This window comes from Lolium perenne, chromosome 3 (assembly GCF_019359855.2).
Source record: "Lolium perenne isolate Kyuss_39 chromosome 3, Kyuss_2.0, whole genome shotgun sequence".
NCBI classification, from domain to species: domain Eukaryota; kingdom Viridiplantae; phylum Streptophyta; class Magnoliopsida; order Poales; family Poaceae; genus Lolium; species Lolium perenne.
The window spans coordinates 314,947,391-315,019,079 of NC_067246.2; the positions used below are offsets into that span (position 1 = coordinate 314,947,391).

Sequence of the window (71,689 nt, forward strand, 5' to 3'; positions counted from 1 at the left end):
TTATGTGCTAAGCACATAGTTAAGGACATTGCAGCTGCGCCTCGGGCTGATGATGCTTGTAGATCCGTCACCAGCTCCGGAAGAACGTCCACTTTTCTAACAAGTTTGCGAACGTTGCAAGTGCGACTCCGCTTGATGGATAAGTTGTGGCATATCTTGCGGGAGGCGGAGATGAGATCTTTGCAATCATCGCCTGCAAGTTGAAGAAGGTCGTCTCGTGGGAACAAATTCCGACGCTTTTCCGGATACCCAAGCGGCTCTGCATAAGATAATCAGGATATAAGCATGCAATTTGAGCACAAAGAAAAAAGTCGGAGCAAACATCTAGACAAGGTCTCAGCATAGTACCCAAGATGTTCTCATTGAGCAAGTCCCAGTGATGTTCCGCGGTCTCCATATATTTCTGGAACCCATAGAGCTCTTTCTGCTGCCTCTTGATGGTCTCGCTGTCAGCATTTCTTTTCAATATAAATTCGCCCTTTTCCCTGATGTGCTCTGAGTTTTTCTCCGCCAGCTGTTTCTCGGTCTGCCTCCTCTTTAGTTCCGCCTCCTTTAGTTTCGTTTCCAATTCGTGGTACGAGGAGCGCAGGTTCTCAAGTTCCGACGAGGCTGTAGCAAGGGAAGAGGATGCGCCTATAATAACATAAGTCAAAAGCAAGTTCAAAATCGGAATATGAACTAATGACGAAAAAGACGGAAACCAACCTTGGGCGTCCGCCAGTTGTTTGTTCAGTTCCGCATTCGCATCTTTCAGAGTCCGGATATTTTCCGCCTGATTCAGAGTAACGCGGCGCTGAAGGGCAATGTTCTTGTGCAGCTCGTAATGCAGCGCCTGCTGTTCCTGTAAAACATAGACAGAGCAGGAGTAAAAATGCGGCCTGTAACAGTGGTTTCCTTCAAAGCATTACTGCCGGAACCTTTTCCGCCATAATGCTTGGGGGCTACTTATCCGATTTAAAAACTTTCCCGGAAGTAATCTTTCTCTAAGCATCTAAGCGCTAACTATTCTTTGAGTTTCCGCCTACATGCTTGGGGGCTACTGGGGAGTACCTTTTGCTTGCACATGAGTTTGTCGAAGAACTGGCCGACATCCTTCTTAAAGTCCTGGATTTCTGATGTCGCGACGTCAGACTTCCCCCAGGCGTTGTTCAGCATGGTGTTGAGCAAGTCTTGTTCAAGCTCCCATTTCTCTGCCTCGGTTAACTTGTTGAAAAACTTGGTAGCATATGCCTTGGGGGTGGAGGTGGTGTCGGCCGGATCTCCAAAGTTTTTCGGAAAAACGACGATGTCGCCAGCGCCGTTTCCGGCCTTCTCAGAAGAAGTGACTTCAGCCTCTCCTTAGCCTTGTTCTTCTGCGTCTTCTTGGGCAGGGCCTTTGGCCTTAGGATCTTCTCCGCCCACTTTCTCGCTGCTAACCGGAATTATTTCCGGTGGAGTGTTTGCGGCAGGAGGGGGAGATTGATCAGCCTGAGGGGGAGACGGCCGAGGAGTAGGGTGGGAGGTACTTGGCGGAGCTGGAGTAGTAGGACCAACTGCCGGAGACTTTTTCATGTATTTAGTAATAGGCTCTTGGCTGATGGTCCGCGTGGCAGTGGTACTCGGATTCCTGCAAACAAGTGAAAGAAATCGAATAAGAAATGATTTCGCCAAAATAGAGGTGCACCATATTCGGAAACTTACGGGGCGCCGGGGATGATGGGGCGCGAGCGTCTGCCAGCTGTTGAAAGCATCTTCAGGCGTGCACGTTCCGCTTTCCTCGAGTCTAGCGGAGGTGGCCTTACGGTCTTGGACTTCTTGGCGGAGGCCTCGCCGCTAGCTCCGGCTTCTGAGCCGGAAGCTTTGGCGCGGGGACGCTTCGAAGGTCGAGGGGCTGCCTTGCGGGGTGCCTGTTCCTCTTCCTCCTCTTCGTCTTTCGGAACCTCCTCCGCCGCGTCGCCGCTGACAGGGACACGAAGAATGGTGCGGAAGTTTTCCTCCGCCAAAGTGTTGAGCTGGGAGGAATATGAATAAAAGTCAGAGTTAACATCCAAAAACTTGTGAAGTTTGAAGCAACGAAAAGAACAGAGCTTACCGGAGGACACTGGTCGTTTGTGTAGATATCCTTGATCAGTTCCGGGACCTGTTGGCCCCTAGGAATCTTCACCAACGTCTTGAACCTTCTCTTGAGGGAGTCGGCCGGGAGATCGTGGCGAGTGACTCGGAGGAGATCGTCCGCCCCAGTATAAGCGCACATCAGGCGTGCGTTGTAGTGCAGGGGCTGGATTCTCCGGGAAAACCAGCTGAGGGTAAGCTGAGCTCCGGTTAGCCCGTCATGGACTAGCCAGGAGATTCTCCGTGCTGCCTTCTCCAAGATAGGGGTTTGGGCGAGCGAAGGAACAAAGCTCCAGCTTGCGAGCTCTTCCGGAGGCTCGTTGATGAACTTGGGCAAGCCATCGTGGACGTCCGGAACTGAGGCGTTCTTTTCATAGAACCATCTGGCGTTCCAGTACCGGACGGATTCGTGCGAATCGTGAGGAGGATACATGCGGCTAGGTCGGAGCATGAACGTCATACTCCCACAGTTCACCATTGCTTTGTCTTTCGTTTCCTTCTTCACCCGGAAGAAGAACTGCCATAATCTGACATCTGGTCGGATCCCAAGGTGCCCTTCGCAAAGAGTTACGAAGTTGGAGAGGAGGAGGTATGAGTTTGGGCAGATGTTGTGGGGCTGGAGACCGTATGTGTTGAGGATGGAGAGGAAAAACTCCGAGCAAGGGAGTGATAGTCCGCGTTCCACCCAAGCCTTAGTCATGACGATTTCTCCGGCTTCGGGCTTGGGGACGTCGGAATCGCGTGTGAAGCTCCAGTGAGTGGAGATCATACCCTCGTTCTGGAGCTCTCTAAGCTCCACATCAGTAGTTGCGCAGGGCCACCACTGACCCCGCTCTCCTTCACGGATCCGGGCCTTGGACGCCCTCTTGTTTTCCGCCTCTTGTACTTTGGCTGCCATCCTAGCTTGTCCCTCGAGTTCTTCTTGAAGCTCTTTGAGGGAGGGGATCCGGCCTGGAGCGGTGCTGGAAGATGCGGAAAACGGTTGAGCTAACCTAATGTCGGAAACATATGGTGGCAGGTATGCTATGGGATCCGGACATATTGGTTCTAATGGATTGGGATCCGGGCTACTCGGAGAGCTACCAGTACAGTGCGATGAATCAAGTGGCATGCTTCCGGCTGCGCCCATGCAAATTATTTGAGTATCCGGATCTACACTAAGTTTGTCTTCTACGAGGCCGGCGCACGTACCGTTAATGGCGCGGTGGCTCGACGGAGCTCCGGTGAAGTCGAGGTCGCCGGACTTGCAGGAAATCACCTCGCGTGACCACGAATCGGCGGCGGGAAGGATTTCCCATTCAACCGAAGAGGTCTTGGCGCGAGGAGAGGCTTGGACTGGCGGCGCGCGGAGTTCACCGTGGCGAGGTTCGCCGGAGATGAGATCCGTCGGGCGGCGCGGCGCGAGGAAGAAGACGATGAGGGTGAGAAGGTGAAAGAATGAGAAGTTACCGCGGGCGAGGGTTATATATAGACCCCGCGCGGAGATTCGTGTTTCGGATCTAACGGCGGAAACTGAACAGTCACGCCGTTGGATGATCGACACGTGTCTTAGGTCAAATAATGGTAAAATGACGTGGAGGTAACGTAACTGTGCGCTCCCGAAATTTCCGGCTAAAAGATTCGCATCTCCGAAGATTTAGCGCGGGAAAAAAGGAAGTTGTGCGCGGGAATAGTGGGATTTCCGTTTCATTATCGATCTAGAAGAAAGGAAGATTTCCGAATAGATGATACCGGAAACAAGAGAAAGTTTTGAAGCTCTTCAAGATTCTCTTCGGATCCGAGCTGAATGAAGTCGGAGGAATGATGAATCTCGGAGAACTTCGGGGGCTACTGTTGTGGGTATACTTTATGGGTATATCAACGGCATGGCCTAGATCCGGCAAGTCCGGGTGGCCCATAGTTGGTGGTGAGGCATGTGGCCCATCGGGCGGCCCAGTTGCTGTAGATCATGAAGGATGAAGTCCAGCCCAGGAACAGGAAGCCGGATCTCAACCGACCTACGAAGGAGGCCGGATCCGTGACAGCCCATGAAGTATCCGGATCCAGCACGACCTAGAAGGAAGGCGGATCCTTGACGTACACGGCAAGACATTGTACCGTAGTTAGGCAACTTGTATTCCGGCTAGGACTCTCCATGTAAACCCTAGATCCGTGCGCCTACATAAGCCGGATCCCGGGAGCCCTAGAGGCACAACCACAACTCATTGTAACAACGCGAAAGCGCCCAGATAATTCCAGACAAGCAGCAGTAGGCCCTGTCATCGTGCAGGTGTTCCGAAGCTGGGTAACTCGCGTACCACCGTCTCGTGTGCACTCCGCCCTATGGCCCCTACTTCTTCTCCTCCTCGTGAGGATCCCTCCTCCGAGGTACCGTCGAATAGGCAACGACAATCAGGCGTACCATCTGGACCAGATCTTCTGGTGCCGTCCTACTCAATATAAGTTGACGGGCAAAAATCAGTAGTAGTATAATAGTATTATACAAGCCACAAGAAATTCAAATTATTTGTTGACGTTCTCATGTTCTAGTCCATCGCATATTCGCATGGAAGAATAACGATAAAAGTACGGATGGTAATATAAAATCTTCCTCTTATTGACAGTCCAGTTCTCAAATGGCACCGGGGAGCTTGGCATCTGTTCTAAGATCAACGTCCTACTAAAAGCCTGGGAATTTGGGATAGTGCTACAATCATAGTAGCAGTATCGATGTACAGGAACACCAGAGTGCAGCTAGCAGTGACTTCAAGGATTGCATACAACAATGATCCAAGACAGCAATGCATCTTCTGAGACGGAATCAGAGGGACCAATTTACTAGTACATAATAGCTGTCAATAGCTTGCAGCTTCTTTTATGCAATGCGACAGCAGGTTTGGCCGTTCCATCAGGCCAAAAAGGCAAAGCAACTGCAAGCGCACATTGACAGTATGCAGCAGCAGAAAAGATTAATCGACAAGGGACGGAAGCAAACAGCTAAAAAAGGTTAAATGGTGTTCAAGCATTTCTCGATGCATGGCTAAGTATAACCAGCACTAGTAAAATATAAAATCAGGTAGGCAACTAGAGATTTACAATGCAATGTAGACATGTTTTAAGGGACATCGGAATCGATTATTATGAGAAGAACTTCACTGCCTCAGTTTACTCAAAACCTGAAGCGAAATATTTTTTCATGCGTCACTTCAGATTATAATAGGACAATCCAGTGACCAAGATGTAACAATAGAATGCAGGTTGTTTAATAGCTTAATATAGTATTTCAGCTTGTTCAACAGTTATGACACCTATCTTACGGTATTCAGAACCAACTCACACTATAGAAACTATCCTACTTCAGGTGGGAGCTAAAGAATGTCAACATCTGATATTCCAAAAGAAAAAAAAAGTTCACAAAATGAAGTAAATCCACTTTGAATTATCAAAATTGTATATCCTTAACAGCATATCTAATCATAAAACAATACCTGATATATATACATCACTTCATCATTGGGAGGGGAAAACAAAACTTTCAAAGCCACAACTATAGTTCTCCGAAAAAAAGAATAGAATTCAAGCATCACAAAGCAAATGGAGATCCACATACATGGCATGACTATAGTTCTCCAAATGCCCAAAAGCCAAGATGAACCAACAAGTTGCAACTCAAATAAAATTTTCACAAATAGAGATATAAGTAGAAACCAGACTCAAGATATGACAATAAGATAAAACAAAGTGATCATAATATCCATGGTCAAGTACTGGGCTGATGAAACTGCATAGGCTACTTATACAAGGACACAAACATAAGTTCAGTTACTAATTAAGTGCAACAGCCAATAGCTAGCTCCATAGAGTCAGGTACATTAGTGCACTCAAGCACCATGTGCAGCTGTTACAAGTTCATACAGGTTTCATCGGAAAGATAGACAATTGCGAAGTTGTCTACACAAGTAGGCATGTTTAGGTCCCATCTGCCAATGACTCCGTGTACAAGGGACCATATGGAATAAAGGGAGTCTTCTCTTCGTCACTAATATCTTCAAGTTGGCAATCACGTCCAAGTTGGCATATAATATGTCGCTTCCTGCAATCCATGTCATATGACATAAGTGTGTTCTCCTCCCCATAAACTACGAATATCATATCACGCTCTGGGTGGAATGAGATGACCTTGTAATTACACCCTGAATAGTTTGTTCCGAACAGAGCAAAGTGGCTGACAGTGTGCTTCAAGGTCCATTCTCCGATATTATAGTCCTCAAGAACCCAGACTGACATTGAAGGACCAAATTCAGAACGAGTAATACCTGTAAAGTATAACTGTCCCCGTGATACGAAAACATCATTGACAGGCGAATCATATGGCAAATCAGGAGTATCAATGATCGTCTGAAGATTTCCTTGAACATCAAAGGTTGCTACCATATCATCAAATGCAGCCAAATGCATGATGGAATTGAAAAAAACGCCTTTTGAATGCGTGGGTATCGACAAAATAGTGCTCACAACAACTGGATGCGTCCAAACTCCAGATTTGGATGAGTAGGTTGCCACTGCCTCGAGAGATCCAGTCCACTCGTTAAGCTCAGACTCATCTGTAACCCACGCCTTCTCATCAATGAACTCGAACACATGGAAGTGGGAGGAGACGGCGGGTTCGAACCCAAGGCGAGCAACGCTCACCTTGTTGGACCATTCCGTGGCTGGCACAACAACCCATTTCTCGGTGGCCGGATTGCACACCACATAATCCAACGTCTTGGGGTCAGTGGGCTTCCAGCACCGGCAGAGGAGGAGGCCATTGCAGCAGTCCAAGATCTCAAGGCTACTGTATCTAGGCAGGAATGATAGTGAGGGGTCGACGAGAGGGTCACCTTCCCCTGAAGCATTGGTGAAATAGCGAGCTATCTTGGGGAAGCGGTCTCTGTTGTAGCCTTGGTAGAAGAAGCCGGCGAGGGGCTGGGGCAGCTTCTTGCGGTGGTCGGGGTGGGAGAGGAAATCGCGCCAGCGGGTGGAGACGCACTTGCAGCAGCAGGTGGACTTGTAGGGCACCCGCGAGATGATGTCCACGAGGATGTCGTCGGTGAGCTTGGACATCGGGTCGCTCATCAGTGCCCTCTCCATGGGGCCTGCGCCGTCTCCGTCCGTACAGGCGAGAGGTGCCGAATCTGCAGATCGGGGCGAAGGAGCAGAGGTCAGAAATCCGTGCTATCAGTGAGTGGAGCTGGGGGGGTGTGTTCGGAGAGAGGATGTACCAAGTGCTTGCTGTGCGAGCTGCGAAGCGAGGTACCGCCGGAGCGCCGGTGCTGTGCGCTGCCATCTGCGCCGGCGAGCGAGGGTTTGGTGCGCAGCTGTGTGAACTGGGCTGAAGTAGTGGGAGGTGGAAGGCGATGGAGGCCGTCTGGGTAGTGAAAATGGGTTATGTAGGAGAGGAAACAACGGATATTCACTTTAGGGCCCGTCTGGGCACATGAGGAACAGGTGCTCCTGATTTTTGAATCATATTTCTTGAATTTCAAAAAAAATGAAATTAAATACCCACATACATATAAACATTCTGAAGGTACAGTAGAAATTTGTAGAAAAATATGTTGTACTTTGCAATATAAAAACATAAATTTTTGACAAATATCTGCTCCTATACACATCCATAAATTTGTTTTTTTTTCGTTGGCTCAAAATACAACGCAATTTCTACGGAAAGTTCGCACGAAAATATTTAGAACATGCGTATGTATTTATGGAATAAATTTGATGATTTTTTGAAATACATAAATACAATTTTCCATTTAAAAAAAACTGGAAGCACTGGTGCTCATGTGCACCCCCTGACGTTGGAGGAACAACACAAGCTTTACTTTTTTAGTGGATTCGTGTCGCGTGGATTTCGTGCTAAGAGCATCTTCACTCGCTCCTTTAAAGGCCTCCCAAATGGGCTATGGGACGCCGATGCAAAAAATCGAGTCCACCCGCGGCCTCTAAATTAGTTGTTGCGTCGGCGTGCGTTACTATTCATCTAACGTCTCTAGTCCAAACCCAATCCGGAGGGAGGTTAGCGGGGGCATCGGTGGGCGCTCAAAAAGTGGGTGGGTCAGCCCTATCGGCGGGACATTGCCAATTTTCCCTCCAAAATCATTCTATTTCCCTCCATTTCTCCTCCACATCACAGCATCGCCGACCACTCCCGTCGTTTCCCGACCCTAGCCGAGACCCCGCCACGATGCCATTGCGCTGAGAAAGTATGTAGCTTCCTACGCGACGGCGGACGCGCCCCCGAAGAAGAAGGGAAAGCCCGAGAAGGAGCGCCCGAAGGGGATGACCAATACCGAGTGGGCCTTCGACCTCCAGCGCCGGCAAGTGGAGAATGCCAGTCGCCGGTAGAGGGAGCAGAAGGAGAGGGGGTGGAAGGATTTGACGACGGAGGTGGCCATGATGCGAGGAGAACGACGACATTGAATTCAAGTTTATCCACGTCGATCTTCGCCCGGATTGGGAGATGTGACAAGTGGACGGAGATGCGGACTGCTCTCGCCAAGGCCAACGCCACGTACGACCCCGCCGCGATGCCATCATCGCCCTCTGACGGTCGACCCGTTGGGAACAAGAAGGCCAAGGCATTGAGGGACGCGGTGCCGGCTATCGGGAAGCTGCACTCGTCCATCATGGCGTGCATGGATCACGCCGCCACGCATGCCGCCAAGCAGGCCGCACAGATGGAGGTGGTCAAAGGACATCAAGCTCGACCTGATCAAAGCCAGCGTAGCAGCGAACAAGAGGGAAGGAGGACATGCGATGCTAATGGCCGACATAAGTGGTATGGACGAGAACGTTAGGGCGTGGTGCACCGAACAATTCCACCGGCGACCCAACCCACCACCACTTCACCACCGGCGACCTTGACACCATCGGCGATAGAGACCCCAGTTGACCGTGGCATCACCGACGATCCCTACTCCACCATCGGCAACCCCGAAAGAGGTACCTTCTACCCCGGTGGATGATCGCGCCCTTTGATTTCCGCGGCTATGTAATGTCGACCTGCGTGCGCCTTTTTTCGGTTCGCTAGACGTTGATTTGCAGCGATTTGCGACGACGTGATCGGCGAGACAATGTGATCGGTTTGTAGGCACCAAAACTATATGATCAGCAATCTATTGTGGCATGTTTGAATTTGTTAAATTTATTTAGGGCCAGCATTTGGGTCTGTGGGCGGGAACCGGTGCCCCCCGATATGAGCCGGCGTCCACATAAGGTCATGCACTGGATCCATTACGTGTGTGTGGGAGTGTGTGGGGTGGGGGGGTGTTACAGATTATATACAAATACAGTAGTCAGCAATATTTGCAACTCAGCGAGTGTGGAAATCCGTTAAAAGGAAGGAACCCGTCGTCCGCTTCTTCTCCGTCATCGACTGACTGATTGCCGGCACCGACAGAGGCCGCCTCCTGGTCGACAAGCTCACCGTAAAAATCCCTCATGTCAGTCGGAGTTGTTGCTATATCTCTCCTTACTTTAAAAGAGCGAGAGCGTCCCATCCAACCAATCTCAACCCTTCAATCGACCTATCCAATAGCTGAGATCTATTACATCTTTGATGGGAGCAGACCAGCAGACCACGTCTGCTCTGCTCCACAGAAAAAAAAAAGGACATCGATCATACACGAACAAATCACGTAACCGTTCCTCAGACCCCGCAGCACTTCTCGCCCAGCAGCAGTTCTCGCCGTCCACCACACCTTCCTCTCGCCGTTGTCGCCGTCCCGTCAGTCACGCCTTCCTCTCGCCGTTGCCGCCCAACAGCAATTCTCGCCGTCCAGCACGCTTTCCTCTCGCCGTTCTCGCGTTCCACCACGCAGTCATGTCGCCGTCGTCAACCTGCCGCCATATCGCCCTCACGCCGACGCCATGTGACAGGCTCCAGCAGGACGCACGCAGCTGCACTTCTTCCCAGCGGTTCCACCACTGTTTACCTGATCACTTTCTGGTAAACTGTGACCTGCAGCATTACTCAGAATCAAATTATTGAATCAGGGCTCTTACGTTGGCTGCAATTATCTGCATATCAGCGAAATCAATGACTGCAGTTTCATACACCTTCATACAATATTTGGTTTGAGTCAGATAATTGTTTGCATCTGTGGTCGAGTACATGTATATGCTGCGATTTCTGCATTGCTACCACATGAAGTAATAGAAGCCGCAAGAGGTTGAAATCAGTAAACTAAGCATGTACTGTAAATCATATGGTCATAGCTCTATTGAATTTTTAGGCAAACAACTGGACAATTGACCGGTGATTCTGAGTGTATAGCTTCAGGTAATTAAGCCTAGCATTTTCTCAAGATTTCAGACTATATTATTATCCCTACACTATCAAATGACTCTCTTTAAAATCAAAACCTAGGCTACAAGTGATAAAACGTGACCTGGATATAAGTGAAATTCGTGATTTTCTATGCCTTGCTTGTTGATCTCATGAAGATATATGTTATTGACTCTAACACTGGGGCATGAGTTCAGGGAAATGTATACAACAGTAAACTGAATGATAAAGCTTTACTATTAACAATTTTTTACTTTTGTTAATTAGAGATATCTCAATATAATGAATATTGCTTGAAACATTTGATCTCTGCATAAACATCTTACTTAAGTCAACCTTTACAAATTTCTGAATAAGGAATCCGTTTGGGTATGTATAAATGTGTTTGCGTGCAAATTTTAGCAAAAATACTTATCTACTTGGGGTATTTGTTGATTTTCTGACGATAGCAGTTTTGACAGTTTACTTTGTTTTCGTCACATTTTTTGATACCTCTTAATTTTACAAGGAACCTTATTTCGGTACATATATGGCATCTTTCACACGGACTCCATTCCAAGACATAACGAACAGCCAAAGTCAAGGTAGCTGACAGCACGCTCAATGTTCAGTAACATCGTCAGTTTCTGTCGTACTAAAGAGTCATGTGTATGCAGATTCTGAAGAGCTGAAAAGGCAGAGGGAGAGGGAGCGGTATGCAAAAAATAGAGATGACATTTTAAAACGCCGACGTGAACTACGGGAGCTTAAAAAACAGCCAACCGCCGATGTGAATGATGAAAACATACCATGCAAGACACAGGACAACAGAATATGTGGAGTCACCCAGATACATAACATTGCTTCTAAAGAAGGTCATGTGTTCTATGCTTCCAACATATATGTGCCATGTTATATGAAATACTGATTTTGTAGCTGCAAATACTTACAGGTATGGCGCCCCATGTTCAGGACTATGCATCTCAGGTGGGCGGTGACGATGAGTCCGATTGGTTGCATAGAAATGAAGCATACCAGCTGCAACCAAAACCAGGAGGAGAAATACATGTTAATGCCCAGTCCAATATTGAAGTGTTAGGTTCACTAAGCAAATTATCTGGTAATATAATGATGTGCATCATGTTTTATTTTAATGCAACAAATATAAATGCTCTACAATCTCAGTTCACAAAGTTGTTTGCTGTTCAGGTATTAATATTGTAGGATGCAATCTCATCATTATTATGTGACATACTAAAGTGTGATATCTATGCAGATTATAAAGAGCTCAAAAGGCATAGGGAGAGGGAGCGGTATGCAAATAATAAATATGAGATTTTAAAGCGCCGACGTGAATTACAGGAACTTAAAAAACAGCCAATCGCCGCTGAGAATGAGGAAAACCTACCATGCTGTACACAGGCCACCAGAATATCTGGAGTCACCCAGATACAGAACATTGCTACTGAAGAAGGTCATGTGTTCTATACTTCCAACATATACGTGCCATGTTATTTGAAAAAGGCTGATTTTGTAGCTACAAATACTTATAGGTATGCCGCCATATGTGCAGCACTATGCATCTCAAGTGGTCGGTGACAATGAGTCCGATTGGTTGCACAGAAATGAAGCATGGCGTATGCAAGAAAAATCAGGAGGAAATAGACCTATTCTTGTCGCCCAGTCCAATATTGCAGGGGCAGGTTCACTCAGCCAATTATCAGGTAATATATTCTTGGGCCTCTTGTTTAATTTATTTAAGCAAGTATATATGCTCTACATCACACTTGTGTGAGTGTGATGCTGTGACAGTGTGTTTATGGAAATTCTCTGACAATGATGTTTTATTACTGGTCCTGTGACAGACCTAACAAACAATCATGTATGCCCAAGCCAAGGCCGCCCAAAACGCACTAACATGTCATGGTATGCTCGAATGTCTGAAGAAAATAAAGCTGAGTATCTACAGAGACAGCGTATAGCCCACCAACAAAAGATAGATGCGGCAAGGAGTGGACTCGACGGGTCTCAACCACCAGCTACTTATATACCGAGTTCACCGCATACCCCAATGAGCAACGTGACTCAAACGCCATGCTGCGAGTCAGCTATGGGGCATGTGTCCACATCTGCAAATTTTCATGGGCAAGAGAGTTTTGTAGCAAAAAGTGCAGATCCTGATAAGAGACGGCATCAACGCAGGGAAAAATACTCGCTCATGATGGATGAACAGAGGGAAGAATATTTGCGCAATAACCGCAAGTATAAGCATTGCAGAAGGGAAAGCGGGACACTGTTTGACCACAACGATACTATACATGTCAAAAATAGCTCCGCATCTAGCCCACGAACCAATGCTGCCATGCACGCACAATCATCTGAGCCAGGTATTGTTGATGTACTAATGTTCATGTCCATACCAGTTAGTTCTCTCCATGTATTATTGTACAACGGAATTAATATTCAGAACATTTTCTGCATATCATTCATTTATTGTGTTTGTAAACTGCTATTTATCAATTGTTATGCTATTTAATACAGATCCAGGTGAGACAAACATTACCGATGAATCTGATCCTCCGGGGATTTTTGAACCAGTTGAACAAGATGCTAGGTTCGAAGGTAAAATAGCATGGCGATTGTGCACATTTTTATAAGGCCTTATTTATACATCGCAGGGTCCTCATCATTGTTGTCCACAATCATGACATTTAGACAAGGATCATACCAATCAGGAGTGGCACGTTCCCTTGTCGATCTGCGAGGTTCAGTAGTTTCCTCGTTCAAAGTTTCATGATCATTATCATTAGCTTCCTCTGTTGCCGGTGTAGGCGGTACAGGTACAACTTCCGGTACTGCGCTACTCTGATCAACGAGTATAGATTCATCAATCTCATCGAGTTCTACTTTTCTTCCAGTCACTTCTTTAGTGAGAAATTCTTTCTCAAGAAAAGTTCCGTTCTTAGCAACAAAGATTTTGCCTTCGGATCTGTGATAGAAAGTGTACCATATAGTTTCCTTAAGGTATCCTATGAAGACGCATTTCTCCCCGAACTTTTCTTGTAGTGAGTAGTTCTCCCCGAGGCTGAGGGCTCTACCGGTAGCTATGTGGTTCATCTCTCTCTCCCATGGTGTGATCTTTATGAATATGTAGATGTTACTCTTGTCTATTATGCACTCTAGATGTTACTTTGAATATGAACTCCGGATGTTGTGGAGCTTGTTTACTCCGGCTTGAGGGAGCTCTTGTAGCCCTACACAATGAATGGTGTTTGTTATCCAACAAGAGAGTGTTTGAGAGTAGTACTTATTTGTTCATCTATGTGATCGTAGGCTTTGCAATCTAGATGTCATATGCTATTCAAGTGTTTTATTATGTGAACTTTGGAGTTACTGTGACCTCGGTCTAATGGTGACAGTATGTGCGCCGTGTGTAACTCCCTTATGAATTGTGGTGTGTTAGTACCTCCTATGAATGCTCACGGTGACAGTGTGGGGTGTTTATTAGTACTTGGGAATACGCCTTGAGGTGTGCTTTTGCACACTTGCCCAATGAATTTGAGTTCTTTATTCAACAGGAGAGTAGTATGATGAAGTGCTTATATTTATATTCAATTATGATTGCAATGTTGAGAGTGTCCACTAGTGAAAGTAGAATCCCTAGGCCTTGTTTCTAAGCATTGAAACGCCGTTTCCAACAAGTTCTGCTACATGTTTGCTTGCTGCCATTTTTATTTCAGATTGCATTTGCTACCTACAATCATCCATATTACTTGTATTTCACTATCTCTTCGCCGAACTAGTGCACCTATACATCTGACAAGTGTATTAGGTGTGTTGGGGACACAAGAGACTTCTTGTATCTTAATTGGAGGATTGCTTGAGAGGAATATCTTTGACCTCTATCTCCCTGAGTTCGATAAACCTTGGGTGATTCACTTAAGGGAAACTTGCTGCTGTTCTACAAACCTCTGCTCTTGGAGGCCCAACACTGTCTACTGGAATAGAAGCGTGCGTAGATATCAGGGGGCTATCAAATGTGCGGAGCCGAACACTTGCACAATGGCTACAACAAAGCTCTACACACATGATAGCTTGAATCTCACCCATAGCAAAGTTGTCATCAACTAGATCCGCCGGAATATCGTATGCCAACATACGCAAGGTGGAGGTCACCTTCTGATAGGTGTTATGCCCAAGTTCTCCCGTGGCATTCCTCCTTTTCTAAAAAAACGATCATACTTGGTCACCTCCTTCACAATGTGCTCGAACAATTTGGTACTCATCTGAAAACACCGGCGAAAATAGTTCCCGAGGAATGTCAAATTTTCGTTGAAATACATCCACATCAACCTATTGTGGCCTTCGATCCGTTCCCTCCATAACTTCCGTCTGCCAAAAACCGAGTCGCCGCGCTTCAGCTTTTTATTGGCTCGCCAAGCCAATAGCATCTAGATGTTCTCTTCTTTCTCAATATCAAGTTCATCATCGGATGAATCGTAGACATGTAAAATAATTGAACTTAGTACCAAGTACCAACTAAAATCAGAAAAAGGACGCTTCCTGCGGCGAAACATACCTTGCTGTGATTTCGACGAGCGCCTAGAGTGCACCAAGTTGCGTCCTAGCTGGAGGAGGACATTGTCGCCGTCGAGCTCAGCGCGGCTCTACCAAATTGATCGACCAGCGGCGCCCAAACGACAAATCGAGCGGCGGACAAAATAGGGCGCGACGACGACGGCTAGATCGATTTACCACGGCGGTGCCGCAGGGAAAGCCATGTGGAGGTGCAGAGGCGGCGGAATGGGTGTGGTCAAATGGGGAAGCTGAAGGCGCGGCCACAGGGAAAATTTCTAGGTGGCGGTTGGCTGTTCGCGAGACCGAGCGGTGAAGCGGGCTAGAGTGGACACACCAAATATGGGGCTTTAGATAGCCCATTTGCCACGCACATCAAATTATTTACGGCGCGCACTAATTCGCAGCACCTGCTGGAGCGCGAAAACCGAGCGTGGCGCGCTATATTGGCCTTTTTTTTTTGGCACGGACACGATATAGCGTGGCTTGGAGTTGCTCTAAAATACTTCACGGAGAGCGAGATAGTACTACCTCCGTACCGGATTAATGGGCAATTACGCATTTCGAGAAACAAGTTTAACTACTAATTTAGTCAATAAAATATAAGATATACATCACGAAAATTATATGATTGGAAACAATTTTTGAATACGAATCCAATGGTACAATTTTTGTGGCATATATCTCATATTTTGTTGACTAAATTAGTAGTCAAACTTGTTTCTCGAAATGCGTAATTGCCCATTAATCCGGTATGGAGGTACAGTAGTAGGAAGAATTACCAGCAGCTACGTCTTGCTGCAATTAATTCCATCTTCCCAAGATTTCAAAAAAAAAAACCATCTTCCCAAAATTGCTTCGACCTACTCAATCGACATACAGAAACGCTGATGGAAAGATCTCCAAAAAAGGAAAAAACGCTGTTGAAAATAATCGGAACTTACCACTTACTTTCCTAATTCCTAGTGCCTACATGAACGAGTCTAAAATTCGGTCCTTTTATTAAGTATTAAGTGCATGGCTGCCGTGGTGTTGGATGAGTGGGCCGTGCTGTAGTCGGAGTCAGTTTTGGTGTCGGTGCAGTGCTAGGAATCCATAGGTCAGCTTTGCTTCCGTGCATATATATACATGAGCTTGTGCGTCAGTTTTGAACCGCAAATTGTTTTACAGCTAGACTAGACTGTAGAGAAGGAAGAAACACAAGGCACGCGAGAGACAAGCACCAGATCAAATCCCACCCAAGAGCGCGATGTCGAATTCCTACCCTTGCTCGGCGTGCGGCGCCCACACCCACCGCAGGAACCACTGCGCCGCCTCGCCGTGCTCCCGCTGCGGCGGCGACGGCCACTTCGAGGCCCTCTGCACCACCCCTGCCGGCTTCGACGTAGCCTCTACCGAGGCCCGCTGCGGCGTGTGCGGCGGCGCGGGTCACGCCGACGACGACTGCACCACGGCCGAGACGGCGCACATCCGGTGCGAGACCTGCGGCCAGATGGGGCACGAGCCCATTGACTGCCCCACCCGCACCGGCGGCCGCGACGACCCCTACGCCGCCTTCTGCGGCTACGACGCCTGCGGTAACTGCGGCTGGCCGGGCCACTCCCAACCCGACTGCCCCAGCCTTCACCCGCCGCCGGGCTATTGATCGGGCAGAGCACACTTCATGTAGACATGTATCCGTTCGTTAACCAGTCTGAATTCATCCGAGGAACCCATCCACCACTGGCCGCTCTACTGCTTGTCTGCTTCCTACTACTATATGGTGGCCGGCCTATGGAGTATGTTGTACGGAGTATGTACCTCCGTTGAGCGCCCCATCGGACAAAAACAAGAAGAAAGAGATCACACATATATGCTGCCTGACGACGAATTAGTCCGTTTCAATTCAAGAGGAGCTGGATTTACTTTCCTTTTTTCTTTTGGACATTAAATATGGTGCTATCGATCCGTTTATCACGGTGTAAACGATGATTACTATACAAATGTTAATATAGAATACCTCCTCTCAACAATTCAATTTTTGAATGGCTTGTCACCTACTTCATCTGTTCTAAAATAATTTACGTTTAAACAAACAAGTCTTTCTATCTCTATTGGATGCTATTAATTCTGATGTACAATGCACAAGATGGGGTTTTCTCACCGGTGGGTACAGTGGATTATGGCGTGTGTCACCACGGTGAAGTATTCAGTTAAATTCAACGGAACCTTGTTGGAAGCTTTTTCTCCTACTCGTGGCTTAAGGCAGGGGGACCCTCTGTCCCCTTTCCTCTTCTTATTTGTGGCTGACGGCTTATCTACTTTATTGAGTAATGAGGTGAATCAAAATAGGATCACTCCTATCAAGGTCTGCCGGAGAGCTCCTGGGATCTCTCATTTGCTTTTTGCAGATGATTCACTACTATTTTTCAGAGCTGCAGAGGATCAGGCCATATGTGTGAAGAATACCTTGGAGGTGTATGCCTCATGCACAGGTCAACTAATCAATCCAGCTAAATGCTCTATAACTTTCAGCACTTCTTGTCCCCAAGCGGCGCAAGGAAGGATCAGGTCTATACTGCATGTGGAGCAGCAAGGTTTTGAAGCTAAATATCTTGGTTTACCGACCCCTGAGGGTCGAATGCATAGAGGTAAATTTGATAACTTACAAGCCCGTTTGAGTCGGAGATTGATGGATTCTGGCGACAACTTGATGTCACAGAGTGCTAAAGAAGTCTTAATTAAATCAGTGGCACAGGCTATACCGACCTACATTATGAGTGTTTTTAAACTGTGACTTTGCTTTGTGATGACCTAACCAAACTAATCAGGGATTATTGGTGGGATGTTGAGCAAGGAAAGCGCAAAACCAATTGGGTTAGTTGGGCCAAATTAAACAGATCGAAATCCCAAGGCGGTCTTGGCTTTCGGGATATGAGGTTGTTCAATCAAGCTCTTCTCGCCCGACAGGCATGGCGTCTGTTAGCGTTTCCGGACAGCTTGTGTGCGAGGGTTTTGAAAGCTAGATACTACCCAAACGACCAACTGTTTGATACATTGTTCACTGGTAATCCATCCTCGACATGGACAGCAATTTCGTATGGTTTAGAGCTTCTGAAACAAGGTTTAATTTGGAGGATCGGAAACGGACGAAGTGTCAGAATATGGCGCGACAACTGGATCCCCAGAACATCGTGTTGTAAAGTCCTTACTCCGAAAGGCAATAAACGCATCAAAAGAGTGTCAGAACTCATCGATGCAAATGGTCATTGGAAAACAATTTTGGTTCGTAACTCCTTTTATCCAATTGACTCTGAACTTATTCTGGCGATCAAGCCATCCAGGCACCTTTCTGAAGATGTCCTTGCTTGGCAACCTGAGAATTCTGGTGTTTTTTCGGTGCGTAGTGCCTATAGACTGGCGCTGAGTGCTCAACCTGTGCAGTGTGATATGGCTGCGACGAGCTCAATCCCTGATGGTCAACACCCATGTTGGTCCAGAATTTGGCAGTCTACAGTCCCACCAAAGGTTAAGATGTTTGCATGGAAAGCAGCATCGGGAGCTTTGGCCACGGAGAGAAACAAATTGAGAAGGAATATACGTGTGACAGGACGTTGCAGAATTTGTGATTCTGAGTACGAGGACGAAGCACATGCTTTGTTCATCTGTCCACATGCACATAGACTATGGGAAGAAATGAGGAAAATATGGAGTCTACCAACCGACCAGGATCTGGTGATATCCCCCTCCATCTGGTTTCAAGAGGTATTATTGAAGATCCCTGTTCACATGGTGGATACAACAATGCTAGTGGCATGGCGTGCTTGGTATGCACGAAATGAAGCTACACATGATAAACCATTGCCATCTATAGAAAGCTCCAAAGGCTTCTTACTAAGCTACTTAAAGTTGATTCGGGAGATCAAGGACAAGCCAACACTAGATATTATCAAAGGAAAAAGTATTGTGGTGGAGGCTGGTCCCATACTGAAGCCTCCATCAGTCAAGAAGGGTCCCAATAAACCCTGGTCTAAACCACCTACTGGTTGGATCAAATTGTCAATTGATGGATCGTTCCGTATGGAAGACCGGATGGCTGGTCTGGGCATGGTCCTGCGTGATGAAGAAGGTCTGCCAATATTCTCGGCTTGCCAATTCCTGGAGGATTGCCAATCGCCAATGGAAGCTGAGTTACGCGCGTGTCTTGAAGGTATTGAACTGACTAGGCAGCACTCCCAACTGCCACTCATCATAGAGACGGATTGCTCCCAATTGGTTGTTGCGGTTTCTTCCCCAACCCACGACAGATCACCCTTTCTTCATTGGGTGAATGAGATTAAAAGTTTAGCTAGTATTTTGTGTCAATGTCATTTTGTAAAGGTGGAACACATACAGGTTAGGGTTAGTGATTTTCTTGCAAACTTGGCAAGATTACAACGCCAGTCTATGATATGGTTAGGTTCTGGACCTGAAGATGTCCTTCAGTTGCTAGAACTTGATCGCTCTGTAATCCCGCCTGTTTAATAAAGTTCCAGGTTTACCCGCAAAAAAAAAATTTCTGATGTAGCTTCTTAGATTAGTTATTCATACATTAAATTAGTAGTATTTTTAAATAATTTTCTATTGATCTTAAAATTTGTAGAACGTAGACTAACAAAGAATGGAGAGAGAATTCAAAGAGCAGTTCTTCTTTCGATTCAACTAGCGCTCAATGTTGGTCTCAGAGGCTCACGCATACATATATATATATATATGCTTATTACCCATATGAACGTACACACGCATACACCTATGACCATCGTCTAGAGACTGATTCTAATAAACGGATTCAGCTGGTCTTGAGATTAATGAAATCACCATAAACGACTCGATTTACAGAAACATCATCTTCCATTAAAGGAATATTACGTCTTTTTTTATGAGACACTAAAGTGTTGAACCTAAGGTTTTTGAACTCTAATAAGCTAAGGGTGCCACTATGCTCCTAACCATCCAACTGCAGATTGGTTCCTATATAGTCTATGCTTCTGAAAACGTATGACTTTGTACTCCTCACCAGTAAACGGCGGGGCCAAGCGACCTAAACACATCGAAGGTATATAAAAAAGTGTAATCAAAATAGATTTTATTTGACTGGTGAAGTACGTACGTACAGTATAACATCTGAAACACGCGTCGTAAATATAATCACCGCGCGGCGTCTCCCGTCCGTTACACCTGTCGCTGATAACGTGCGAATGATTTGTCCGGCACTGAATAAGCATTCTTTTTTTTGGGTGCACGTATATTGTTTAATGATTCAGTTGAGTAACCTCTGAGCGTTCAACATTTGAATATGCCCGTCAGTCCGAGTAGTAATTTTAGTTCTGATTCTACTTAATAACCGCGATCACTCTTGGTAAATTCAGTTCATATTCAAGTGCATGTGGATGACCAGTACGGCACGAAAGCTACTAGAAATCCCCCACGGCGCTCGTATTGCTACTTGTAACACCACCGAACCACTATAAAAATCCATGTTTGCCATAGACATCTCAATTCAAAGCACAAAGCACACACCTTAGTGCTCTCCAATCTCCATCGTCCTTAGCACCACAGCTCAAAGCTAAGCCTTCTCCAATTAAGCCCAGCCATGGCAAGCCGAGGTTTCACTACCTTTCAGCTCACTGCCTCCCTCCTCGTGGCACTTCTTGCCACATGCCACGCAGGCAGCATCGCCATCTACTGGGGCCAGAATGACGGTGAGGCGTCGCTTGCGAAAACATGTGCATCTGGAAACTACGAGTTCGTCATTCTTGCTTTCCTCCCCAAGTTCGGCAAGGGACAGACACCGCAGCTGGACTTTGCAAGCCACTGTGACCCATCATCTGGTGGCTGCAGAAGCCAGAGCAAGGACATCACCTCATGCCAGAACCGTGGCGTGAAGGTTCTTCTTTCCATCGGCGGCGCGGATGGAAGCTACGGCCTCTCCTCCCCCGGTGACGCCAGCCAGGTTGCCATGTACCTATGGAACAACTTCTTGGGCGGCACATCCTCGTCCCGCCCCCTTGGCGATGCCATACTCGATGGCATCGACTTTGACATCGAGATCGGCGGTGCTAAATTCTGGAACAACCTTGCTACGGACCTCAAGAAATTGGGTAAGAACGGTGGGAAGACAGTCCTGCTGAGCGCGGCACCGCAATGCCCCTTCCCTGATGAATGGGACGGCGGCGCAATCAGCACTGGATTGTTTGATTATGTCTGGGTGCAGTTCTACAACAACCAGGAGTGTCAGTTCGACGCGGGGCGTGCTGCCTTCATGGATGCGTGGAATAAGTGGGTGTCGGTGCCAGCAGGTAAGATCTTTTTGGGACTGCCAGCTTCTAGCTCCAAAGACGCGGCGGGCACGGGATTCATCCCTGCCGATGAGCTCACGTCACGTGTGTTGCCGCTCATCAAGGGCTCGCCCAAGTACGGTGGCGTCATGTTGTGGTCTAAGTACTACGACGATCGTAGTGGATACAGCTCTGCCATCAAGAGCTACGTGTGATTATTTATGTTGTGCTGGACACCTTGGCCTAGTATTTGTTGCATTCGGCGTTTTGTGCCCCGTCTTATGTATCATAGTATAGTGTGTTCATTGTCGGCATCATATTGGTAGCTAGCATAACAGTGTGTTATGTAGTTATGCAAGCATATGTAAATATGAATGGAAAAGAGTACAATTGATAGTTTGAAGGTAAGTTCCATTTTCTTGACAAGTGTTCTTTTCACGTATCTGTTCAGCTTATATGCTGGTAAATTGCAAAATATTTAATTGTTATAAGCCCCAATTTTACCGCACGGATCAGGTACACACACGTCATGTCGTACACACTAGGATTTTACATTGACTTGCCTCCCTCTCGCAGATCAGCTCGTCGCATTTTACTACATTTACAAGACTAGTAATTTATATAGAATTTTAGTTGGTAATTTTTGTTTTGTTTATGTTTTTCCTTTTCCCTAATATAATTTGGTAGCAACTTTCAATTAATTAATTATCCATTCATGAATTTCTTTCAATTAATTTTTCCTTATTTTACGTTATTTGGATTTCTTTGAAAAAAACGAGTGTGTTGCGATGTGCAAAACCACTTCATGTCATCCATTGAACTGGTTTGGGCCAAATAATATCTAAATCCTCTTCTTAATGATCTAGTTTCAAATGGCAACATGAAGAATGGAAGACCGACATATGTGTTTCCCCTGAATTAACGCTTTGTTATTGTGCAGATGAAACTCTATTGTTGATTTGCTGAACCACTCCCATGTACTCCTCTCCCAAAAGCCAGACTTCCAAAGATGTGCAGCATTGGAGAGGGTAGTGTCTGTGAATATACAACAACAGAATAAAACACGGCAGTTCCACTGGAAAAAATAAACAAGCGCAGTTAAATTCATGCCACTGAGTTCTACCGGTTGCTAGCTTCAATGCAATATGGCTTTTCCAGGCGGAGCTAGATTTTAGACATCGTGGCTAGAGATTAAGAAGATCAAAGTAACCCTTCAGTGTCCTGCAAGATATGATATTGGATAAAAGTATCTTCAAATGAGCCATTGTCCTTAGGTGGAAGTTATGGCATTATGGCCTTGTAGTCGGCTTTAGTCCATACAATGATAATACCCAACGATAGATAAAAATAAATAAACAACAGGCAAAAAAACCAAACAGAAGAATGGTGTAATGATCAAACATTATAACCAAACAATCTCCAGGCTAGTCTCAGGGAGTTTCCAGGCCAGGCAAATCTTTGCCAGGCCTCAAACCAAACATGCTCTATATTCCTGCTTAGCTAGCTGGTCAACACTGTTCAGATAGAAAGGGCAGGAAAGCACAAATGTAGTGTCGACATATTTGTAAGGGGAACTCGGGAGTTAACTTGTACCTAGTATTATTCAGTGCATAAATCAATTTCAGTTGTTTCAGCGGTCTAGGTGACTGACCCGTTGAACACAGCAGACCAGTCATAAAAATAAATTCTTGGAAATAGGGAGGCACCATACAAAGTTCATCATATGCAGAGCAGAAAACTGCCAAGAAAATCACTGTCGCTGCTTGCTCACACCAGGTTGAAAATATGATAGGATGATCCAATGACAGAATTGATGATTGGTGTAACACAACAATAGACAAAAGTAAAACAGCAGTCAAAAGGCAAACAGCCCAATGGTAAAATGATCAAACATTACATTGCTCCTTGCCTGGATAGTAGTCAGCACTGTTCCAATCAAAGAGCAGGTACAAGTTAGACATCCTCTATAGGGAAAACTGAAAATCAACTTATACCAACATGCTAGTATACGTCTAAATTCTTGAAAATACAGCAGGTACCACACAAAGAAATAGTCTACTTAAAACCAATAGAAAAGCATTTGCTATCGAAAGTCTAATACTTCAGGTGCAACCAAGCCCATCATTCACTACAAATGTGTATGGTAAAAAAATAAATTGCGCAATTAAATAAAAAATATCTAACAGGAAATGACATTCAGTAGCATGAAAAAGCAAAAGGAGATCCAGATGCAAAAGTTGCAGCATACACAACATAGACCAAAGAGATAAATAAGCAGAGAACATAATTCAGATGTTAAACATTAATAGTGGTTCAATACGACGATCATCATATCCACGATTAAAATAGTAGGGTGTTACACAACTGCATGGGAAGCTAGCCGCCATGACTACATAAAAGTACACAAACGCATAGCTCAGCCACTAAGTTAACTGCAATACAGAGCTACATAAAGTGAGGACATGAGTGCATTCAAGCACCAACATGACCCTATCACAACAGCAAAAACGTTAACCCCGGTCACTGAAGTCAAAAGTAAACTCTAATAACATCAGAAATGTAGATACCTGTGAAGCTGCACTACACAAGACATTTAGTGCCCATCTGCCAATGGCTCCGAGTACAATGGAACATATGGAATACAAAGAGTCTTGTCCCACCCAATTTGACAATCCCGTCCAAGTTGACATATAAAACACAGCTTTCTGCGATCCATGTCATATGACATCAACATGTTCTCATACCCACAAATTATGAAAATCATATTGCGTCCAGGGTGGAATGAGATGACATTGTAAAAATTACCAAATGATGAATACGATGCTCCAAACAACTCCAAGTGGCTGACATTGTGTTTCAAGGTCCATTTTTCACTATAGCAGTCCTCAAGAGCCCATACTGATAATTCTTCACCATCAGAACCAGAATAACAATTTGTGAAATACAACTGCCTTTGTGATAGCAAAACACCAACAATAGGAGCATCATCATAGTATGGTGGCATAGGAATATCAATGAGACGCCAATTATTTCCTTCCACGCCGACAACAACTATAAAATTATTAGAGGTAGCCAAATGTAGGGCGCCATTTAAAAAAACGCCTCTTGAACTCGTTGGTATTGCAAACATAATGTCCAGGCTTCGATGCTTCCAAACTCCTGCTTTAGACGAGTATATCGCCAATGTTTCAATGCAGCCATCACAATCACTCAACTCAGACTCATCTATACCCCAGGTCTCCTCATCAATGAACTCAAACACATGAAAGTGAGAGGATACCGTCGGCTCAAACCCGAGGCGAACGACATTCACCTTGCTGGACCAATCGGTGGCAGGCACAACAACCCATCTTTCAGTGGCCGGATTGCACACGACATAGTCCAATGTCTTAGGATCAGTCGCCTTCCAACAACGGCAGAGAAGGAGGCCATTGCAGCAGTCCAAAATGTCAAGGCCATTGTATTTGGGCAGAAAGGATAGTGAAGGATCGACGAGAGGTTCACCTTCCCCTGAAACGTTGGTGAAATATCGAGCACACTTGGGGAACCGGTTCTTGTTGTAGCTTTCGTGGAAGAAGCCGACGAGGGGCTGGGGCATCTTCTTGCGGTGGTCGGGGTGGGAGATGAGGTCACGCCAGCGTGTGGAGACACACTTGCAGCAGCAGGTGGACTTGTAGGGCACGCGGGAGATGATGTCGGCGAGGATGTCGTCGGTGACCTTGGAAATAGGTTCGCCTCTCATCAGTGCACCCTCCATCCCCGTCCGTGGAAACGAGGGGCGCCGAGTCTGCAGATCGGAGCGGAGGAGCAGAGATTATAAATCTGTACTATCAGTGAGGGGAGCGTGGGCGCAGAGAGGATCTACCAAGTTCTTTCCCCGCGAGCTGCAAATCGAGCAACGGCGGGAGCGGTGGTGCTGTTTGCTGCCATCTGCGCCGGCGAGCGAGGGTTTGGGAGTAGCTGTGCGAACAGTCTACGGGATGGGAGGTGGAAGACGATGGGATTTATTTGGGCTTTTTCTGGGCCCTGTGAGTCTTTTTGCAAAAATGGGCCAACTGAAAGAAAACTTTGTCGTATCAGTTGCAAAACCAAACCCGCAAAATAATGACAGTTGCTACCCCCCTACAAAAAATGAATGAGAATTCAGGAAATTCAAAATTGGTGCATTTGCTTTTCGAGTGAAGGTTTGTTATTATTGCAAAAAAATGAATGCTCATGTCCAAGTTCCATGTACTTATGTAAATTCTTATCAAAAAATAATAACTCAATGGCCTGATTAAAAAAAAACCGTTGTTTTGAAAATTGCTTTCCAAAGACAAGAGCAGGTTGGTGCACCGCGTGCTCCAGATTTTTAGAATATTTGAAAATTATATTTTTATGTTTTAAAAAATAATAAAATTTATTCTATGAATACATACATGTGTCCTGAATACTCGTGTGAAGTTTTGACAGAAATTGGATTGTATTTTAAGCTACAGAAAAAGAACAAATTTGTGGCTATGAATAGGGATGAAAAACTCAGATTTTTTCAGAAATTTGTCTTTGTTGTATAGCCCGAACAACATACTTTCCTCCAAAATTTCTAGTGTACCTTTGAAACATTTATATGTATGTGCATATTTAATTTTAGATTTTTTTGGAATGCTAGAAGTATGTTTTTAAAAAAACCGAGAGTACTGGTGCTCATGTGCCAAAGTCACTTTTCGTCCAAAGACCTGCTTTATTATTATTTTGTCAAACTTTCCAGGCACATAAACTAATAACGGGTTTTTAAGTAATGTGTTAATATTTCAACTGTCCATCCACGTGCAAGTACACACGGGAACCAAAATGTTATCCTCGTGGTAGTTGTCGATACTATAAATGTTACATTTCCCCTTTCTTCTCGAGACATGCAAAGAGCAAGGAGAAGATCTTCTCTCCATCTACCGTATGCAACCCCACGGGTTCTCCTCCCCTTCAGCTGCTGCTCAACAGAGAGCCCCGGTGCATCGTTCTCGACGAGTCGCTAAGCTATAGTTAGATTTATGTGAGGGCGCAGCTGTGGTGGCGACAATGGCGTTCCAGTGGCGAATACCTCCATCTCAATGGTGTTCTCCTAGCAACGCCGATTAAGCGGGTGGAGTGTGCTTTCTCTTGATCGGTCCGAGTGTTATCGGTGTGGCAGCGGCAGAATCCACACGGCGAACTTTTGTCCTCCGACTCCATCCACATGACCATAAGGTAGTGGCAGAGCGTGCCTTTGCGTGGCATCTGGGCTAAATTGTGCCATGAGCGAGGTAGTGTCTTCCTGTTACAAAATTTTAAATACAAAATCAACTCGTGTCTCCAGAAATGAAAATAGCAGATTGTGGTTGTGGTAGTGTGAACAGACCGGATTCATAGCCCAACTCGAAATAACTACCATGCATAGCATGATTTTTCTCTCAAACTGGGAATATAATTTAAAATTAGATTTTCCGGCGTGACAAGTATATGTTGCCTTGGTTAACCTGATTATTTCCAAAATCTATAGAAACTTATATCCTGTGTTTCAAACATCAGTGTTGTGGGTATACTTTATGGGTATATCAACGGCATGGTCTAGATCCGGCAAGTCTGGGTGGCCCATAGTTGGTGGTGAGGCATGTGACCCATCGGGCGGCCCAGTTGTTGTAGATCATGAAGGATGAAGTCCAGCCCAGGAACAGGAAGCCGGATCTCAACCGACCTACGAAGGAGGCCGGATCCGTGACAGCCCATGAAGTATCCGGATCCAGCACGGCCTAGAAGGAAGGCGGATCCTTTACGTACACGGCAAGACATTGTACCGTAGTTAGGCAACTTGTATTCCGGCTAGGACTCTCCATGTAAACCCTAGATCCGTGCGCCTATATAAGCCGGATCCCGGGAGCCCTAGAGGCACAACCACAACTCATTGTAACAACGCGAAAGCGCCCAGATAATTCCAGACAAGCAGCAGTAGGCCCTGTCATCGTGCAGGTGTTCCGAAGCTAGGTAACTCGCGTACCACCGTCCCGTGAGCACTCCGCCCTATGGCCCCTACTTCTTCTCCCCCTCGTGAGGATCCCTCCTCCGAGGTACCGTCGAATAGGCAACGACAGTTGGCGCCCACCGTGGGGCCTGTGGCGTCTGGAGGCCGGAACCGGGAGGGTTCCGCCATGGGAAGCTACGACGACACCATCGCTGTGAGGCGCGTCCTCTACGCCGGAAATCTGCCGATCGTCCCTCCAGATGAGTGTTGGATTCCGGCTAGGACAAACCCCGTCAACCTCTCCATCGTCCCAATTGGCGGCATACACATCTTCATCGGGGAAACCGTCGATTCCGACGGAAACCCACTGGTAAGTAACGCAGACGCGACCGCTGCAGAGCTGGACGTTGTCGCGAAGATCCGATCTGAAATGCAGGAGCTTCCCAAGGAAGATTCCGCCTCGGATCTGGAATTTTCAAAGCCCACCCAATCCGCCCCTGAGCAGGAAACAACGGTGGAAGACCAATGCAGATCCGCCTGGGTCTCCCAGGTGTTAGAAAAGCAGAGGTGCCACTTCGTACACTTCTTGGCCCATACCGCCGGAACCGCCCCTCAAGAAGACGGAGCTGGTCCCGACGAGCAGAGGCACCGGAAAACGACGCGGATCCGGATCGGATCGAGCTTTGTCGGAGAAAGCGAAACTCCGGTTGAAGAGTCGATTTTGGGCAACCTGAGCCCAATTTCCGGAGATACCCCCTCCATGGATACTGACGAGTTTAACCGCAAGCTAGGGGAGTACGGTTTCGGTGACCAGCCTGAAGTCGACTCCGCCCAGCCTAAGCAGGTTCTCGCAACCGTAGCAGCGCTGGGGCAACCTGGATCAGAAGAGGCAACCAACCAATCTGACCCTCAGCCATCCCGCCAAGGATCTCCACTATCACGGGAGCGACCCCGCAGGGATTCTTCCTCGGAGGAACTCCTGTCAGCTGAAGAGATGGTTGCACGAGCAGTTCTTAACAAACCTATAACCCCGGGCGACGCCGCAGATCCGGAGGCTCTAGAGGCCACTAGAAAGGAAATGCTGGCCACAGCCAAGAAGCTCGCCGATGCCGCAGCCGCATTAAGGGATGAAAGGGCAGAAACTGCAGGTTTGGTGGACCAATTCGACAGACAGGATCGCGAAATTGCTGCCACACTCGAGCATGTCAAGAGCATGGCGCAAGAGTGGGAAGTAAAGATGACCTATGCGCAGGCGGAGGCCGATCGAATTGTTAGAGAAGCAATTCCGCCTCGCAGAATCAACTTCGCCACGCCCGCAGAGCAGCAGCCGCTGGAAACCCCAAAGGACAACATGCTAAAAGATGCGGAGCTGTTGAAGAAGAAGGACGAAGAAGTTGATATCAACTACCTCCGCAAACTTGTCGCTTCAGCAATGCAGCAGCAAAGCAAGGCGAATACTTCGCGCAGGTTAGAATCCAATCCGGATAACTGTGTATCCACCGCGCAGAAGGACGCTCGCGCCGATCGGCATCCCGATGATGAATCACACACCGGATCCTCGGAGCGCAGAAGAAGAACCAGGGAACACCCAAATCCGATCCCCGTTCCGTCAAAGACGCCTTCGTCAGATCCAAGAAAGGGAAAGGATGCAATGTACTCTGGACGAGACAAATATCGCAACCCCTCTCCTCTACCTAATGGTTACCCGCGACCCCCTCGCCGCCGTAGTCCAGCCGGAAACACCAGGCCCCCAGGGCATGGTGGGATTGTTATCCGCGACAACGTGCTGCCAAGAAATAGAAACAGGGAGCGCTCGCCGGAACCTCGCCGGAACCAGAACAACGATCGTGAGCCCGAGCCCAGGAGGAGTCGGAATGAAGAGCGCGTCCCAGAGCCTCGCCGGAGCCGCGACCCGGAACCTCGCCGGAGCCGGAACGACCAGGGCAGCCAGCGCCATGGCGAAGCCAGCCACAGAAGCCGGGGCCAGCACTAGGAAGGCCGAGGAGAATCGGACGGCGGAAGCAAGAAATCGGACCGACCACCTCGCAGGTCTCCCTCACCACCACCTAGCGGTGGCGGCGGAGGTGGAGGCGGAGGCGACGGCCGGAGATCTCGCTCTCGCTCACAATCTCCTCGCCACGGCCCGCGCGACGCGCGGGATCGCCTTAACGAATACAGAACCGACTACATTGGTCCGAAGTGCTTTGGCAGGATGATTCGAGAGGAACCAAAGCCAAGGATGAACCTCAAGCTACCCGGAAACCTGAAGCATTATGATGGCACCGAAAGGCCGGATACCTGGATTGAGGATTACTATAATACAGTAACCTTTGCCGGAGGAACCCCTAACATCGCCTGCCGCATGCTCCAGCTGTACCTTGTAGGTCCAGCATGGATCTGGCTCAGTGACCTCGAGAAGAACTCCATCTTTTGCTGGTTCGACCTGAAGACCGCTTTCGAGAAACACTTCAGAGGCACCTACAAAAGACCTGCCACGGCAAGCGACCTGCAAGCCTCCATCCAGAAGAAGGGAGAAACCTCAAGAAACTACCTCACACGATGGTTGGCATGCAGGAACGAGTGCGAAAACGTCGATCACACCACCGCCATGTACGCTTTCATTGGTGGACTGCAGAGGGGAGGATTGCTGAGGCATACGCTCACTCGGTTGGCTAACTCAAACAAGCTGACTTTGGATGAGATGATCTCCATTGCCAGTGATCATACTGCCGCCGATGACGACGCAGGCGGTGATCTCGCAGCTACAGCAATCCCCCTACATCAACAAAAGAAGAACCGTGATAACGGTAACAGCAGTAGCCATAAGCGCAAGAACCCTGATGACCAGAAGAGTGGCGGATCCGAGATGGTCGCCATGGCGTTTCAACGCGGAGGTTCAGGAGGCGGAAGAGGACGCGGTCGTGGAGGCGGAGCCGGCAGGGGTCAGCAGCATGCCACTGAGGTCACAGCTGGCGGATCCCGCGCCCCGCAAACCTACGAGGAGTACAGAGACATGCCCTGCCTGGCCCATCTGGATCCGGTTACAGGGAAGTCCACTCACACCAACCGCAACTGCAAGTGGGTCAATGATCTAAAGAACGACCCGGAGGCAGGATACAAGCGAGCCCGGATGCACCGCCCACGCGGCAAGGGAGGCAAGGGCAAGAACAAGGACAAAGAGGAAGATAGTTCCGAGGCGATGGACGAGGATGATAACTCGCCGGATCCCAAGGTAGGATCCGCAGGTAAATCCAACCCATTCGAGAAAAAGAGCGTGGGGGCTTACCACACTTTCCTCGGAACCCCAACAGTCCGCGCTGCCAAGTCAGCTACCCGGATCCTGAACGCCACAGTTCCGGCTGTGCCGCAGTATGTCAGGTGGTCGGAAATCCCGTGCACATTTGATAGGGAGGATCACCCTGCCATTGTGCCAAAAGAATGTTACGCCTTGGTTGTAAGTCCCCGCATAGACGGGTATGACTTCTCCAAGTGCCTCATGGATGGTGGAGCCAGCTTGAACATCATGTACCTGGAGACTCTAGAGCGGATGAACCTCACCAAGGAACAGCTCAAACACAGCAACACTGAGTTTCATGGCGTGGTTCCGGGTAAGAAGGCGAATTCCCTCGGCAGCATCACACTTCCCGTGGCTTTTGGCGATGTTCATAATTTCCGCGAAGAGAAGATCACGTTTGAAGTTGTGCCCTTCAAGAGCTCCTACCACGTCATCTTCGGCAGGCCCACCTACCACAAGTTCCATGCGAGAGCATGCTACATCTACAACAAGCTCAAGATTCCGGGTCCTAAGGGTATGATTACCGTATCCGGAGACTACAAAAAGGCTCATGAGTGCGAGTTAGGCGAAGCCGCCTTCGCAGTCCGTGATATCTGGAGAAGAGCTGAAAGGCTATAGAGCCGCGGTGGATCCGACTGAGATGCAGACCACCAAAAAGCAGATCTCCGAACAGAAGACTTCCTTCAAGGCCGCGATAGAAACCAAGAAGCACGACCTCATCAAAGGCGACCCTTCAAAGCAGGTTTCAGTCGGAGCCAACATGGACCCCAAATAGGAAGACGCGCTCGTCGAGTTCCTCCGCGCTAACATGGATATCTTCGCATGGCAACCTTCTGACATGTCCAGGAGTACCTAGGGAACTCGCCGAGCACTACCTCAACATAAATCCGGGGGCTAAACCGGTGAAGCAAGCTATGCGACACTTTGGAGATAAGAAGCGCCGCGCCATAGGAATGGAACTAGCTAAGTTACTAGAGGCAGGTTTTGTAATATAAGTTATCCACACCGATTGGGTCGCAAATCCCGTCCTTGTACCCAAAAAGAACACTGAAATACTAAGAATGTGCATCGATTACTCCGGCTTGAACAAGCACTGCCCGAAGGACCCGTTCCCCTGCCGCGCATTGACCAAGTCATTGATTCGACGGCGGGGGCGGAACTCCTGTGTTTTCTTGATGCGTATTCCGGGTATCATCAGATCCGGATGAAGGAATCCGACCAAAAGGCAACTTCATTCATTACCCCGTTTGGTACTTACTGCTATGTTACTATGCCTTTTGGTTTAAAAAACGCAGGTGCTACCTACCAACGTACGATGCAGCGGTGCCTGAAGGACCAAATCGGCCGGAACGTGCACGCTTACGTCGACGACATCGCGATCATGACCCGGAAAGGATCCGACTTGATCAGCGACCTCACAGAAACCTTCGACAACCTCCGCAGGTACAAGATGATGTTGAGTCCGCTGAAGTGCGTCTTTGGCGTGCCAGCCAGAAAACTCCTTGGCTTCATAGTCTCTCACAGAGGCATTGAGGTTAACCCGGAAAAAATCAAGGCAATCCTGTGTATCAAACGGCCAACTTGTCTTAAAGATGTGCAATGGCTAACTGGTTGCGTCGCAGCAATCAGTAGGTTTGTTAGCCGTCTTGGCGAGAAGGCGCTACCTCTGTACAAGTTGCTGAAGAAATCAGACAAATTCGTCTGGGACGACGCAGCCGACGCAGCTCTTCGGGGGTTGAAGGAAATACTCACCTCCCCACCTATCTTGGCAGCCCCAGCAGAGTCAGAGCCGATGCTCCTTTATCTGGCAGCCACTAACAAAGTCATCAGCCTCATCATCGTGGTGGAGCGAAAGGAAGAAGGTCATGAATACGACTTCCAAAGACCTGTCTATTACATTAGCGAGGTACTGACGGAGTCAAAGCAAAGATACCCTCACTTTCAGAAGCTAGCTTATGGAGTGTTCCTAGGCAGCCGGAAGCTGAGACATTACTTCCAAGAGCACCCAGTAACAGTTGTGAGCAAGGCTCCGCTGTCAACAATTCTCAACAACGCTGACGCAACAGGGCGTACGGCTAAATGGGGCATCGAACTATCCGCCTTCGACATCGCTTACAAGCCTAGGACTGCGGTTAAATCCCAAGTCTTGGCAGATTTCGTCGCAGATTGGACAGAAGCTCCGGATGCAAGTCTGGAGCCGGAACCAGAAACATGGGTCATGCACTTCGATGGATCCAAGCAGCATCAAGGCTCAGGAGCCGGAGTCACCCTGAAGTCCCCTACCGGAGAAGAACTGCAGTATGTTCTGCAGATCCACTTCGAAGCTACAAACAACATGGCGGAATACGAGGCTCTACTACACGGTCTGCGCATCGCTAAGGAAATCGGGATCAAGCACATCATATGCTGTGGAGACTCCGACCTGGTGGCACAACAAGTAGCCGGAACCTGGAACGCCAGAAACTCCGTCATGGCGGCCTACAGAGACGAAGTTGACGAGATCGCCAAGTGCTTCCTCGGATACGAAGTCAAGTACGTCAGGAGAGACGATAACACAAATGCGGACATGCTATCCAAGCTCGGATCCGGCAGGAAGCAAATTCCGCCCGGCATTTTCCTGGAGCATCTTCGGATACCCTCGATTAAGGCGCTAACCCGGAAAACCCGAAGTGGCGGTATCTCCGGCTAGGGAAGTGATGGCTATCATTCCGGCTTGGACACAGCCTTTCTGGACTACCTCATCGATCAAAGTTGCTGCAGGACGAGGTCCTCGCGCGACAGATCGTCAGACGAGCAAGATCCTACACAATTGTTGATGGACAGCTCTACAAACGAAGCGCAACAGGGGTATTTCTCAAATGCGTCTCTAATCAAGATGGCATTGAAATCCTCAGAGAAATCCACGCAGGAGATTGCGGGCATCATGCCGCCCCCAGGTCACTCGTTGCAAAAGCTTTTCGGCTAGGTTTTTACTGGCTCACAGCTAAAGAAGATGCTGACAAAATAGTCAAGACCTGCCGAGGTTGTCAGTACTACGCTACTCAACCAAACGCTCCAGCCCAAGAGCTGAAGACCATACCTATCACCTGGCCATTTGCGGTCTGGGGGCTCGATATGGTTGGTAAGTTAAAAAGATCATCTCCTGGCGGTTTTGAATACCTTTTGGTCGCTGTTGACAAATTCAGCAAGTGGATCGAGGCAAAGCCAGTGAGAAAAGCCGATGGTGCTACGGCACTAAAATTTGTCTGCAGCCTCGTGATGAGATTCGGCATCCCACACAGCATAATCACAGATAATGGCACAAACTTCGCTCAGGGAGAGTTGAGGGATTATTGTGAGACAGTAGGGATTCGGCTGGACCTTGCCTCTGTGGCTCACCCACAATCCAATGGTCAGGTTGAAAGGGCTAACGGCCTAATATTATCAGGAATTAAACCGCGCCTTGAAGAACCGCTGCGACGAGCAGCTGGAGCCTGGGCTGATGAGTTGGAAGCTGTTTTGTGGAGTTTACAAACTACCCCTAACAGATCAACAGGGTTCACCCCATTTTTCCTGGTATACGGATCCGAAGCCGTGCTTCCCTCCGACATCATCCACGATTCACCGCGAGTTTCCGCTTACAATGAAGAAACAGCTGACGAGGCCAGACAGCTATCTGTGGACCTGATCGAGGAAGCTCGGAACTTAGCTGACCAGCGCTCCGCCATTTACCAGCAGAAGCTCCGACGCTATCACAGTCATCGAGTTCGGAATCGTTCCTTCATGGTAGGAGACCTGGTCCTCCGCCTTCGACAGGTGAAAGACCATAAGCTGCAATCTCCCTGGGAAGGACCCTTCGTCGTTAGCAAAGTGCTTCATAACGGGTCGTACTACCTTGTTGATTTCCGTGAGCTGAAGGATAGACCTGCTAATTGGCACCGGAAACGCAAGCGTGAGGATCCGGATGACATCTACGACGAGACAGACCGCCCTTGGAACATCGCACAGCTACGTCCTTTCTACACTTAGCATATTTTTTCCGAGTTACAAACTCTGTAATAGTTATACATGATCAATGAAATAAAGCTTATGGTTCACTCTTTGAGTCATTTACCTCCCTTACTTGTTCATTTTAGATCGTGTATGTTTTTCCGACTAAAACCGCAGAGCTGGATGTTTCCGCCTAGGCGTGTATGAAAGTTGTGATTTTCAAAATCGTCCCCTAGGACGTAAGCTTAAGTTTTCTGGTGGAAATTTTTTTCGTTGCGAACTCGTGGATTTCTGGTAGCGACTTCCGGCACCTAGGCTGGGGGCTTGTTTCCGCGGTTATGGACGGACGCCATTGGGCTTCGTCACCGCAGGCGAGCGTTTCCGGCCAAAGGTTTTCCGGCTCGTGGAAGGTCAAATGAGTAAGCCGGAAAATTAACAAACCAGCACTTGCTTTTAACAAACGAAACATGCAAAATAATTTTAACGGATAGCAGGATAAGTTTTCCGCCCACGCATAATTGTTTCGTCCCTAGATACTTAAGAATTAAATTTATATTACAAACCCTCGCTGGGGCCAAAATGATGCATTGTTTCTCCCGCGGGAATAAAAGTTTTCACTCCCCCTTAGCCGGAGAAGTCTTGCCCTCTGGATCTTTTTCCTTGGCGTCTTCGGCCGGAGATGACACGTCTTCATCACTTTCTTCCTCTTCTTCAGAAGCTGCAGCGCTGGTCTTGGGTTCCTCTTGGGGAGCGTCCTTGGAGCTGGTCCAGGTAAATTGGGTTCCGGATTCCGCAGGTCGCGCCTCCGCGTCGCGCTCCTTTTGAAGTTCAGCTTCCAAGGGCTCGTCCGCAGGAAGAACGACCTTGTCGTAGAATTCATCATGCCGGATCCTGCGCGCGATACGGGTGTCGTAGCCGCTCACTGCATCCAGGAGCGCGTTAACATCTGCATCCGGAGGAACGCCCGTGGTTACCTGCTCAAGATCAAGCTCCGGGTTATGTGCTAAGCACATAGTTAAGGACATTGCAGCTGCGCCTCGGGCTGATGATGCTTGTAGATCCGTCACCAGCTCCGGAAGAACGTCCACTTTTCTAACAAGTTTGCGAACGTTGCAAGTGCGACTCCGCTTGATGGATAAGTTGTGGCATATCTTGCGGGAGGCGGAGATGAGATCTTTGCAATCATCGCCTGCAAGTTGAAGAAGGTCGTCTCGTGGGAACAAATTCCGACGCTTTTCCGGATACCCAAGCGGCTCTGCATAAGATAATCAGGATATAAGCATGCAATTTGAGCACAAAGAAAAAAGTCGGAGCAAACATCTAGACAAGGTCTCAGCATAGTACCCAAGATGTTCTCGTTGAGCAAGTCCCAGTGATGTTCCGCGGTCTCCATATATTTCTGGAACCCATAGAGCTCTTTCTGCTGCCTCTTGATGGTCTCGCTGTCAGCATTTCTTTTCAATATAAATTCGCCCTTTTCCCTGATGTGCTCTGAGTTTTTCTCCGCCAGCTGTTTCTCGGTCTGCTCCCTCTTTAGTTCCGCCTCCTTTAGTTTCGTTTCCAATTCGTGGTACGAGGAGCGCAGGTTCTCAAGTTCCGACGAGGCTGTAGCAAGGGAAGAGGATGCGCCTATAATAACATAAGTCAAAAGCAAGTTCAAAATCGGAATATGAACTAATGACGAAAAAGACGGAAACCAACCTTGGGCGTCCGCCAGTTGTTTGTTCAGTTCCGCATTCGCATCTTTCAGAGTCCGGATATTTTCCGCCTGATTCAGAGTAACGCGGCGCTGAAGGGCAATGTTCTTGTGCAGCTCGTAATGCAGCGCCTGCTGTTCCTGTAAAACATAGACAGAGCAGGAGTAAAAATGCGGCCTGTAACAGTGGTTTCCTTCAAAGCATTACTGCCGGAACCTTTTCCGCCATAATGCTTGGGGGCTACTTATCCGATTTAAAAACTTTCCCGGAAGTAATCTTTCTCTAAGCATCTAAGCGCTAACTATTCTTTGAGTTTCCGCCTACATGCTTGGGGGCTACTGGGGAGTACCTTTTGCTTGCACATGAGTTTGTCGAAGAACTGGCCGACATCCTTCTTAAAGTCCTGGATTTCCGATGTCGCGACGTCAGACTTCCCCCAGGCGTTGTTCAGCATGGTGTTGAGCAAGTCTTGTTCAAGCTCCCATTTCTCCGCCTCGGTTAACTTGTTGAAAAACTTGGTAGCATATGCCTTGGGGGTGGAGGTGGTGTCGGCCGGATCTCCAAAGTTTTTCGGAAAAACGACGATGTCGCCAGCGCCGTTTCCGGCCTTCTCAGAAGAAGTGACTTCAGCCTCTCCTTAGCCTTGTTCTTCTGCGTCTTCTTGGGCAGGGCCTTTGGCCTTAGGATCTTCTCCGCCCACTTTCTCGCTGCTAACCGGAATTATTTCCGGTGGAGTGTTTGCGGCAGGAGGGGGAGATTGATCAGCCTGAGGGGGAGACGGCCGAGGAGTAGGGTGGGAGGTACTTGGCGGAGCTGGAGTAGTAGGACCAACTGCCGGAGACTTTTTCATGTATTTAGTAATAGGCTCTTGGCTGATGGTCCGCGTGGCAGTGGTACTCGGATTCCTGCAAACAAGTGAAAGAAATCGAATAAGAAATGATTTCGCCAAAATAGAGGTGCACCATATTCGGAAACTTACGGGGCGCCGGGGATGATGGGGCGCGAGCGTACGCCGGCACTGTTGAAAGCATCTTCAGGCGTGCACGTTCCGCTTTCCTCGAGTCTAGCGGAGGTGGCCTTACGGTCTTGGACTTCTTGGCGGAGGCCTCGCCGCTAGCTCCGGCTTCTGAGCCGGAAGCTTTGGCGCGGGGACGCTTCGAAGGTCGAGGGGCTGCCTTGCGGGGTGCCTGTTCCTCTTCCTCCTCTTCGTCTTCCGGAACCTCCTCCGCCGCGTCGCCGCTGACAGGGACACGAAGAATGGTGCGGAAGTTTTCCTCCGCCAAAGTGTTGAGCTGGGAGGAATATGAATAAAAGTCAGAGTTAACATCCAAAAACTTGTGAAGTTTGAAGCAACGAAAAGAACAGAGCTTACCGGAGGACACTGGTCGTTTGTGTAGATATCCTTGATCAGTTCCGGGACCTGTTGGCCCCTAGGAATCTTCACCAACGTCTTGAACCTTCTCTTGAGGGAGTCGGCCGGGAGATCGTGGCGAGTGACTCGGAGGAGATCGTCCGCCCCAGTATAAGCGCACATCAGGCGTGCGTTGTAGTGCAGGGGCTGGATTCTCCGGGAAAACCAGCTGAGGGTAAGCTGAGCTCCGGTTAGCCCGTCATGGACTAGCCAGGAGATTCTCCGCGCTGCCTTCTCCAAGATAGGGGTTTGGGCGAGCGAAGGAACAAAGCTCCAGCTTGCGAGCTCTTCCGGAGGCTTGTTGATGAACTTGGGCAAGCCATCGTGGACGTCCGGAACTGAGGCGTTCTTTTCATAGAACCATCTGGCGTTCCAGTACCGGACGGATTCGTGCGAATCGTGAGGAGGATACATGCGGCTAGGTCGGAGCATGAACGTCATACTCCCACAGTTCACCATTGCTTTGTCTTTCGTTTCCTTCTTCACCCGGAAGAAGAACTGCCATAATCTGACATCTGGTCGGATCCCAAGGTGCCCTTCGCAAAGAGTTACGAAGTTGGAGAGGAGGAGGTATGAGTTTGGGCAGATGTTGTGGGGCTGGAGACCGTATGTGTTGAGGATGGAGAGGAAAAACTCCGAGCAAGGGAGTGATAGTCCGCGTTCCACCCAAGCCTTAGTCATGACGATTTCTCCGGCTTCGGGCTTGGGGACGTCGGAATCGCGTGTGAAGCTCCAGTGAGTGGAGATCATACCCTCGTTCTGGAGCTCTCTAAGCTCCACATCAGTAGTTGCGCAGGGCCACCACTGACCCCGCTCTCCTTCACGGATCCGGGCCTTGGACGCCCTCTTGTTTTCCGCCTCTTGTACTTTGGCTGCCATCCTAGCTTGTCCCTCGAGTTCTTCTTGAAGCTCTTTGAGGGAGGGGATCCGGCCTGGAGCGGTGCTGGAAGATGCGGAAAACGGTTGAGCTAACCTAATGTCGGAAACATATGGTGGCAGGTATGCTATGGGATCCGGACATATTGGTTCTAATGGATTGGGATCCGGGCTACTCGGAGAGATACGGTGCGGTGCGATGAATCAAGTGGCATGCTTCCGGCTGCGCCCATGCAAATTATTTGAGTATCCGGATCTACACTAAGTTTGTCTTCTACGAGGCCGGCGCACGTACCGTTAATGGCGCGGTGGCTCGACGGAGCTCCGGTGAAGTCGAGGTCGCCGGACTTGCAGGAAATCACCTCGCGTGACCACGAATCGGCGGCGGGAAGGATTTCCCATTCAACCGAAGAGGTCTTGGCGCGAGGAGAGGCTTGGACTGGCGGCGCGCGGAGTTCACCGTGGCGAGGTTCGCCGGAGATGAGATCCGTCGGGCGGCGCGGCGCGAGGAAGAAGACGATGAGGGTGAGAAGGTGAAAGAATGAGAAGTTACCGCGGGCGAGGGTTATATATAGACCCCGCGCGGAGATTCGTGTTTCGGATCTAACGGCGGAAACTGAACAGTCACGCCGTTGGATGATCGACACGTGTCTTAGGTCAAATAATGGTAAAATGACGTGGAGGTAACGTAACTGTGCGCTCCCGAAATTTCCGGCTAAAAGATTCGCATCTCAGAAGATTTAGCGCGGGAAAAAAGGAAGTTGTCTTGTGAGGAATAGTGGGATTTCCGTTTCATTATCGATCTAGAAGAAAGGAAGATTTCCGAATAGATGATACCGGAAACAAGAGAAAGTTTTGAAGCTCTTCAAGATTCTCTTCGGATCCGAGCTGAATGAAGTCGGAGGAATGATGAATCTCGGAGAACTTCGGGGGCTACTGTTGTGGGTATACTTTATGGGTATATCAACGGCATGGCCTAGATCCGGCAAGTCCGGGTGGCCCATAGTTGGTGGTGAGGCATGTGGCCCATCGGGCGGCCCAGTTGCTGTAGATCATGAAGGATGAAGTCCAGCCAGAACGGGAAGCCGGATCTCAACCGACCTACGAAGGAGGCCGGATCCGTGACGACCCATGAAGTATCCGGATCCAGCACGACCTAGAAGGAAGGCGGATCCTTGACGTACACGGCAAGACATTGTACCGTAGTTAGGCAACTTGTATTCCGGCTAGGACTCTCCATGTAAACCCTAGATCCGTGCGCCTACATAAGCCGGATCCCGGGAGCCCTAGAGGCACAACCACAACTCATTGTAACAACGCGAAAGCGCCAGGATAATTCAGGACAAGCAGCAGTAGGCCCTGTCATCGTGCAGGTGTTCCGAAGCTGGGTAACTCGCGTACCACCGTCTCGTGTGCACTCCGCCCTATGGCCCCTACTTCTTCTCCTCCTCGTGAAGATCCCTCCTCCGAGGTACCGTCGAATAGGCAACGACAATCAGGCGTACCATCTGGACCAGATCTTCTGGTGCCGTCCTACTCAATATAAGTTGACGGGCAAAAATCAGTAGTAGTATAATAGTATTATACAAGCCACAAGAAATTCAAATTATTTGTTGACGTTCTCATGTTCTAGTCCATCGCATATTCGCATGGAAGAATAACGATAAAAGTACGGATGGTAATATAAAATCTTCCTCTTATTGACAGTCCAGTTCTCAAATGGCACCGGGGAGCTTGGCATCTGTTCTAAGATCAACGTCCTACTAAAAGCCTGGGAATTTGGGATAGTGCTACAATCATAGTAGCAGTATCGATGTACAGGAACACCAGAGTGCAGCTAGCAGTGACTTCAAGGATTGCATACAACAATGATCCAAGACAGCAATGCATCTTCTGAGACGGAATCAGAGGGACCAATTTACTAGTACATAATAGCTGTCAATAGCTTGCAGCTTCTTTTATGCAATGCGACAGCAGGTTTGGCCGTTCCATCAGGCCAAAAGGCAAAGCAACTGCAAGCGCACATTGACAGTATGCAGCAGCAGAAAAGATTAATCGACAAGGGACGGAAGCAAACAGCTAAAAAAGGTTAAATGGTGTTCAAGCATTTCTCGATGCATGGCTAAGTATAACCAGCACTAGTAAAATATAAAATCAGGTAGGCAACTAGAGATTTACAATGCAATGTAGACATGTTTTAAGGGACATCGGAATCGATTATTATGAGAAGAACTTCACTGCCTCAGTTTACTCAAAACCTGAAGCGAAATATTTTTTCATGCGTCACTTCAGATTATAATAGGACAATCCAGTGACCAAGATGTAACAATAGAATGCAGGTTGTTTAATAGCTTAATATAGTATTTCAGCTTGTTCAACAGTTATGACACCTATCTTACGGTATTCAGAACCAACTCACACTATAGAAACTATCCTACTTCAGGTGGGAGCTAAAGAATGTCAACATCTGATATTCCAAAAGAAAAAAAGTTCACAAAATGAAGTAAATCCACTTTGAATTATCAAAATTGTATATCCTTAACAGCATATCTAATCATAAAACAATACCTGATATATATACATCACTTCATCATTGGGAGGGAAAACAAAACTTTCAAAGCCACAACTATAGTTCTCGAAAAAAAGAATAGAATTCAAGCATCACAAAGCAAATGGAGATCCACATACATGGCATGACTATAGTTCTCCAAATGCCCAAAAGCCAAGATGAACCAACAAGTTGCAACTCAAATAAAATTTTCACAAATAGAGATATAAGTAGAAACCAGACTCAAGATATGACAATAAGATAAAACAAAGTGATCATAATATCCATGGTCAAGTACTGGGCTGATGAAACTGCATAGGCTACTTATACAAGGACACAAACATAAGTTCAGTTACTAATTAAGTGCAACAGCCAATAGCTAGCTCCATAGAGTCAGGTACATTAGTGCACTCAAGCACCATGTGCAGCTGTTACAAGTTCATACAGGTTTCATCGGAAAGATAGACAATTGCGAAGTTGTCTACACAAGTAGGCATGTTTAGGTCCCATCTGCCAATGACTCCGTGTACAAGGGACCATATGGAATAAAGGGAGTCTTCTCTTCGTCACTAATATCTTCAAGTTGGCAATCACGTCCAAGTTGGCATATAATATGTCGCTTCCTGCAATCCATGTCATATGACATAAGTGTGTTCTCCTCCCCATAAACTACGAATATCATATCACGCTCTGGGTGGAATGAGATGACCTTGTAATTACACCCTGAATAGTTTGTTCCGAACAGAGCAAAGTGGCTGACAGTGTGCTTCAAGGTCCATTCTCCGATATTATAGTCCTCAAGAACCCAGACTGACATTGAAGGACCAAATTCAGAACGAGTAATACCTGTAAAGTATAACTGTCCCCGTGATACGAAAACATCATTGACAGGCGAATCATATGGCAAATCAGGAGTATCAATGATCGTCTGAAGATTTCCTTGAACATCAAAGGTTGCTACCATATCATCAAATGCAGCCAAATGCATGATGGAATTGAAAAAACGCCTTTTGAATGCGTGGGTATCGACAAAATAGTGCTCACAACAACTGGATGCGTCCAAACTCCAGATTTGGATGAGTAGGTTGCCACTGCCTCGAGAGATCCAGTCCACTCGTTAAGCTCAGACTCATCTGTAACCCACGCCTTCTCATCAATGAACTCGAACACATGGAAGTGGGAGGAGACGGCGGGTTCGAACCCAAGGCGAGCAACGCTCACCTTGTTGGACCATTCCGTGGCTGGCACAACAACCCATTTCTCGGTGGCCGGATTGCACACCACATAATCCAACGTCTTGGGGTCAGTGGGCTTCCAGCACCGGCAGAGGAGGAGGCCATTGCAGCAGTCCAAGATCTCAAGGCTACTGTATCTAGGCAGGAATGATAGTGAGGGGTCGACGAGAGGGTCACCTTCCCCTGAAGCATTGGTGAAATAGCGAGCTATCTTGGGGAAGCGGTCTCTGTGTAGCCTTGGTAGAAGAAGCCGGCGAGGGGCTGGGGCAGCTTCTTGCGGTGGTCGGGGTGGGAGAGGAAATCGCGCCAGCGGGTGGAGACGCACTTGCAGCAGCAGGTGGACTTGTAGGGCACCCGCGAGATGATGTCCACGAGGATGTCGTCGGTGAGCTTGGACATCGGGTCGCTCATCAGTGCCCTCTCCATGGGGCCTGCGCCGTCTCCGTCCGTACAGGCGAGAGGTGCCGAATCTGCAGATCGGGGCGAAGGAGCAGAGGTCAGAAATCCGTGCTATCAGTGAGTGGAGCTGGGGGGGTGTGTTCGGAGAGAGGATGTACCAAGTGCTTGCTGTGCGAGCTGCGAAGCGAGGTACCGCCGGAGCGCCGGTGCTGTGCGCTGCCATCTGCGCCGGCGAGCGAGGGTTTGGTGCGCAGCTGTGTGAACTGGGCTGAAGTAGTGGGAGGTGGAAGGCGATGGAGGCCGTCTGGGTAGTGAAAATGGGTTATGTAGGAGAGGAAACAACGGATATTCACTTTAGGGCCCGTCTGGGCACATGAGGAACAGGTGCTCCTGATTTTTGAATCATATTTCTTGAATTTCAAAAAAATGAAATTAAATACCCACATACATATAAACATTCTGAAGGTACAGTAGAAATTTGTAGAAAAATATGTTGTACTTTGCAATATAAAAACATAAATTTTTGACAAATATCTGCTCCTATACACATCCATAAATTTGTTTTTTTTTCGTTGGCTCAAAATACAACGCAATTTCTACGGAAAGTTCGCACGAAAATATTTAGAACATGCGTATGTATTTATGGAATAAATTTGATGATTTTTTGAAATACATAAATACAATTTTCCATTTAAAAAAAACTGGAAGCACTGGTGCTCATGTGCACCCCCTGACGTTGGAGGAACAACACAAGCTTTACTTTTTTAGTGGATTCGTGTCGCGTGGATTTCGTGCTAAGAGCATCTTCACTCGCTCCTTTAAAGGCCTCCCAAATGGGCTATGGGACGCCGATGCAAAAAATCGAGTCCACCCGCGGCCTCTAAATTAGTTGTTGCGTCGGCGTGCGTTACTATTCATCTAACTTCTCTAGTCCAAACCCAATCCGGAGGGAGGTTAGCGGGGGCATCGGTGGGCGCTCAAAAAGTGGGTGGGTCAGCCCTATCGGCGGGACATTGCCAATTTTCCCTCCAAAATCATTCTATTTCCCTCCATTTCTCCTCCACATCACAGCATCGCCGACCACTCCCGTCGTTTCCCGACCCTAGCCGAGACCCCGCCACGATGCCATTGCGCTGAGAAAGTATGTAGCTTCCTACGCGACGGCGGACGCGCCCCCGAAGAAGAAGGGAAAGCCCGAGAAGGAGCGCCCGAAGGGGATGACCAATACCGAGTGGGCCTTCGACCTCCAGCGCCGGCAAGTGGAGAATGCCAGTCGCCGGTAGAGGGAGCAGAAGGAGAGGGGGTGGAAGGATTTGACGACGGAGGTGGCCATGATGCGAGGAGAACGACGACATTGAATTCAAGTTTATCCACGTCGATCTTCGCCCGGATTGGGAGATGTGACAAGTGGACGGAGATGCGGACTGCTCTCGCCAAGGCCAACGCCACGTACGACCCCGCCGCGATGCCATCATCGCCCTCTGACGGTCGACCCGTTGGGAACAAGAAGGCCAAGGCATTGAGGGACGCGGTGCCGGCTATCGGGAAGCTGCACTCGTCCATCATGGCGTGCATGGATCACGCCGCCACGCATGCCGCCAAGCAGGCCGCACAGATGGAGGTGGTCAAAGGACATCAAGCTCGACCTGATCAAAGCCAGCGTAGCAGCGAACAAGAGGGAAGGAGGACATGCGATGCTAATGGCCGACATAAGTGGTATGGACGAGAACGTTAGGGCGTGGTGCACCGAACAATTCCACCGGCGACCCAACCCACCACCACTTCACCACCGGCGACCTTGACACCATCGGCGATAGAGACCCCAGTTGACCGTGGCATCACCGACGATCCCTACTCCACCATCGGCAACCCCGAAAGAGGTACCTTCTACCCCGGTGGATGATCGCGCCCTTTGATTTCCGCGGCTATGTAATGTCGACCTGCGTGCGCCTTTTTTCGGTTCGCTAGACGTTGATTTGCAGCGATTTGCGACGACGTGATCGGCGAGACAATGTGATCGGTTTGTAGGCACCAAAACTATATGATCAGCAATCTATTGTGGCATGTTTGAATTTGTTAAATTTATTTAGGGCCAGCATTTGGGTCTGTGGGCGGGAACCGGTGCCCCCCGATATGAGCCGGCGTCCACATAAGGTCATGCACTGGATCCATTACGTGTGTGTGGGAGTGTGTGGGGTGGGGGGGTGTTACAGATTATATACAAATACAGTAGTCAGCAATATTTGCAACTCAGCGAGTGTGGAAATCCGTTAAAAGGAAGGAACCCGTCGTCCGCTTCTTCTCCGTCATCGACTGACTGATTGCCGGCACCGACAGAGGCCGCCTCCTGGTCGACAAGCTCACCGTAAAAATCCCTCATGTCAGTCGGAGTTGTTGCTATATCTCTCCTACTTTAAAAGAGCGAGAGCGTCCCATCCAACCAATCTCAACCCTTCAATCGACCTATCCAATAGCTGAGATCTATTACATCTTTGATGGGAGCAGACCAGCAGACCACGTCTGCTCTGCTCCACAGAAAAAAAAAAGGACATCGATCATACACGAACAAATCACGTAACCGTTCCTCAGACCCCGCAGCACTTCTCGCCCAGCAGCAGTTCTCGCCGTCCACCACACCTTCCTCTCGCCGTTGTCGCCGTCCCGTCAGTCACGCCTTCCTCTCGCCGTTGCCGCCCAACAGCAATTCTCGCCGTCCAGCACGCTTTCCTCTCGCCGTTCTCGCGTTCCACCACGCAGTCATGTCGCCGTCGTCAACCTGCCGCCATATCGCCCTCACGCCGACGCCATGTGACAGGCTCCAGCAGGACGCACGCAGCTGCACTTCTTCCCAGCGGTTCCACCACTGTTTACCTGATCACTTTCTGGTAAACTGTGACCTGCAGCATTACTCAGAATCAAATTATTGAATCAGGGCTCTTACGTTGGCTGCAATTATCTGCATATCAGCGAAATCAATGACTGCAGTTTCATACACCTTCATACAATATTTGGTTTGAGTCAGATAATTGTTTGCATCTGTGGTCGAGTACATGTATATGCTGCGATTTCTGCATTGCTACCACATGAAGTAATAGAAGCCGCAAGAGGTTGAAATCAGTAAACTAAGCATGTACTGTAAATCATATGGTCATAGCTCTATTGAATTTTTAGGCAAACAACTGGACAATTGACCGGTGATTCTGAGTGTATAGCTTCAGGTAATTAAGCCTAGCATTTTCTCAAGATTTCAGACTATATTATTATCCCTACACTATCAAATGACTCTCTTTAAAATCAAAACCTAGGCTACAAGTGATAAAACGTGACCTGGATATAAGTGAAATTCGTGATTTTCTATGCCTTGCTTGTTGATCTCATGAAGATATATGTTATTGACTCTAACACTGGGGCATGAGTTCAGGGAAATGTATACAACAGTAAACTGAATGATAAAGCTTTACTATTAACAATTTTTTACTTTTGTTAATTAGAGATATCTCAATATAATGAATATTGCTTGAAACATTTGATCTCTGCATAAACATCTTACTTAAGTCAACCTTTACAAATTTCTGAATAAGGAATCCGTTTGGGTATGTATAAATGTGTTTGCGTGCAAATTTTAGCAAAAATACTTATCTACTTGGGGTATTTGTTGATTTTCTGACGATAGCAGTTTTGACAGTTTACTTTGTTTTCGTCACATTTTTTGATACCTCTTAATTTTACAAGGAACCTTATTTCGGTACATATATGGCATCTTTCACACGGACTCCATTCCAAGACATAACGAACAGCCAAAGTCAAGGTAGCTGACAGCACGCTCAATGTTCAGTAACATCGTCAGTTTCTGTCGTACTAAAGAGTCATGTGTATGCAGATTCTGAAGAGCTGAAAAGGCAGAGGGAGAGGGAGCGGTATGCAAAAAATAGAGATGACATTTTAAAACGCCGACGTGAACTACGGGAGCTTAAAAAACAGCCAACCGCCGATGTGAATGATGAAAACATACCATGCAAGACACAGGACAACAGAATATGTGGAGTCACCCAGATACATAACATTGCTTCTAAAGAAGGTCATGTGTTCTATGCTTCCAACATATATGTGCCATGTTATATGAAATACTGATTTTGTAGCTGCAAATACTTACAGGTATGGCGCCCCATGTTCAGGACTATGCATCTCAGGTGGGCGGTGACGATGAGTCCGATTGGTTGCATAGAAATGAAGCATACCAGCTGCAACCAAAACCAGGAGGAGAAATACATGTTAATGCCCAGTCCAATATTGAAGTGTTAGGTTCACTAAGCAAATTATCTGGTAATATAATGATGTGCATCATGTTTTATTTTAATGCAACAAATATAAATGCTCTACAATCTCAGTTCACAAAGTTGTTTGCTGTTCAGGTATTAATATTGTAGGATGCAATCTCATCATTATTATGTGACATACTAAAGTGTGATATCTATGCAGATTATAAAGAGCTCAAAAGGCATAGGGAGAGGGAGCGGTATGCAAATAATAAATATGAGATTTTAAAGCGCCGACGTGAATTACAGGAACTTAAAAAACAGCCAATCGCCGCTGAGAATGAGGAAAACCTACCATGCTGTACACAGGCCACTGAATATCTCGGAGTCACCCAGGATACGAACATTGCTCTTGAAGAAGGTCATGTGTTCTATACTTCCAACATATACGTGCCATGTTATTTGAAAAAGGCTGATTTTGTAGCTACAAATACTTATAGGTATGCCGCCATATGTGCAGCACTATGCATCTCAAGTGGTCGGTGACAATAAGTCCGATTGGTTGCACAGAAATGAAGCATGGCGTATGCAAGAAAAATCAGGAGGAAATAGACCTATTCTTGTCGCCCAGTCCAATATTGCAGGGGCAGGTTCACTCAGCCAATTATCAGGTAATATATTCTTGGGCCTCTTGTTTAATTTATTTAAGCAAGTATATATGCTCTACATCACACTTGTGTGAGTGTGATCTTTGTGACGGTGTGTTTATGGAAATTCTCTGACAATGATGTTTTATTACTGGTCCTGTGACAGACCTAACAAACAATCATGTATGCCCAAGCCAAGGCCGCCCAAAACGCACTAACATGGCATGGTATGCTCGAATGTCTGAAGAAAATAAAGCTGAGTATCTACAGAGACAGCGTATAGCCCACCAACAAAAGATAGATGCGGCAAGGAGTGGACTCGACGGGTCTCAACCACCAGCTACTTATATACCGAGTTCACCGCATACCCCAATGAGCAACGTGACTCAAACGCCATGCTGCGAGTCAGCTATGGGGCATGTGTCCACATCTGCAAATTTTCATGGGCAAGAGAGTTTTGTAGCAAAAAGTGCAGATCCTGATAAGAGACGGCATCAACGCAGGGAAAAATACTCGCTCATGATGGATGAACAGAGGGAAGAATATTTGCGCAATAACCGCAAGTATAAGCATTGCAGAAGGGAAAGCGGGACCTTTGTTTGACCACAACGATACTATACATGTCAAAAATAGCTCCGCATCTAGCCCACGAACCAATGCTGCCATGCACGCACAATCATACGAGCAGGTATTGTTGATGTACTAATGTTCATGTCCATACCAGTTAGTTCTCTCCATGTATTATTGTACAACGGAATTAATATTCAGAACATTTTCTGCATATCATTCATTTATTGTGTTTGTAAACTGCTATTTATCAATTGTTATGCTATTTAATACAGATCCAGGTGAGACAAACATTACCGATGAATCTGATCCTCCGGGGATTTTTGAACCAGTTGAACAAGATGCTAGGTTCGAAGGTAAAATAGCATGGCGATTGTGCACATTTTTATAAGGCCTCATTTATACATTAAGCCAATTTAACTTGTTTTGCACACAGAAAACACGGAAACCATGCAAGAGGAAGAAACAGTGCTTGATGATGATGAAGAGTGCAGGATTTTTACTGGTCTAGGTAACTCATAACAATAATTATTTTTTTATAACTATTAAATTCTGGTCAGAATAAGTGCCGCATCAACTAAATTACTATTTGTTCTGCTTGTGCAGGTGATGTATTTGATTCGTACCGATTGACAACTGATGTGCCTCGAGTGAACAGAATGATGATCCTTATGACTTCGTGTACCACAATACGCCAAAGAAAAGCATCATGTTTTGAAAACGATGCCAGATGCATCCATTGTGGAGCAATGAAGCTACAATATGAGGGCCACTGCTTTACATTGCAGAAAAGGAAAAGTCAAGATAGCTACCCCTGAAGTTCCTCAAGAGTTGCGCCGTTTGTTTACAAGTCAGGTTGATGCTGATGCAAAATATTTCAGAAAGCATATTCGGTATTTCAACACCCACTTCTCCTTCACAAGCCTTGGAGTGACCCTCGACAAGACCGTCAGCAGTGCGGCGAGAACCGGTGTGTATACATTTCATGCACAAGGGGCACTATATTATAAAATGGATGATCTGGTGCCAGGTGATAAAGGACCTAGACATCTCCAGCTCTACTTCTATGATACAGATGAAACCTTGGAACATAGAGTGAAGCGGTCTCCAGATCTTGATATCAATATCATACGGGCCATTCTGGAGATACTAAAGGACAACCCCTATGTGAAGACCTTTAAAAGCTGTGGATATGTTCCGAACCTGGAAGAATATAGAATATCCCTTAACACGGACATAAGACTGGACCAGAGAAGGTACAATGTCCCCATGACTTCACGGTGGCCGCGATGTGGGTTGAAGGTAGTGACCCGCAAAACACTTTTGATAGGCAGGTTGTCGTGCATGGCAAAGGGGACCGTCCTATATTTATTAGAGCTTACTATGGTTGCTATGATCCTTTGGCATATCCATTATTCTGATCTACGTACATAGCTAACTCAATAACCTAGGTACAGAGTTGTAGACCACATGGAAACCTTACACATGCCGTGATAATTTGGAGCATACATCACTACAAGAAAAGTTCTGATAGACAACGTCTCAAAATCGTCCTCTAAGGGGTATTTTTCGTCGCCTATGGGCCTAACCCGACGATATGGGTTCTGTTGTGGAAACTGCGTCAGGCAAAGTCCTACGATGATTTTTTCGGTCCATCGCGCTTGGGCGCCCTTCCGCCACGGAAAATCGGACCGTTGCCCAAGTGTTTCCGGGAGCCCGTTGACTGCTGACGTCATGCAAACTGACACGTGGCAGACGCCGTTAGCGCGATTAACGGCGTTAACCTACGAAACCCCGTGGTAGATGGTAGGCCCACACGAGGCTGCCACGTCTTAAGCGGGCCGGCCCATTAAGTTCTGGGCCGGCCAGTGACTTAGTTTGATCGGTCAACTATATAGCTGGGCTGGTCCATTAGTTACGTGGGCCGGGCCTAACCTCTAAAGTTGACTGGTCAAAACTTTAATGGGCCGGCCCACTAAGCATGTGGGCCGGGCCGAATGCACTCGTTTGACCGGTCAACAGGCAAAAGGGCTGGCCCACAAGACATGAGGGACCCACTTTCCTGTTATCGGGCCGGCCCATTTAACAAGTGGGGTCCGCCTTAAAGCAAGTGGGCCGGCCCAATTAGCATGTGGGTCCCACTTTCCTGCTATCGGGCCGGCCCATTTAGTACGTGGGGTCCACACTAGATCAACTGGGCTGGCCCAACAAGCCAGTGGGCCGGGCCAAAAGCACAGGTGGGTCCCACTTTCCTGTTAAAGGGCCAGCCCATTTAGTATGTGGGGTCCACCATATAGCAAGTGGGCCGGCCCAACAAGATAGTGGGCCGGGCCAAAACACAGGTGGGTCCCACTTAACAGTTAAAGGGCTGGCCCATTTAGTATGTGGGGTCCACCATATAGCAATTGGGCCGGCCCAACAAGATAGTGGGCCGGGCCAAAAACACAGGTGGGTCCCACTTTCCTGCTAAAGGGCCGGCCCATTTAGTATGTGGGGTCCACCATATAGCAAGTGGGCCGGCCCAACACGCTAGTGGGCCGGGCCAAAAACACAGGTGGGTCCCACTTTCCTGTTAAAGGGCCGGCCCATTTAGTATGTGGGGTCCACCATATAGCAAGTGGGCCGGCCCAACTGTTGGAGATATGCCCAAGAGGCAATAATAAAGTGGTTATTATAATATCTTTATGTTTATGATAAATGTTTATATACCATGCTATAATTGTATTAACCGAAACATTGATACATGTGTGTTATGTAAACAACAAGGAGTCCCTAGTAAGCCTCTTTTATAACTAGCTTGTTGATTAATAGATGATCATGGTTTCGTGATCATGAACATTGGATGTTATTAATAACAAGGTTGTGTCATTAATTGAATGATATAATGGACACACACCAAAATGAGCGTAGCATAAGATCAAGTCATTAAGTTCATTTGCTATAAGCTTTCAATACATAGTTGTCTTAATCCTTCGACCATGAGATCATGTAAATCACTTACACCGAAAGGGTACTTTGATTACATCAAACGCCATTGCGTAAATGGGTGGCAACAAAGGTGGGATTAAGTATCTGGAAAGTGTAAGTTGAGGCATATGGATCAACATTGGGATTTGTCCATCCCGATGACGGATAGATATACTCTGGGCCCTCTCGGTGGAATGTCATCTGATTAGCTTGCAAGCATATGAATAGTTCATAAGAGATCACATACCACGGTACGAGTAAAGAGTACTTGTCGGTAACGAGGTTGAACAAGGTATGGAGATACCGATGATCAAACTTCGGACAAGTAAAATATCGCGAGACAAAGGGAATTGACATCGTATGTAAATGGTTCAATCGATCACTAAGTCATCGTTGAATATGTGGGAGCCATTATGGATCTCCAGATCCCGCTATTGGTTATTGCTCGGAGAGGAGTCTCGACCATGTCTGCATAGTTCGCGAACCGTAGGGTGACGCGCTTAAGGTTCGATGTCGCATAAGTAGATTTGAATATGGTATGGAGACGAAGTTTGTTCGGAGTCTCGGATGTGATCCAGGATGTCACGAGGAGGTCCGGAATAGTCCGGAGAATAAGATTCATATAAGGGAAGTTGATTTCTGGGTTTTCGGAAATGTTCGGGATTATTCCGGTGTTGGTGGAAGGTTCTAGAAGGTTCCGGAAGGGTCCACCATGGGGCCCACGACCTAGGAGGCCCACCGTGGGCCGAGGGGATGCTTCCTGGCCTAATGGGCCAGGGGCACTTGGCCCCAAGGCCCAGGCCGGCCAACCCCCTAGGGTTTCCTAGGGGGGATCAACTTGGGGGGGGGGGGGGGGAAAGCCCCTCTCCCCCCTTTGGCCGCCGCCCCCCTAACCCTAGATGGGAAGGGGGGCCACCTTGGCCGGCCAGCCCCCTATATAAAGAGGGGAGGGGGTGGCCGGCCACACCAACCCCATCATTGCCTCCTCCTCTGGCCGCCTCTTCCTCCACCATACGCTGTCCGGGCTTAGGCGAAGCCCTGCAGTTTTCTTCCTCCACCACCACCACCACGCCGTCGTGCTGCTGGACGTTGGAGGAGATCTACCACACCTCCGCTGCCCGCTGGAACGGGAGAGGAAGGAGCTTCATCGACACCGTACGCGCGGCCAGGAGTACGGAAGTCTCGCTGGATTGCAGACCGGGACGATCGTCTACATCAACAACGAGATTAATCTCGTAGGCTTTGGAATCTTCGAGGGTTAGTCTCATCTTCATCTCGTTGCTTAGATCTTGTAGATTAGATCTTGGGTGTTCCATAGATTAGATCTTGGATTTATTCGTTTTGCGGTAGGAAAATTTTTGTTTTCTATGCTACGAACCCCATCAGTGGTATCAGAGCCATGTCTATGCATAGATCTGTTGCACGAGTAGAACACAATGGTTTTGTGGGCGGTGATGCTCTTGTTGCTTTAGTTTTGTGTACTTTGCTTCTTGCAGCATGGTGGGATGAAGCGGCCCGGGCTAACTTTACATGACCGCGTCTCATGAGACTTGCTCCACGCTTGACATGCAACTTGTATTGCATAAGTGGCTTTGCGGGTGTCTGTCTCTCCCACCATAGTGAAGATTGTAATTTGCACTTCTATTCTCAACACTAGTATCACCGTTGTGGTTCATGTTCGTAGGTAGATTGGATCTTACTCGAAAACCCTAAACCACGTAAAATATGCAAACCAAAATTAGAGGCGTCTAACTTGTTTTTGCAGGGTTTGGTGATGTGATATGGCCATGATGTGATGATGATTATATTTGATGTATGAGATGTTCATTATTGTATTATGGCAACCGGCAGGAGCCTAATGGTTGTCTTTAATTTTTGTTAAAGACCTGCGTGTCTATTCATCATGTAATAGCTTTATTTCAAGTAGTTATTATAGTAGCTATAAGTGATGGACAACCATGAAGCGGCGCCACTGACCTTGACGCCATGCTGGTGATGATGGAGATCATGTCCGTGCTTTGGAGATGGAGATCAAAAGCACAAAGAAGAAAGGCCATATCATATCACACATTATGAATTGCATGTGATGTTAATCCTTTTATGCATCTTATTTTGCTTAGATCGCGACGGTAGCATTATAAGATGATCCCTCTCACTAAATATCAAGATAATAAAGTGTTCATCCTTAGTATGCACCGTTGCTAAGACTTGTCGTTTCGAAGCATCTCGTGATGATCGGGTGTGATAGACTCTACATGTGCATACAACGGGTGCAAGCCAGATTTGCACACGCGGATACCAAGGTTGCCTTGACGAGCCTAGCATGTACAGACATGGTCTCGGAACACGGGATACCGAAAGGTAGAGCATGAGTCATATGAATGATATGATGAACACTTTGAGTGTTCGCCTTTGAAGCTACATCTTTTCTCGTGAAGATCGGACTTGGTGTAGTGGATTTGGTTCGTGTAATCACTAAGACAATGCGAGGGATGTTGTTTTAAGTGGGAGTTCACCTAGTTAATTTCAGAATTAAAATTGAACTCAATTTATCATAAACTTAGTCTAAACTCTTTGCAAATATGTTGTAGATCATGGCGCCCCCCTCCATCAATTTTAACCAGTTCCTAGAGAAAGAAAAGCTTAAGGGCAATGGTAGCAACTTCACTGACTGGTTCCGTCATGTGAGGATTTTCCTCCTTTGGTGGAAACCTGCAATTTGTGCTCGAAGCACCGCTAGGTCCCCCACCACCTCCTGCAGTGTCCGAGGACATGAAGAATGTTTATGAGACTCGGGCAACTCGGTACTCCGAAGTTCAGTGTGCCATCTTGTGCAGCTTAGAGGCAGAGCTCCAAAAACGTTTTGAGCACCACGACCCCTGTGAGATGATGCGTGAGCTCAAACTTATCTTTGAGACTCATGCGGCCGTGGAGAGCTATGAGGCCTCGAAGCAGTTCTTTACCTGCATGATGGAAGAAGGCAGCTCCGTTAGTGAGCACATGCTCGTCATGTCCGGGCATGCGAAGAAGCTCAATGACTTGGGGATGATGATCCCTAACCAGCTGGGTATTCATCGTGTCCTTCAATCACTGCCAACAAGTTACAAGAACTTCGTGATGAACTACAACATGCAGAACATGGATAAGGATTTACCTGAAATCTTTTCCATGCTGAAATCTGCTGAAGTAGAGATTAAGAAGGAGAACCAAGTGTTGATGGTCAACAAGACCACCAGTTTCAAAAAGCAGGGCAAGCCTAACAAGGGTAACTTCAAGAAGGGCGGCAAGAAAGTTGCACCGCATCCTGAGAAGCCTAAGGCTGGTCCTAAACCTGAGACTGTGTGCTATTACTGCCAGGGGAAGGGGCACTGGAAGCGCAATTGCTCCAAATACTTGGCCGATCTGAAGAGCGGCCACGTCAAAAAGAAAGGTATATTTGATATACATGTTATTGATGTCTATCTTACTGGTTCTCGTAGTAGTGCCTGGGTATTTGATACTGGTTCGGTTGCTCACATTTGTAACTCGAAACAGAAGCGTGGGAATAGACGAAGCCTGGCAAGAGACGAGGTGACGATGCGCGTTGGAAATGGATCCAAAGTCGATGTGATCGCTGTCGGCACGCTCCCTCTACATCTACCTTCGGGATTAGTTTTAAACCTTAATAATTGTTATTTGGTACCTGCGTTGAGCATGAACATTATATCTGGATCTTGTTTAATGCAAGACGGTTATTCGTTTAAGTCTGAGAATAATGGTTGTTCGATTTATATGAGTAATGTCTTTTATGGCCATGCACCTGAGATGAATGGTTTATTCTTGTTAAATCTCGATAGTAGTGATACACATGTTCATAACATTAATGCTAAGCGAATGAAATTGAATGATAATTCTACTTACTAGATGACCCGTTGCGCTATCGCGCAATGACGGAGGCTAACCATAGGGTTTCGCTTATTTTAGTACCGAAGGTTGGAGCAGAGCTCTTCCATCGAGTACAATAGTATCCGACGTGCGTGTTATCGCATTACTCGACGACCCTTGTACTTTCATGTGGGTAATGCTCTCGATATCTCTTCCACTTTCCTTTGCGTAATCCACTTGCTATCACAGGAATATTATGGTTAAGTGGTTGCGATTTCTTATTTCATCACTTGCACATTTGTCTTTCATCGCAATGTTTAAGTGTACATATGCACGGCATTTTAATAACTTTCAAATAATACCCGTTGCGCTATCGCGCAAATGGCGGAGACTAACCATAGGGTTTGGCTTATTTTAGTACCGAGGGTTGGAGCAGAGCTCTTGCATCGAGTACAATAGTATCCGACGGGGCGTGTTACCGCGTTGCTCATCGTAACCGTTTGTTTATTTCAATACTGGAGGCTCGGGAGCGTGTAGCTCTTTCGATGGCCATCCCATGGTGAGCTATAGTAGTATTCAGCGTGTTTCGTTGGAGGAAACGCCCTCGACGGCCCTTGTACTCTCATTTGGGTAATGCTCTCGATGTCTCTTCCACTTTCCTTTGGGCAATGCAGTTGCCATCACCGGAAAGTGGCTGCGATTTCTTATTTCGTTACTTGCACATTTGTCTCTCATCGCAATGTTTAAGTGTACCTATGCACGGCGTTTTAATAAGTTTGAAATAATTTCTAGGAATAGACACTGCTTTAATAAGTTGCCCAACTAATAAGTTGCCCACGTACTCTCGGAAAAAAATTCGCTTACGCGCACGCAGTTTGGTGTCACTATTCGCTCCCTCTAGATAGATAACGGTTCCGAGTTCCTCAACAAGACTGTTGATAATCTCCTCACCACCCACGGCACCGCCCTGCGGCTATTATGCTCATGCACTTCCCAGTGAACAGTAAAGCCGAGCGTGCCATTCGTACCATTAATGATACTATGCGCACCCTTATGTTCCAGGCTCACATTCCAGCTCCTCTCTAGGCCGACGCTCTGGCTACTGCCACATACCTGCTTAATCGTTGTCTTAGTACAACCATAAAGTCCCATGTTCCGTACACATGCCTCCACGGTCGTCCTCCCTCATACATTGATCTTCGTGTCTTCGGTTGTCTTTGTTATCCTAAAATCGCGTCCACTGCTCCACATAAGCTTAGTGCTCGTTCCATGGCATGTGTCTTTCTTGGGTATCCCTCTAACCATCGGAGTTACCGCTGCTTTAACCCTGTCACTGGAAGAATACTCGTCTCGCGACATGTTGTCTTCGATGAGAAGGTTTTTCCTGTTCAGCATGCAACTTCGTCATCCGCGCTTGCGCCTCCTGCGCCGCGCGGACTCGACGACCTCTTCGGCACGCCGCCCGTGCCGCCAACGCGACTCTTGCACCGGTCCCGCGCACCCTAGCGCCGGCCCCAAGTGCGCCCGCCCCGGCCTCGGCGTCCCGCCTCGACACCGCCTCGCCCAGCCGGGTCCTTCGCCGCGGCAGAATTAGGCGTTTCCTCTGCCGCGGCAGGCTGCCACGGCAGGAATTCCGGCAGTTTGTCTGCCGCGGCAGGCAGCCACAACAGGAACTCCTGCCGCACCTCGCGCTCGGCCCGCCGCCGCATGCCCTGCCCCTGCCACAGCTGCTGCTGCCGCCGCCCCGACGGCCTCCTTGAGTGGGGCCTCCGACCTTCGGCCTACGCTCGTCTCCTCCCAATCTTGTCGCGAGGGGGAGGATGCCGGCGCTCTATGGTGCAATTTCAGGAAATCATAGCCGCAAAATAGCACATAACCATAAGTTTTAATCGGCTAATGTTAGGTCTTTGAGACCCCTTCGACCTGGTGCTCCCCGGCACAAATGGCAAAAGGCAATATTCAAGCCATGTGTAATAATATAATATATCCGATGCACGGGGAGGCTTCTTTTATGGTGTCGGTCACAGAACCTAATTATGGGCAAGTTTAACCGAATAAAAGCCATGATCAGGTTACAAAATCATAAACCAAACACCTTGTTAGCATCCAGATGCGTGGTGGCCATCTACATTAACACATTACCGCAAGTTGGATATAAAACCATTGAACACTAAATGATACATAGCCCAAACACAACTTCAAGAATGAAACAAATTACATAATGATTATAGTCAATTTCCCGCTTTTTTACAAAAAATTTGTACAGAAGAACTATAATTCCATTAACCACAGGCCCAGTAGCTGGCCACCCTAACTGATACAGAGTCAGCAATACTGCGAAGTTGCTTTGGCTCCCATAGGTATTTGCATATAAACTGCGCAGCCAGTGGGGCAAAATGAACCCCTTGAAAATAATCCACGGCAGAAAGACTTCGCATCACTCCAAGCTCAGCTCCTAAGTGGGTGTATCAGGAACCGGGAATCAAAAGTTTCAATTTCAACATGGAGCATTTCCCAGCTCACCAGTCTTCATGCCGTGGAGATGGGTTTCTGTTCTCTTTGCAGTGCCCTGCTTGAGATTTGATGAGAAAAACCATACATGAATCTGAAAAATGTTTTGAAACTGGAATTAAGAAAGGTGCACGGGACTGCATGATAATTCACTGCCTATATTCTCGAAAAGATAATTCATTGCCTGAGCTTGATGCATGTTTCATACCGTAGTGGCTGTTAAATTATTATGAGAGTGATTGTAGAGGTGTATATACTCTTTTCTTCTAAAATGCATTGCCGAGCAAGAGATTTCTTGACAAAGAAAAGCAGAGACTTGACTCACAAGTTATCATGATAATGCAACTACTTGGAAGGCAATGTAAACCTTCTTGGTTAGATAGCCATAATACTGGAAAATAGTACATATATGCTAAATAGTAAAAAACTCGCAGAACGCAAAATAATAAATCACCATGACCTCTCGTCGCCATACAAGTGTAGAAACTAAGTTACTTGGCACATCCTAAACGTGTTCCCTTGAATAGGCCTATAGAAAATGGTGCAATTTCAGGAAATCATAGCCGCAAAATGTGGCCTCTATAGAAAATTGTGAAATATTTATTGGCCGGAATGTGGAGTTTCAAATATGTTTTATTTCTTCACTAAAATGAAGCAACCTACATGCTTATACAGGGTTTGCTGGTAGAATACGTGGGTTCAGGACCGAGACCTTGCAGTGAAGTAATGAATCAAATACATACGAAACTATATTCCCCTTCTATATTCCATATTCCACAGTTGTTTGGTTTTCTGAAAAAGAGGTTGCCTTCCCATTTCCATTTTCAGAAACTAAATTAGTAGTTGATAATCTACCCCTAAGAAAAATTAAAGTAAAAATTGGGACACCTAGCGAATTGAAAAATGAAAGTACTCCCTCCGATTCATATTAATTGTCGCCAATATGAATGTATCTAGACACATTTTAGTTCTAGATACATCCGTATTAGGGACAAATATTATGAATCGGAGGGATTAGTTTTTTATCAGTATTGTTAAGTCAAAGAAGCTGCAATATATGTAACCTTCTTCTGTACCTCTCCTCAAACTTAAAACTAAAGCATGAAACATACAATATATACTCCCCTAGAACTTACGATTCTGGAATCATCATGCGAGATAGAATCACTCTAACCACCGAGGCGAGGATCAGCCCCATGCGTAATTTCTGCATGAGAAAAAATGGTTAAACTCACACTTTCTTAATATTAGTATTAGATGGCTACCCCATTTCTCATAAATCACAATTACCCCCAAGCCAAACAATAATAAGAACACACAAATGCAGGAACAGAATATATCCCCTGTGTTGCTTCTTCCCATGGTGCTAAACCACACACACATGACACACCAGCCCTCCCCATCCCATCACATACCCAACAAGATTAATTGATACCCTAGTTTTATTCATCAATTAGAGTGGGAAGTAAAAAAAAGTTTAAGCAGCAACAGTGAGGGTAACAAATCATACCCGATCGAGTGCCATGAAGACAATAATGTGGTACATGGTCTTGGCCACCTCCACAAGCACTACAAGTACAGGACCGCCACTTCAGTTTGAAGGCAATTACAAAATCGGCATACACTACTACCTCAGAGCTGCCTAGCTGTTGCAACAATCCATAAGTAGATGTTCTCAGATAGGTTGCAACTTATAGAAACGACCAGTCCAAAGATATACTCTTTCCTATTTGTAGTTAGGATTAAAACAAAGATTGCAGATAATTCTGATGGTATTTAAGGTGGATCTGAACTGGATAAATTTTGACATAGGGAGGAATACAGTAGTAGTTGGTCCTCAGAAACAACGAAGTTCAGCTTCCCATGTGCTACAAAGAGCCTAATCCACGGAAACTTTAGTTCATGTCATATATTGCATAGAAAATCATTGACATAAAAGGCAGAACATTAAATGCAACTAAATAATAAGATTAATGATCAAGTCACTCACCAATAGCTGTTTTCCATCCTTAAAAGCTGATTCTGTAGCTTCTTTAGCCCGAATTCCTGAAATCACGACATGCATACCCATTAGTCCTTACATCGCACACGCAATTATTTCAGAATAAACAAGACCAAAGATACAAGCTACAATGAGTACAAATGATGCCCACATATTACATAATTTTCTTTCTTAATAAAGATTCAATTTTAACTAAGAAAGAGGATGTAGAATTACTTGTTTGGATAGCCTTATCGCTACGTTAAACAATAATTAACATTGAGGTGGCTAAGAGGCGCTAAAAGAATTCATCTTGTATGCATTGGATAAAGAGGAATCAGTAACTTGGAAGCATTTGAGAGGAAGTGCTTGCTAAGAACCTTGATAGACGGTCAAGAAGTGTAGGCAACACCTGCAACACATGAAGCAAAAGTTAGGACATCATGCCTGATTCAAATGACAGATCATGTTCACCAGTAAATCCGTGAATGCATGACTACAGGATATATAGTTGTTTGGTACTTATTACTACCGTACCATGTAGTAAAAAAAATTAGGACATCAGGCCTGAGTGACTGAGTCAAAAAAGACTTTTTTTCAAGAACCGGAAACAAATGTTGCCTATTTTCCATTAAGATTAAACAAATTCCACCAGTAAATCCGTGAGTGCATGATTACTGAATTTATAGTTGTTTGCTGCTTACAAACCATACTATGTAGTACAAAAACTTAGGACATAAGACCTCGGTGGCTGAGTCAAAAGACAAATTAAGTCCACCAGTAATTCCATCAGTGCATGCTACTGAATTTATAGATGTTTTCTACTTACTACAGTACAATGTAGTACACTTCAAATATTTCCAAAACCCATGTCTTCAAAGGGTACTATTATATATATAAACTAATTGTGGCAAGTAGAACTGTAGAACACACTTTCTTCTATCTCTGAAAAGGTTAAAAAAAACCACAACCACCAAGTAGCAATGCAATCTTGTAGATTATAGCTGAGTGCACGTGCGTTGCTACGGCCATGTTAAATGTAAATATGATACAAGTGAAAAATCGCGCGTAAAAAATGTGTATATCTAAATATCCGTTCATTGTAATGAAATAATAATGCAACTTGCATTTTTTTAAGGTGTCCCTACTTTCATGAGCAAATTCATCTTTCTAGTTCCCTCTAGAAAAATTCATCTTTCTAGTTACAACGACTTTTCAGAGCTTGCCTTCCACAATTCCATCATCCTTCAATTTTTTGTTGCCCTGGTGTGATGTATGTCTTTTACGACACCACCTTCAACAATTGTAGGCAACAAAAAAGATCTCAAGTTTCATCACTTCTCTACCACGATCGATTGTTGCGATGCATATATAGGTTTTGGCGATTTCAAGTGTCATATGCTGGTGGTGGTGTTGGTCCCAAATTCTCTCTATAACTTCATACTACAATTTTGAATGATAAACTTGAAAACCCCAGGTTGTAGTATCGCGTAAACATTTTTTACGGAGTCAACGAAATCTCTTCTGCTATACTTCGTGTGTAGGAAAAATATATAAGATACAATCTGCGGTGCGTTGATACGTAGTGGAACTCGATATAAAAAGAGAATTGGCTATATCCAGCAAAGTGGTCCATTAACAATTATTCATGCCTTACAAGCAAACTTCATATAACTTACCTATTATACCACTTCATTACAACACACAACTTACATGATCTGATAATATTCCACTGCATGTCAATTACAAGAGCTAAAACATCATAGTAATAATAAATCTTCTTCAACCCAGAAGTAGCTTCTTCTACATCCACTCATACTGTAGCAATACAGTGGTGGATGTGATGTGCAGCTGCGAGCTCCTCTCTGTCCCGGATGGTGGATGCGAGCCTCCACGACGAGTACGGAGTGGATGGAGACCTCATCCTTCCACATGCAAGTGCAAGAACTGGCTCTTTACTCTTGAGATCTTCGGTGCAGATTTTAGGTTTCCCTTGTGTACAGACTCTTCACCAGCACTTCTGCTCGTGCTCCTCCCTTGGTAAAACTGTGGCCACATCAAAAACAATGATGGTGAAGATCTTCTCATACCCCTCCGTAAGCGGAGGCACGATCGTAAAATCACCAAATCTGACGTGTACGTACAGCCCTATAGAGACCCGTATGGTGCGCGTTGTCTTACACAAGCAAATCCCGTACGTATGACATACTTGTACCGTCCCGTGTGTTCCTGACGCAATGTTTACTGAAAAAGTACCACATATAAAAGGGTATAGATACGACATCTATACAAACGGGTATACATGGAATGGGTATAAATTTCGGCAGACTAAAGTAGGAAAATAAACTAAATATGACCTCTCAACTTATGTTAGGGGGGAGCGCTGGAGCAGGGCTCCTTCACCAGAGGTGGCAAGCACGATACCTGAGGCAAAATCAACATTTGGAAGCTGCCAAAAAAAAACTCCATGTTTCTCCAACAAGTTTTAGGTAGAGGGTAAATTAGCACCGTATATATCAGGCTTAGACTATTTCATGTGTATCCCACAAATAACTTAGTTCAAACAAAAATTGTCAAGCAACTTCTAACCATGGATGTGCCTAGTACCAAGAGTAACCCTTAAAGACAGACATCAGAGAAAGCTTTTTAGATACCTGTGAACATGAACAATTAATCAAGTTCTTTTAATCTGCAGAATAAAGAGCGATGCCAACCATTTGCAGAGACTCATCAAATTCATTTAGTGTAAACTGGCGGTTATTTAGCTCTCGTATTCTTACTTTTATTAATCCAAAAGTTATTTACATCCTCCCTGGAATCTAACCGTGAAGATGACACTCAATCTGTTTTGTGGATGAAAATTAGAGCACTAAGAAGTATCACTGGTCTTGTATTGCCTGGAGACAAGTACAAAATGATTAAATAGTCGAGAAAATGTGGAAATAGGTTTACACCGAGAAGCTTCAATTCCAGGCCTTTAAAAGGACGTATTTAATCGTGCATTGGCATCATCTGTGCAAGCTTCGCTGGAGGTCACAATTTCGCATATCCTAGAACACATAGTTGTACATGATGATTGTAGTCTTGGGTTAGGTGCACTTGAGGAAATCTGGTCAACCTCGTTCACGATATTTGAGGCAAGTGTTGAGTAATTGTATGGAGAATATTTGCAGATCAGCTTTATGGACTAAACAACAGATCTAACAACCTAGAAATAGAGAAGAGAAGACAGGTTGTGAGGCCACCTCACACTCACCGTTTCTGGGAGGATGGAGGCGGTGCGGAGGTGTCCGGTCGACAGAGACGTTGGGGCGGAGGCGGACGTGCGTCTTGTCACCTCTGTTTCTCGCTGCCGCTACCATCCATCCCCAAGAAATGTGTGACAGTCGCAACGGACACTCTCCTTGATGCAGACCCACTTCTCTACCGTTCCTTCTTGAATATTTTACAAGTTGGACTTCCAACCAGACAAGAGGTGTCACCTGCATGGAAAAGATGAGACAAAACAGTAAATACCAAGTACATAGAAGTCTCTCACAGTTGTAAAGAACAATCACGAATAAAACAAGAGTGTTGATCATGTATGCCATTGGATCAAAAGCTCCATGGAGGTATTAATGATATATTCCTATATTCTCAAATATGGCCAAGCGGGCACAACATATGCCTCCTAAAGAAGCTAGTCATTCAACGCAAAAAATTTAAGGCATCCCACCGTTGCAAAATATTTCAGCATTACTGGAGGCTCTAAAGGGAAGACAATAGACCTTCCCTTTGCAAAAAAAAATACAATTGAGAGAATACCAGACTAACCTGCACCATTATGGGTTAGACCGTCAAACGAAGAATATCCTCAGTTCCAAGCCTCGGTGATGGAAATTAAGAATAGTCACAAAAATGTGTATCTCCATTACGATTCCTCGTTCCCCATGATAGGAGTATAGGGAGCATTTGGAAAGGATGAACTAAAGTAAGACACCAAGACAAATAACTCTCAGCTTATTCTTACGGTGGTCATACACAAAACGCTGCTAGGATAGTCGACCGCCGAGGCATGGGCCAAAGAGCCTGAAGTATCACAAGAACGAGATATTCGAGACATTGATATTCCTCTTTGTTTTCTCGTGTTAACAAAATCCTTGCCCTCTTGTCCCTGCGCATATAAATATCGCGCAATGAAGCATAACTAACCGTGATAAACCATGTTAACACTGGATAAAATATTAGATTGAATCAAAGAGAAAATGGATCTATTTAAACAACTTTCTTTTCTGTAGAACAATGAGAGCGGTAAAATATATACACAGGAACACTCCGAAAGACATATGACCCTATCATATTCATCTTGTCATATCCTAGAGCCAATACATGCATGTTGAAACATGTTGACAGAGTTACATATTCATTTACCAAATGCAAACAATACCATTAGCACATAAGAAGAAATGCCATTCAACAAGACTGCTATTTTCAATTGTACATCGAAGTTCTCCTTTTACGGTAGGACACACAAAGAAAAGCAAACCTCAGACATCTTTTGAAGGTTTCCCATAAAGAAGGGGCTTTGGGATCTTGGATGCTATTACAGGTATCTCTATAGCAGGGAAACCCATTCCCCAATTAACTTCTACCGAACCCTTCTCCAAAAGAGCAAGCCATGCTTTAAACATTTGGTGCATGCCTTACAGCTCTACATTCAGGAAGATAACTTTAGTATGGGCACATATAACGTTTTTTGAATAAAACAAACAAGACACAATGGGGAAAATATATTATACCTTGATGTTGTCTTATTACTGACATTTTTGTCATCTTATGAAATTCAAAAGCGTTTACGCCTTTTAGAAGTCGCTGACTTGAGTTATGTAGCTTCCATTGGCCTCTTTCAAATCTCAAAAATACATCCACTACAGCAACAATCAGCAGCGTGCTAGAAAATCCAGGTTTGTGTTGTTTGGATGACCAATATCTCGCCCATTGGATGCACATATACAATTTATTTTCATACACTACCTCAAGCTACAAACAAATCCCTCTTGTGGCCAACCCAGGTCGCCGTGGATGTAGATCAAGGGTCCGGCTTGGAAGTGGCTCACCGTAACTTAGGAGCTTTGACCTAGCCATGGAAAGTCATGTCAATGTCCTAAGACCGCATGCAGCCACCTCCTCCAGCCCGGTGGCTTCCCTTCCTAATTAAAAACATAGAGGATAAATCAAATGCTAATAGATGAAGCTCTCTAGTCTTCTTCTAGCCCATGAACCAACGTCTTGAACTAAAACCATAGAGAATAAATGAAATGCCAGTAGATGAAGCTCCCTTTTCTTCAAGGCCATAATTCATTATATCAGGGCACAACCACATGAAGTGAAAATCTATGTTGGGGATCTTTGAAACAGCAGTTGAGTAAAGTAAAATTAAGCTTAAATTTTGTTTCTATGCGAGAAAAGCATAACAATAAGGAAAATATATGGTAGCCCTAATGGGCTCCAAGAGAGATCTACCTTTTTTTGAAAACCAAGCAACGAACGCAAGTGCAAGGAAGAAAACATCCTGGAACTAAGGAACCTTCCCGAGACGCTGCAATGCACAGACCGTTAGGGCTGCAAGATTCGTAGCGAAACAAGCGAGAACAACAAAGTAGAATTAGTAGGCAGACATTCAAAGCACAAGGAAAGAAAGCACGAATAACACAACCGATAAAGAGGTAGAACTTCAAGGAACTGGAATAAAGGAGACATATTTGGAAAAAGTAAAGGTTCGAAGCCAATGCCTATAAGGCTATAACACAACCGATAAATATCTTCATACATCACATTATATACTCCTCCATCTCTTTTCTAAATACTGCAAGTGGTACATAACTAAACCCCTTATCAGGTTGTAGCAAGAAAAATAGGATCACAATCCTAGTAATTTACGATGTGCACGCCAAACAAAATATTTCTCAGACGGTGATGATATTTATGGCATTGTCCTCATCTAAAATAGATTAATACCAGATTTCCCATCGTGGTCGCGAGATACAGCTGCTATGCTCAATAAATAAATAAAGTCTGGCAACCTATCACCGTCATTTCTGATGTATTAATTCAAATTGCAATATCAAGCAATACCGAACTTAAGAGTGTAAAGCTTGTTTCTACTCACCTTAATTTTCCATCTCACTTTATGGCTAGAGTACACATATATAGATCGGCTACACTAAATAATTTCATTTTATTTTTCTTTCTATGATTATCTCCCTTGGCAAACAAAGTGTTTGGTTGCTGAATGCCTTAGCATTGGACTGAACAAAACTTACTACTTCGAGGATTGATTGTCTAGAAGATTGCATTCTTTTCATTGAAAGTAGAGAAACGAGAGTAAGAGCTGCCAGAGATAGACAGAGATGAAGAGTGGAGGGAGGAGGGGGAAGAAAACATGAGCGAACCCGCGTCTCCTAGGCATGTCGGCGAGCCTCCACCACTGCCTTCAGGAGCGGAAGAATTGGGGGAGGAGGAGGCCTCCACCACCACCTATATCGACCCCACCTCCGTTGCAGCCCTCGCGCCCTGGCCGGCTGTGGACGATCTTCTCGAGCTCGTAGCGCCGGGCAGCCGCCACTCTCCGCGTTGATGGCGTCCTCCTCCATGAACGCTCCTCCGGGCCACCATCGCGGCCGTCCCCATCCGGTTGCCGCATCCGGCCGACCCCATCGCTCGCCGCTGCCCCGTCCAACCGCCCTCGTGCGAGCGCGAAGTCCTTGCCGCCGATGTGGCCGCGTCAAGGCGCCCCCGTCGGTCGGTAACCGGCGGTGACTGGCGCTCCACGCAGCAGCGCCCCGCGGCCGTTCTCCGGCGGCGCCCGAGTTCCGTCCTCGCTCACGTCGGCTGCGTCCTGCTTGGGAGGAGGAGAGGAGGCGGCGCGGGTTGGGGGAGGAGGAACGGGGGAGAGGAGACGAGGGATTGGGGGAGGTCACCACGGGCTGATTTAGGGTTTTCACCCACCCCACGCGCACAGGAAAACGAGGGGAGAAAGGCGACGTGAACGAGCGGCCTCGCTGCCACTGCTCGCCGTCCCTACACACGCTGGGTCCCATTCGTCATTGACCTAATCAAACAAGCAAAAGGTGGAAAAAAAACTACCACATCCGACGGCTGTGGTGAAAAGTGGGATTGTGGCTGGTGAAACGAATGAACCAGATTGATTTGCCCCTCTCAGACCCCCTGGTTGAGAGGGTAGTCTAGGGACATTTATAGAAGAAATATATGTGGCACTGTCGTCTTGGTCATATTGGAGTGAAGCGCATGAAGAAAACTCCATTCCGATGGACTTCTTGAGTCACTTGACTTTGAGTCACTTGACAGATGCGAAGCATGTCTAATGGGAAAAATGACTAAGACTCCATTTTCTGGTACAATGGAGCGAGCTACAGACTTATTGGAAATCATACACACCGATGTGTGCGGACCAATGAGTGTAGCATCGCGCGGTGGTTATCGTTATGTTCTAACCTTCACGGATGATCTGAGTAGATATGGATATATTTACTTTATGAAACATAAGTCCGAGACTTTTGAGAAGTTCAAGGAATTCCAAAGTGAAGTAGAAAATCAACGTAACAAGAAGATTAAGTTTCTGCGTTCTGATCGCGGAGGTGAATATCTGAGTTATGAGTTTGGCATGCATTTAAAGAAATGCGGAATACTTTCACAGTTGACACCGCCGGGAACACCACAGCGTAATGGTGTGTCCGAACGTCGTAATCGAACTCTGTTAGATATGGTTCGGTCTATGATGTCTCTTACCGATTTGCCGTTATCGTTTTGGGGTTATGCATTAGAGACAGCCGCATTCACTTTAAATAGGGCTCCATCTAAATCCGTTGAAACGACACCGTATGAACTATGGTTTGGAAAGAAACCTAAGCTGTCGTTCCTTAAAGTTTGGGGTTGCGAAGCTTATGTAAAGAAGTTACAGCCTGACAAGCTAGAACCCAAAGCGGAGAAATGCGTCTTCATAGGATACCCTAAAGAAACAATTGGGTACACTTTCTATCACAGATCCGAAGGCAAAATCTTTGTTGCCAAGAACGGATCCTTTCTTGAGAAGGAGTTTGTCACTAAAGAAGTGACTGGAAGGAAAGTAGAACTCGACGAGGTTAATGAACCTTCTCTCATAGATCGAGTAGCGCGGTGCGGAAGAAGTTCCTGCGCAGCCTACACCGATAGGAGAGGAAGCCAATGATGATGATCATGAAACTTCGAACGAGGAAGCTACTGAACCTCGCAGATCGACGAGGGAACGTACCACTCCTGATTGGTATGATCCCTGTCTAAATGTCATGATTGTGGACAACAATGATGAGGACCCTGCGACGTATGAAGAAGCAATGTTGAGCCCAGATTCCAACAAATGGCAAGAAGCCATGAAATCCGAAATGGGATCCATGTATGATAACAAAGTATGGACTTTGGTAGACTTACCTGATAGCCGCAAGGCTGTCGAGAATAAATGGATCTTTAAGAGAAAAACAGAATCTTGATGGTAATATTACTGTCTATAAAGCTCGACTTGTCGCAAAGGGTTTCCGACAAATTCAAGGAGTTGACTACGATGAGACTTTCTCACCTGTAGCGAAGCTAAAGTACGTGAGGATTTTGTTAGCAATAGCTGCATTTTTCGATTATGAAATCGCGAGATGGATGTCAAAACGGCGTTCCTTAATGGTGATATTGAGGAAGAGTTGTATATGGTACAACCCAAGGGTTTTGTCGATCCTGAAAATGCTGACAAGGTATGCAAACTTCAGCGTTCCATTTATGGACTAAAGCAAGCATCCCGGAGTTGGAATCTACGCTTTGATAGAGTGATCAAAGACTTCGGTTTTATACGGACTCATGGTGAGGCCTGTATTTACAAGAAAGTGAGTGGGAGCTCAGGTAGCGTTCACGATATTATATGTAGATGACATATTATTGATTGGGAATGATATAGAACTATTAAAAGTGTTAAAGGTTATTTGAATAAATGTTTTTCAATGAAAGACCTTGGTGAAGCAGCATACATTTTAGGCATCAAGATTTATAGAGATAGATCAAGACGCCTAATAGGCCTTTCACAGAGTACATACTTGGACAAGATTCTAAAGAAGTTTAGAATGGATGAAAGCAAGAAAGGGTTCTTGCCTATGTTGCTGTGTAAGGTCTTGAGTAAGACTCAAGGTCCAGCTACATGCAGAAGAAAGAGAGAGGATGAGCAAGATCCCCTATGCTTCGGCGTAGGCTCTCTCATGTATGCCATCTTGTGTACTAGACCGGATATCGCACATGCTGTTAGTTTGACCAGCAGATATCAAAGTGATCCAGGAATGGAACACTGGACAACGGTCAAGAATATCCTGAAGTACTTGAAAAGGACTAAGGATATGTTTCTTTGTTATGGCGGTGACCAAGAGCTTGTTGTAACTAGTTACACCGATGCAAGTTGGAACACCGATCCTGATGACTCTAAGTCTCGATGCAGGTACGTGTTTATATTGAATGGTGCGGCAGTAAGCTGGAGCAGTTCCAAGCAGTGCACGGTGGCGAAATCTTCAACAGAATCTGAATATATAGTGGCTTCAGAGGCTTCATCGGAAGCGGTATGGATGAAGAGGTTCATTGTTGAGCTTGGTGTGGTTCCTAGTGCATTGGACCCGTTAGTCATTTATTGTGACAACACGGGTGCCATCGCCAATGCAAAGGAACCAAGGTCACACAAGAAGCTGAAGCATATCAAGCTGCGTTTTCATTCGATTCGCGAGTACATCGAAGATGGTGAAGTAGAGATTTGCAAAGTACACACGGATCTGAATGTTGCAGATCCGTTGACTAAAGCTCTCCCAAGGGCAAAGCATGACCAACACCAGAATGCCATGGGTGTTAGGTACCTTACAATGTAATCTAGATTATTGACTCTAGTGCAAGTGGGAGACTGTTGGAGATATGCCCAAGAGGCAATAATAAAGTGGTTATTATAATATCTTTATGTTTATGATAAATGTTTATATACCATGCTATAATTGTATTAACCGAAACATTGATACATGTGTGTTATGTAAACAACAAGGAGTCCCTAGTAAGCCTCTTTTATAACTAGCTTGTTGATTAATAGATGATCATGGTTTCGTGATCATGAACATTGGATGTTATTAATAACAAGGTTGTGTCATTAATTGAATGATATAATGGACACACACCCAAATGAGCGTAGCATAAGATCAAGTCATTAAGTTCATTTGCTATAAGCTTTCAATACATAGTTGTCTTAATCCTTCGACCATGAGATCATGTAAATCACTTACACCGAAAGGGTACTTTGATTACATCAAACGCCATTGCGTAAATGGGTGGCAATAAAGGTGGGATTAAGTATCTGGAAAGTGTAAGTTGAGGCATATGGATCAACAGTGGGATTTGTCCATCCCGATGACGGATAGATATACTCTGGGCCCTCTCGGTGGAATGTCATCTGATTAGCTTGCAAGCATATGAATAGTTCATAAGAGATCACATACCACGGTACGAGTAAAGAGTACTTGTCGGTAACGAGGTTGAACAAGGTATGGAGATACCGATGATCAAACTTCGGACAAGTAAAATATCGCGAGACAAAGGGAATCGACATCGTATGTAAATGGTTCAATCGATCACTAAGTCATCGTTGAATATGTGGGAGCCATTATGGATCTCCAGATCCCGCTATTGGTTATTGCTCGGAGAGGAGTCTCGACCATGTCTGCATAGTTCGCGAACCGTAGGGTGACGCGCTTAAGGTTCGATGTCGCATAAGTAGATTTGAATATGGTATGGAGACGAAGTTTGTTCGGAGTCTCGGATGTGATCCAGGATGTCACGAGGAGGTCCGGAATAGTCCGGAGAATAAGATTCATATAAGGGAAGTTGATTTCTGGGTTTTCGGAAATGTTCGGGATTATTCCGGTGTTGACTGGAAGGTTCTAGAAGGTTCCAGAAGGGTCCACCATGGGGCCCACGACCTAGGAGGCCCACCGTGGGCCGAGGGGATGCTTCCTGGCCTAATGGGCTAGGGGCACTTGGCCCCAAGGCCCAGGCCGGCCAACCCCCTAGGGTTTCCTAGGGGGGGATCAACTTGGGGGAGGGGAAAGCCCCTCTCCCCCCTTTGGCCGCCGCCCCCCTAACCCTAGATGGGAAGGGGGGCCACCTTGGCTGGCCAGCCCCCTATATAAAGAGGGGAGGGGGTGGCCGGCCACACCAACCCCATCATTGCCTCCTCCTCTGGCCGCCTCTTCCTCCACCATACGATGTCCGGGCTTAGGCGAAGCCCTGCAGTTTTCTTCCTCCACCACCACCACCACGCCGTCGTGCTGCTGGACGTTGGAGGAGATCTACCACACCTCCGCTGCCCGCTGGAACGGGAGAGGAAGGAGCTTCATCGACACCGTACGCGCGACCGAGTACGGAAGTGCTGCCGGATTGCAAAGACCGGGACGATCGTCTACATCAACAACGAGATTAATCTCGTAGGCTTTGGAATCTTCGAGGGTTAGTCTCATCTCCATCTCGTTGCTTAGATCTTGTAGATTAGATCTTGGGTGTTCCATAGATTAGATCTTGGATTTATTCGTTTTGCGGTAGGAAAATTTTTGTTTTCTATGCTACGAACCCCATCACCAACACGCTAGTGGGCCGGGCCAAAACACAGGTGGGTCCCACTTTCGTCTTAAAGGGCCGGCCCATTTAGTATGTGGGGTCCACCACAAAAGCAATTGGGCTGGCCCATCTAGTTAGTGGGCCGGCCCAGTAGTGGGTGGGGTCCACCTTAAAGCAAGTGGGCCGGCCCAATAAAAGTGTGGGGTCCACAGTAAATCAAGTGGGCTGGCCCAATAAGTAAGTGGGCCAGCCCGTTTAGTTGCTGTTTATATGCCGGCGTAATAGGCGCTTTAGGATTTTGCGGGCCGGCACATATGTGATTTCGCTTAATTGGGCCGTTTAAGGGATGGGAATTCGTGATTTAGATACTGAGAATATTTACGCAGCATTGATTTCTGTCGGATAGCCTCACTTACCACAAGCACCAAAGAAAAAATGCGCGAAAGAACTATAAAAACTAACTAAATATTACATCAGCTGCAAGGCATTGAAAAAATATTACAGAACCCAGAGAAATTGAATGGTAATTAAACCTAGCAATACAATGAAGGGATCCGGCAATCTTTTAAGTTGTCCATGCAGCACCTA

General features: G+C 46.6%; 3 protein-coding genes, 4 long non-coding RNA genes and 1 pseudogene across 8 annotated transcripts; 1 reads left to right on the plus strand and 7 right to left on the minus strand.

The window, feature by feature from the left end:
- Positions 1 to 5,767: 5,767 nt before the first annotated feature.
- Positions 5,768 to 7,479, minus strand: LOC127345536 (F-box protein At5g07610). Its single transcript, XM_051372022.1, has 2 exons — positions 7,335 to 7,479; positions 5,768 to 7,247 (listed from the first exon to the last, which is right to left on the minus strand). The coding sequence occupies exon 2, from the start codon at positions 7,201 to 7,203 to the stop codon at positions 6,040 to 6,042; it is 1,164 nt and encodes a 387-aa protein (XP_051227982.1). The 5' UTR covers positions 7,204 to 7,247; positions 7,335 to 7,479; the 3' UTR covers positions 5,768 to 6,039.
- A 2,148-nt stretch (positions 7,480 to 9,627) lies between these two features.
- LOC139837710 (uncharacterized) lies at positions 9,628 to 11,429 on the minus strand. The gene is made up of 2 exons (XR_011754342.1): positions 11,332 to 11,429; positions 9,628 to 10,075 (listed from the first exon to the last, which is right to left on the minus strand). It is a non-coding gene; the product is annotated as an uncharacterized lncRNA (long non-coding RNA).
- Positions 11,430 to 20,493: 9,064 nt separating this feature from the next.
- LOC127345539 (acidic endochitinase SE2-like) lies at positions 20,494 to 21,570 on the plus strand. The gene has a single exon (XM_051372025.2). The coding sequence runs from the start codon at positions 20,568 to 20,570 to the stop codon at positions 21,465 to 21,467; it is 900 nt and encodes a 299-aa protein (XP_051227985.2). The 5' UTR covers positions 20,494 to 20,567; the 3' UTR covers positions 21,468 to 21,570.
- A 1,949-nt stretch (positions 21,571 to 23,519) lies between these two features.
- LOC127345537 (F-box protein At5g07610-like) lies at positions 23,520 to 25,258 on the minus strand. Its single transcript, XM_051372024.2, has 2 exons — positions 25,118 to 25,258; positions 23,520 to 25,039 (listed from the first exon to the last, which is right to left on the minus strand). The coding sequence occupies exon 2, from the start codon at positions 25,007 to 25,009 to the stop codon at positions 23,846 to 23,848; it is 1,164 nt and encodes a 387-aa protein (XP_051227984.1). The 5' UTR covers positions 25,010 to 25,039; positions 25,118 to 25,258; the 3' UTR covers positions 23,520 to 23,845.
- Positions 25,259 to 41,273: 16,015 nt separating this feature from the next.
- LOC127345538 (F-box protein At5g07610-like) lies at positions 41,274 to 42,959 on the minus strand (annotated as a pseudogene).
- Positions 42,960 to 45,105: 2,146 nt separating this feature from the next.
- On the minus strand, positions 45,106 to 46,907 carry LOC139837711 (uncharacterized). The gene is made up of 2 exons (XR_011754343.1): positions 46,810 to 46,907; positions 45,106 to 45,553 (listed from the first exon to the last, which is right to left on the minus strand). It is a non-coding gene; the product is annotated as an uncharacterized lncRNA (long non-coding RNA).
- Positions 46,908 to 58,608: 11,701 nt separating this feature from the next.
- Positions 58,609 to 59,507, minus strand: LOC139837712 (uncharacterized). 2 transcript variants are annotated; one of them, XR_011754345.1, is made up of 3 exons: positions 59,459 to 59,507; positions 58,979 to 59,037; positions 58,609 to 58,675 (listed from the first exon to the last, which is right to left on the minus strand). It is a non-coding gene; the product is annotated as an uncharacterized lncRNA (long non-coding RNA). The 2 variants fall into 2 exon arrangements; XR_011754344.1 differs by having other exon boundaries at positions 58,979 to 59,110; positions 59,459 to 59,506.
- A 1,540-nt stretch (positions 59,508 to 61,047) lies between these two features.
- On the minus strand, positions 61,048 to 61,841 carry LOC139837713 (uncharacterized). Its single transcript, XR_011754346.1, has 2 exons — positions 61,594 to 61,841; positions 61,048 to 61,495 (listed from the first exon to the last, which is right to left on the minus strand). It is a non-coding gene; the product is annotated as an uncharacterized lncRNA (long non-coding RNA).
- Positions 61,842 to 71,689: the final 9,848 nt, after the last annotated feature.

Excerpts from the sequence above, each read along its gene's own strand:
- LOC127345536 (XM_051372022.1), bottom strand. The coding sequence starts at position 7,203 with ATGGAGAGGGCACTGATGAGCGACCCGATGTCCAAGCTCACCGACGAC.
- LOC127345539 (XM_051372025.2), top strand. The coding sequence starts at position 20,568 with ATGGCAAGCCGAGGTTTCACTACCTTTCAGCTCACTGCCTCCCTCCTC.
- LOC127345537 (XM_051372024.2), bottom strand. The coding sequence starts at position 25,009 with ATGGAGGGTGCACTGATGAGAGGCGAACCTATTTCCAAGGTCACCGAC.